The sequence below is a fragment of the Halichoeres trimaculatus genome, unplaced genomic scaffold, assembly GCF_033239565.1.
Source record: "Halichoeres trimaculatus isolate MK-OKI-2021-1 unplaced genomic scaffold, fHalTri1.1 fHalTri1_scaffold_13, whole genome shotgun sequence".
NCBI classification, from domain to species: domain Eukaryota; kingdom Metazoa; phylum Chordata; class Actinopteri; order Labriformes; family Labridae; genus Halichoeres; species Halichoeres trimaculatus.
In genome coordinates this window covers 3,079,009-3,151,097 of record NW_027437191.1, presented here as the reverse complement: position 1 = coordinate 3,151,097, position 72,089 = coordinate 3,079,009, and the positions used below count along the sequence as shown (strand labels likewise).

The following is a 72,089-nucleotide window of genomic DNA, read 5'->3' as shown; positions in this document are numbered from 1 at the left end:
ACCTGGGTTTTAACCCATGCGCTATCACTCTCCTGTTTAGTTTTCTTCTGCTTTGAGTCCTAATCTCATTTGAAATCATGAACTATGAAGATATATATAAAAATGAGAGTATTTCAAGATCACTACGAAAGTTTCCACTAGAAGTTTTAAATAATGAGAGTGATACTAAGACCAAAAAGTTTTTGCTTTACACCATTAAAAGTCCTGGGTAAAGGTTTGATGTCCAGTTGTGAAGATGTGGATTCAATACTACATCCATGTTCTTCTACTAGTCTGTGGAGGCAGCAGGCTCAACCACCATGCCCATTAAACCATCAAAGGACAGGAGACGTTCAAGATTCAAAGGCTTTTACTGTCATTTAGCTGTTTATGTGAGGACATACAGAAAAATTCTTTTGACAATATAAGATGGAAAAAATAAATATGATATATAAATATAAAAATACAGCAGAATACAGAAAATTGTACAATGTACAAATTGCAGGTAGTGTAGTGTCGTGACAGGTTCGATGTACGTGTACAGTAGAGCAAATGATTTCTAAGGTGCAAACAGTTTGAAGATGAAAATAGAAAAATATAGTTAGTATTTTTTGTGCAGAAACAGCTGAGTCCTTGTATGAGGTAGGTTTGTTACAGTCTTGGGGTGGGGGGTGGAGTTCTGCATCCTGACAGTCTGGTGGAAAAAGCTGCTCAACAGTCTGGTGGAAAAAGCTGCTCAACAGTTTGATGGAAAAAGCTGCTCAACAGTTTGATGGAAAAAGCTGCTCAACAGTCTGGTGGAGCGGGCCTGGAGGCTCCGGTGCCTTTTAAGGTTTTAAGTTGAGTTTCGGGGTTTTGAATAGCCCGGTTTCTGTTTTAGCTGCTGGGAGATGATTGTGTAAAATGCTGAACTAAAGTCTAAGCACAGCATTTGCATGTAGGAGTTCTTTGAGTCCAGGGGGGTATTCCACGAAGCTGGCTTAGCTCAAAGCCTGGCTTGTTTTGGTTAGCCTTGCTACCTTTAGTGAGAGTTTGGTTCCAAAAATGAGGCTTAGGGCTAGCGTGGCTTGGTAACCATGGTAAATTAGCCAGCGCGTCAAACCTGGTCCGGGGCAGGCTCATGGTCAGGCTTACCTTAGCTGCGTCTCAGAGAAGGTCCCACAGGCTTCTGAAAGACGCCTTGTGTACTGCATGTGTAAACTGGAACTGTAATGAATGATGTTCTCAACATAAATTGAGACATTTTGGTAACTTTTCTGACACCTGCTTAAAACCCAAAATGTCAGGAGGATTCTGAGGCCCCACTTTCAGCGTCTGTATTCATACTGAAAATCAAGATCAAGGGAGCTTTTGCCCTTCAGCTCCACTGGAGGTTTCCGTCCTCCCTGAGCTCGCCTTAGGACACCTGCGTGATCCTTTGACAGGTGAACCACCCCAGTTATACTAGACTGGAATAACCATACATCAAGACATGCAGATACTAATTATCTGGTTATCGTGCAGGACGCGGGGTCGCAATGATCTTGTTTTACTTTTGGCCTGGGTTGGATCCCACCAGAGGTAACTATCTAATAATAAATGATTTTCTTTCTTCTGTCACCCTCAGAGTACAGTCAACGTATAACTAATACAGGCGTTAGTTGTCTTTTGATATAAAAGGTGACAACAGCCACAATTTACCATATAAATAACTTCCTTTTACTAGTGGTCCATTCTGATCATGATGATAATGTAAGGGTGATTCTAAATGGTGACATAACTTTGTGCCTTCCCCCTTTTTTAAAATATAAGCGCTGTATCACTATCGTCTCTAATAAAAAAATTACATCTCATCTATACATGTTTTTTTCTACTGTTCAGTCAGTGTTTGATGAAACATCACCACATGAAGTATATATACTTTATATACACAAAGTATATAAGCTTTAATTTAATCAAGACCCGTCTCCTCTGGGCCACAGAAGTGTGAGGAGCTTCAGGGTGAGAAGAAAAAAAGGGAAAAAAAGGGCCTTAAACTCAGCAGAAACTCAGTGTTGATTTGACACATAAGCATAGTTTTCTTGAACCAGTAGCATCTCTGGCTTTAATTGCCACTGTGTTACACTCTGGTGTGGACCAGCTCTCTGTGCCGCATGGAGTGGACTGGCTGTTTGTGCTCTATTGTGCAGACCCTGTACCCCGTGATATTTATGTTGTGTTTTATTTTTAATAAACGAAATGAGTTGATGGTCTTTGCTAAGTTGATCAATTTTTAATAACAATGTTATTTGAATTACACAGCCGGTCCATGCAGTGTTGCACAGTCAGCATGTTCCCCTAAAGTAATACTTTAAGGTTCAGCAGAGTCTTATATCCTCTGTGTGCCCTCCTCACTCACGGTTGCAAAACACCATCACAACAGAAAGTATTTATCTGTAAAATAAAGGTATTTTTATGCAGAACTCTTTGCATTGTCACTATATTGAAGGTGTTTGACCGTAATAATGGTACTATTCTCTAAAATTACATATTTATACTGTAAATCTGCAGACATTTATCTTTAGTTTTACGTACAGTTTATTTTTATACATTGAAAAATGTGTTATTGTAGATTGGAAAAATAGTATTTTCACAGGAAATTACTGTAAATTGATTCGACTGTAATTTTACGGTATTTGTCTGAAAACTTTGCTGCCAGTTTTTTTTTTTTTTTTTTTTTTTTTTTTTTTTTTTTTTTACAATTTTTTTCACATCTGTATGATACACACACAAATAAGGGGAAAAAATATTTTAGATGCATAAAAAAAAAACAAATTTGCTTTAAAACAACAAATAGTCGCAGTGGTATATCAGTCTGTCATTTTTAATTGAATAAGTGATCTACTTGTAATTTAAGGCCCAGCCAAATTTAGTTTGGCCCACCCAAACCAGAAATCAGGGCTCTGTCTCTGCACTACAGTACAGTTTTTGACCACAGGTTTTGGACCTACACGGCAGCCAGCCACCAGGAGGAGCAGTTTTTTCAGCACACTGACTTTGAGCTGTTTGAGGTGACCTCCTTTTTTTTTTTTTCAGTTTATGGTTACAAATTTCAGTTCCTATAAAAAACATCCCCCAGAATTAAATAGTTCCTGTGGCTAATTGTTTTTCTGCTTTTAGACGGTGTGGATGAAAACAGGACAATGACGTGTAGAAAAATACAAGTAATCGCAACACACAATCAGTCCAGTAGAGGGCAGTAGAGGGCAGTAGAGGGCAGTAGAGGGCAGTAGAGGGCAGTAGAGGGCAGTACCACAACAAAGACCCTTTGGTGAAAAGGTGTCATACTGACTGATCTCTCATTTTGGGAACACTAAGACAGATAAAAGTTTTGGCATCAGTGTGCAAGCAAGACTGGCATAACCTGGGTTCAGATTTCTTTTTAACTTGCCTTAAAAAATGGACTCAGTGTGCTGAGGCCTTACCTCCAAAGAAACACACACACTGGAAGAGAAATGTGTCCGCCTTTGGGTGACTTTTAAAAAGAAACCAAAACTCTGTGTACTTATCGAGCCTCAGTGTGCATTAGAGGATGATTTTTCATTTGGACAGAAGAAAACATGAAACCAAATAGATTCAGGTTGTTCCAGGGAGAGGATTCGGCCTGAACCAAGCCTTGGTCTGGGTGAGGTTTTCACATGCAAATCACAATGCTGTGGGAAATACAAATGAAATGTAAATCTGTGTGTGTGTGTGTGTGTGTGTGTGTGTGTGTGTGTGTGTGTGTGTGTGTGTGTGTGTGTGTGTGTGTGTGTGTGTGTGTGTGTGTGTGCGTGCATGCGTGTGTGCATGCGTGTGTGTACGTGTGGGTGGGTGTGACAATTCCCAAAAAAAGACAGCTCAATTTGATACTTTGTTTGATGACAGTGAATGAATCCATTTATACCCACAGAGATCACACACATGTGTAATGTATGGCTGCCAACACTGACGTCCTTGTGTTTCCTACAGAGCTACAATGATTGCTAGAGTCTTAATCTTTCTGATCGGAGCTGCGTTTCTCATCAGTCAGGTAAATATTCTTCTTTGTTGACTGTTTTTAGACAGTTTCCTCAAAAAATACAGTATTATGTGTATGAATAATAAATTACATATGATACAAACACAGGCTTATTTTGATATATTTTGCTGATTTGATGTTGCAGGTCCTTGCAGGTGAGCTCCTTGGTGAAATGTCTGAACACCTTTCATGTACTTCTATACTTCTGCACTTGCAAATGTAAGACAACTCTTGCTTATTTTCTGCACACTGCATGAAGCTGCTTTTATAAAGTGAGTTTGGTACTGTTTGACTTTCTAATGGGAATGAACAAACACTGGCTGTGCTGCACTGTTGACCTCTTTTATCCTTAGGACATTTGTCAGGACCCTGGCCCCCTGAGAGATATTGATTCAGTATTCCTGTTCAGTACATAGGCAGATGCAGCTCTTAGTCTATTACCCAACTTTGTCATCAATCAAACAGCTGGAAACCTTCAAAAAGGCTCTAAGAGCCACCTATCTACACAGACTTGACGTTCGGAGACGTTCATATGTGACATTGTTTATTTACAGTTCTACAGTTTCATTTAGCAGGCGCTTTTGTCTTATGCAACATACAACACAAGCAAGGTTTTGGACAGAAGGGAAAACCTAGTTAGTGTGACAAGTGCTACAAGTTATTTGGCTACAGGTTCTGTCATTAAGTGACAGATTTTTTTGTGGATTAATCTAGACAACTAACCTCAGTTAATTGCTGTAACAATATACTTCAACCTTTAACAACATTCAGTAATAAGTGCTGAAAATTCACTAAGAGCTGGGTCTGAGACCTTCTGACTCATTCTGCCCCTGATGACAAAGAAGAGAAGGGTCAGATTAAAGGCCTACGTGTTCCCTGAACAGATCAGTCTTCAGACGTCTCTTAAAGTAATACTCCGGGATGGAACAAGTTGGGTCCTATCACAAGGTTTAGGGCAGAAATGACCCCTACAGCAGTGTTTTTGTGCAGCAGAAGCCCAGGGCGCACGCACCAAACACCCCCCCGCTCATCTGCCGCTTTCCTCTGCACTCAGACGGGGTCATATTTTACTTGACCAAAAACACAAATAAACGGACTCCCACTGAAAAAATCTGATATCGGTCTGCATTCATGCTTTATTTAGAAAATTTTCAGCGTGTTACTTTCACATAAAAACACCGCTAGATAATGCTCTAATTCTCATCGTGTCTCTTTGTCCTGGCAGTTTGTTTATACCTGGCACGTCACACGTGCGGACTGATACACTAAGCGGCGAGCGCCTTGTAGCCAGCTGTGGCTCTGCAGCGGAGGTAGCGCCGTTTTATGACACAATGAGAACTAGAGCCTTATTTAGCGGTGTTTTTGTGTGAGAGTAACGCACTGAAAATTCTCTAAATAAAGCGTGAATGCAGACTGATATCAGATTTTTTCAGTGGGAGTCCGTTTATTTGTGTTTTTGGTCAAGTAAAATATGGCCCCGTCTGAGTGCAGAGGAAACCGTCTGAGGAGCAGGGAGGGGGTGTTTGGTGTGAGCACCCTGGGCTTCTGCTGCACAAAAACACTGCTGTAGGGGTCATTTCTGCCCTAAACCTTGTGATAGGACCCAACTTGTTCCATCCAGGAGTATCACTTTAAAGTAGAAAGGGACTCTCTGGATCGTTAAGTGTTAGGCAATTCATTCCACCATTTGGGAACAACAGAGGAGAAGAGTCTGGCTAGAGATTTAGAGCCACGCTGGGCTGGCAGCACCAGGTGTCTTTCACAAGCAGAGCGTAGTGGGCCAAAAGAAGTGTAGACCTGGATGAGGGATCCCAGGTAGGTAGGAGCCATTCTTGTCAATGTTTAGTAAGCCAGAAGAAGAGCTTCGAATTTGATTGGAGCTACCACTGGAAGCCAGAGAAGAGATTTGGCTGGGGTCATGCACAGCACGTCTGCCCAGAGCTAGCTTTAAGCTAATTTGTTGTAAATTTGTATTTTTCACGATTCTCTTTGTGGTTATTTGGGTGTCACATACAACCTTTCAGGGAAAGCAGTGTTTCCTATTTGATTTCCTGAGGAGTTTTGTCTTCCTGTATATGTCATTAAAGCATGAAAATGTATTATCTTTCATCTGAACTGTTTAGTTAGACACACAGGAATGTCTTTTTGAATCCTAGTCCATTTCTTTTCTGCTGAGTTAATGTTGGACAGCAACGTCACCATTGAGGCAGTGGCGGTGACTGGAGCTCTGAGTCATACACTCGAACTCACAGTGATGCTTGAGAACGGGTCACAGACAGTTCACCTGACAGAGCACAAAGTGATAGCAGGTAATGTGTCAGAAAACTCTCCTTCCTGTGCTCAGTCTAACCCACAAACAGATATTTTAACATTTATTCCTGGTGTACTTGTTCAATCTTTTTCATTTTGTTTCGCAGATATAGTCACAGACGGTCTTAACCTACCTGAGTTCATGTTCTGAGCAGTTTTATTTCCTAAAATAGAAATGAGCAGTAAAGCTGAAATTTGATCAAACTATAAACTGCAAACTGTAATCCACCTGCCTTTAAATCCTGCCATCATTCTGTTACTGTGATCATTTTGGTTCCAATAATCACAAGATAAATTTGTGATTTTGAGACAGCCTTGTTGTTTCTGTACATTTTAAACTCATAGAGCACATTACTTTGGTTTGTTTACTGAGCCTTTTGGGATTTTTTTCAGAGCCTAAGAGACCATTCAGAAACTAAAGAGTGCTGTTTGTTCCCATCATTGTGCTCAAGTACAACAACAAATCATGGAATAATATCAAGCAGAAAACACAATCCCAAGAACGCCCAATAACAAACAAACAAACAAATAAATAAATAAAGAAAGAAACAACAATAAATAAAAAATGAACAACAAAAAAGAACTAAACAACAAAATATAATAAAACAAATCTGAAAACAAAACAAAAAAGAATACACAGCAGAAGAAAAACAAAAAAATCAGAACACATAAAATAGACAGAGAACAAACAGAACATTTGGATTACACATCAAAAGAATAAAAACATCCTAAGGAAAATCAACTACAAAAGCAGAAAACACAAGTGTAAAATGAAGAACAGAAAGTGGCAGCATTTCTATTACACCTAGAATTGCTCAAAACCTCAATATCATTAAAAAAATGGTAATGGAAACACCAACATTTTTTTTTAAAAAAAAAAACCTCTCCAATTTTGATAAACAGTTTTTATGCTCTTATGAGGTGATTTTTCAGAAGTTTTTAATATTGAAGTTCATCAGAAAAGTGCAAAGGAAACACCTTTATTGCAAGAGCATGTCACTTGCCCATAATGGAACCCCAGAAGAGTCGTAATTAAAAAAATAAAAGCAAACTTTGTAAAACAAATAAGATTTTGGTATCTCTTCATATTAAGGTCCTGTAATAAGCATTAATGAGACCTTTTTAAGTATAAGATGCTTATTGACATTATTATTGGTTTATAAAACTATATAACTGCTTGTTATATAGTGTTTAATATGGTCATTGTAAGGGTTAGGCCCCACAGGTTAGGTTTAGGCATGGGGCCCTGAATAGTTAGGTTTAGGGGAAGGGCTGGGGTAGGGCTCATGAGAGACAAAAGCAGAAGACAAAAAGCAAAGAGGGTTAGGGTTAGGTTCCATAAAGCTTATAGATTAAGTTGTCTTGTCGTAACTATAACAATGACCTTATTAAACACTTATTGAGCAGTTATATAGTCTTATAAACAAATATTTATGTTAATAAGAATCTTGTAAGTACTTACAAAGGTCCTATTAATGCTCATTACAGGACCTTAATATAAAGCGTTACCAAGATTTGGATAAAAGGCAGACCAACATATAGTATGGCCATCAAACTTAAAAATAAGGCAATATTATTATGAAATATTTACTATTCTTTAATAATGGATTACTATCAAATATTTCAAAATGGCTATTTTAAAAATGTCATACTATTTCATATCATGACTTTTTATTCATTACTAAGCTTTTTTTTTTTTTTTTTTTAATCGTTTTTTTTACCGCTTTTTTTACCGCTTATCCTGTTCAGCGACGCTGAACAGGATAAGTGGTATAGAAAATGGATGGATGGCTGCAGTAGAGAAATCACTTTCTGAGTTGCTCCTCAAACAGCTGAGAGTGGTGGTCTACAGCTAGATCCCTTTCAAACTAATCAATCTTAAAGGATGAAGCAGAGGTCCCACCCTCTGGCTTTGATTGACAGACCAAGTCATTCTGATGAAAAACAACAAAATGAAATAAAAAGGCCATTGGGGAAAAGAAAATTATGAAATAAAAACTGACTTTGTAAAAAAAAAACTTTTTTGATTTGATTTCATAAAGGCTTGGAAAATAAATAAAAAGTCTTTTAAAAAAATCAGATTTTTTAAAATAATAATTATAAAATATTTGATTATAATAATTCAATATTGAAGAATAATAAAAAAAAATATACAATAATATTGCCCTATTTTACAATTAAATGGCCATATCATCTATTTGTCTGTTATTTATCAAAATGGTATTTATTTCAATTTAAAAAAATATATATTTTATTATGAATCTTTCGGAGTTCCATAGTCCACATCCACACTTCAGATTCTGGCTCTGCTGTTACAATATTAAGTTCTGTGTTCAGTGCAGTTATTGGTGTTTCTGAGAGTCAGTGAAGGCATCAGGAAGGCTGTAAGCAGGTCAGAGAGCAGCAGGTGGGAGGGGCGGAGGTGTGTATGTGAGTGGGAGAGAGTATGCAAGCTGGAGAAGATGATTTTCATTCAGTGTTTTGTTTCTGCCTGTCTTGAGTTGGCATGATCCGACCGACAGTTTGAGCAGTGAATGAAAACACTAATGTTCATGACTCAGCATCATCACCAGCATCAGCGAAGGATGTAACATATTTTTTTTACTCAAGTTGTGCACAATTCTGGAAACACTGGCAAGGCGCAATTGTTCTTTGTGGAAACTTCAAAAATATTAGTTTGATTTAGCTAAAAAGTGTATGGAAGACTGGAAGAGTACACTGCTTGTTTTTTCCTGACACAAAAAGAAATGCTGTGATCCATGTTGAATTGGAAAAATGATTAAAAAGAAAAAAAAAGTAAAGAAGAAAAATGGTCCATAAGTATAAGAGAAATATTTCAGGATATTTCAGGATTTCTGTGGTAAAGATGGAAATTGTTTGGACAGACTAGCCAGCTTTCCAGGCTCACGTACACACCTGTGGCTTTTTGTCATTTTTATTCACTTGGGTGGGCTGAAGCATGTTTTTCACAGCTTTTTAGATTTGTACTTACTTTTGAAGTACAATGTCCCACTCCATAAAAAAAACCTGTCTAACTTTTGCAGAGATTTACACCTGACGTAAATTTGTTTTATTTCAAAACCCTGAGTTATAATCAGCTTCTGTGTTTTTGTCAAAATTTGTGTTGTAAAGACCAAAACCTGCTTTTGTTCTGTAGAGTGCCTACAGTTTGGAAATGACATGTCCTGCAACTGCTCTGATGGGTATATGTGGAGTAATACGGTGTGCTACGATTACACCTGCTGCAGTGACTCCACTTGTACCAAAAATGTGTCCTTTGTGACCCCACTCTGTGTCGCCAAACTCGAAGGTAAACTTTCCCACAGACGGCTTCTTTTGTTGTGTTTGAATTTTTCAGGATTTATTGAATTTTGTATTCCAATTTAAAAGTAGGGTCTGTAGGATTTTTCCAAGGATTCCACTCACTTCCGGGCCTCGAAACATGTGTGTCAGTGTCTGTGTCTGCCTTGACCCCCTCCTCTTCCTGGATCTTGATATTTTGGTTGTTTCGGGATGTTTCTGGGCGGAGAGTAGACGTGGTTACATCAGCCAATCACAGCGCGCAGGTGACTTTGCTTGAAAGCTGGCTAAGCCCGCTCCTCCAAGGCTGAATCAGTCCAGTTTAATTGGATCCAGACACTAGTGATGGGTGTGCCCTTAGCCCTGGGTGTTCTACCTGAAAAGGGAGGAGTGTGGATCACAAAAAAATTAGGATTGTCTGACTGATTTGCGGTAATAAGTCATGGCGATTTATGAGGAAAGAGCAACATTTTCACACCAAGAGAGCAGCAAACAATCCTGGAGGAGTTTGAAAAATTACAGAAACATTATAACTGACATCAAAGAAGAGGAGTCAGGCAGCTCGGCAAGGGATTGATGACAAGTTAAATGCATAAATAAGGGATATGTACAGTTACGCATTGCTGTACAAGGCTATAGTCTAGGCTATTAATTTAAATCTGTATTTGCTGCAACCTCGTAGCCTAATGACCTAGATTAATTACTTATCATGACTAAACTATTCTCCTTAAGTGCAGATTTATTTCAAGAAGCCTGATCTGACCCAGTCAATTTGGGAGCGATAACAATCCGTGTCACATTTTGTAGGTAAAGACTGACCTAAGTTTGCTGAAATCCTTTGATTTCTCATGATTTTTTTCCCTATTGGCATTAACATTTCAGTTACCAAGGCATCATTTATTTGCATCAGCTGATAGGGTCATATATCCCCAACACTGCCCGATGCAGCTGTGCACTTACTGTCAGTAAACGTTTGGGTGTAGGTTTGCAGATTTATGGGAACAACACAATCTTAAATAGTGCTGTGGATGCAGAGGACACGAGCAAATCTGCAGGGCTGATAAATTTGGGAAATTCTGCATTAGAGTATACTGTTTTAAGAAACTATAGGAATGTGTAAGTTTTCTCATTAGTTTGACTCAATTATGGTATTCCATAAAAACCGTCCTCTGAAATGGCCAAGAAATTAAGGAAATTTATAAATGTCTTCAGTGCAAGATACACTTTACGTACTGAATGGCTAACAGCGGCTTTGTTGAGCCTTTCTGCATCCACAACGCTATAAAAATGTGCTGATAGCAAAAAAAAATAAATAAATTTAAAAAAAAACAGAAATCAAAGGATCTTTCCATGCAGCCCCCCTAATGGTCACAGCTCTTTTTTTTCGGGAAGACTTTTGCATTCCCTCACAATAATTTTGCGTTCCCTCGCAATAAACCCTTTTAATGTTTGTTAACACTTAGGACTGCGTGCACATTTTGACTGCAGGAGGACTGCTGAGTACAATGGTTTGTCAAGCGATGGGAGGAAGTGAGCTACCAAAAGACACAATTTTTATCTTAATTCCATTGCTTTGAGGGATGGTTAATGACTTCCAGGTTTGCGAAGAAGCAGTGAGTGGATGGAAGAGATCAGCAAGTGGACAGATATTCTGTGAACAGACAGACGCAGATTAGCTTGTGCTAACATGCCAAGTCAACTGCGCGGCTCTTTAGTCTCTCCCATGTATGCAATACTACAGGTGGTTGCTGGGATAATGAGTGTGTTCACGTAGTCATGGTCGGAGGCAGTTGGTGTGAGCTGCTGCTGGCACTGAGCCAAGGAGGAGGAGCCCAGTTTGAATGTTGTGTTTACTAACAAGTAACAAAAAATCCTGCAGATCCTACCTTTAAGACTGAGAAAGTCATATTTTTTGAATGTTTATATAAGCCATGGTTTAATAAGAACTGAAAATGTTGTTGATTTTGAAATTAAAAAAGTATTAATATTTGTAATTAACATAGTTCGCATCAATGGATCAGTTCAATTAAATGAAGACACCTGGAGCCCCACAAAAACCGGAGAGGTAAGTATTCACCCACAACACCTTTTTGACCATCAGTCTGAGTTTTTAATGATAGATAGATAGATAGATAGATAGATAGATAGATAGATAGATAGATAGATAGATAGATAGATAGATAGATAGATAGATAGATAGATAGATAGATAGATAGATAACAGTTTCCTTTGTTGGTTTGGCTCATTCCTTCAAACAGATATTACTTCCTCAAAATAGCATGAACAAATCTCCAAACCACTCAGCTTATATTTACAACATAACTGATTTTCTCGTTAATTTCATCAAATTGCAAATGTCTCAGTGCATCTGTGCAAATAACCAAGTACAGGAAGCCTACAGTTAGAATAATTTCCAAGTGAATAGTTCTTGTCGATCTAAACAGACTGTTCATTCTCAGTCTAGTGGTCAATCTCTTTAAAACATGTCAGCATCATTTCATTGTATAAGTCATCACATGCACAATAGTCAGTTCAATTGTCAAAATTAGTCACTAACTTAATAACGTACCATAAAAGGAGTTTGGCATAGCTTAGATGACAGGTTCTTTCTTGTGATTGTGAATATATGCTTTTAAGTCATCGAGAATCTGTGGACAGGGAGACAAAAGCGTGTGAATAGTCCAGAAGGGTGAGGATGGAGACCTGTGAAGAAGTTCCATTCCATTCCATTTTCCACCGCTTATCTGGGTCCAGGTCGCGGGGGCAGCAGTGCCATCAGCAAAGACCAAAGGCTCCTGTCCCCAGCCACTTCCACCAGCTCTGAGGGGATAACAAGGTGTTCCCAGGCCAGTTGAGAGATATAATCCCTCCATTGTGTCCTGGGTCTGCCCCAGGGTCTCCTCCCAGTTGGACTGAAACACCCCCTGAGGGAGGTGTCCAAGAGGCATCCAACCAGATGCCCGAACCACCTCATCTGGCTCCTCTCGATGCGGAGAAGCAGCGGCTCTACTCTGAGCCTCTCTGGATGTCCGAGCTCCGAACCCTATCTGTAAGGCTGAGCCCAGACACCCTGTGGAAAAAGCTCATTTCGGCCACTTGTATCCACGATCTTGTTCTTTTGGTCACTACCCACAACTTGTGGCCATTGGTGAGGGTAGGAACATAGACTGACCGGTAAATTGAGAGTCTTGCCTTCTGGCTCAACTCTCTCTTCACCACAACAGACCGATATAGTGTCTGCATCACTGCTGACACCGCACCAATCCCTCTGTTAAACTCTCGCTCCATTTTCCCCTCACTTGTCAACAAGACCCCGAAACACTTGAGGAGGATGGACCCATGTCATCCATTTGGGCTTGGCCTAACCGGGCCCCATGGGTAAAGGCTCAGCCACCAGGGGCTTGCCTGCGGGCCCCAACCCCAGGCCTGGCTCCAGGGTGAGGCACCAGTGACCCTCGGGCCAGGGTGAACTGAATTCTGATAGTACTCATCAGTAGGGGTCTTTGACCGCTCTTTGTGTGGCCCCTCACCTAGGACCAGTTTGCCTTGGGAAAGCCTACCAGGGGCGGTTGCCATCGACAGCATAGCTCCTGGGATCATTGAGGCACTCAAACCCCTCCACCCCGATAGGCTACGTGTTTTTTTATTATTATTATTATTATTTTAATCTTTACGCGTTTACATTTCAGTATATTGGGCTTTACACATTTTGTTTTCACTCTGATGTATGGAAGTTCCTTTATGTGTGTGAATATAATGGTTACAGTTTGCTTGGCAGTTTGAGACCAGAGTGTGATATCAAACCCTGGAGGCTGCTCTTACCCTAAAATCCTTTTTTTTTTTTTTTATTGCGCTAAGACTGAGAGGTGGATATGAGAAATATTTAATGGTTCTCCGTCATAGTAACAAAACACCTAAATATTTTGGCTTGCAGTGCTTACACAAAGCCAAAAAAAAATTAGTTTTGAAGCATGAGTGAACAGTTTTGGGAGAAAATTAAGCTTTTGCAAGTGCACTTTGGTGTTGTGCTACACTGTAAGATTGTTTTGCCAAATGATCTTGGAGTTTTGAGAATGTAATTTCTGTTTCAAGAAACGAGCCAAAGCAATGGAGAAAAACTGTAATACATGGATTTTTGTTTGTTTGTTTTTACGTGGAAGCATTTAGGTCAAAGCTGAATATGTGTTCTTTCTTTTCAAGCTTGAAACAGAGTTTCAAAAACTGAATGGCTTTGACAACCTTAATGTAACGGGTACAAGGTAAGGTATACTGTAAATATTTTACACACCCTGTACGTAGATGTATAATAAATGTAAACTTTGCTAAAGAAAAATGCACAGAGAAAGCTTTGTCCCAGGGGAACTTTTGTAACTTAACTTTTGATGCTAAACTCTGAGGTTGTTTGTTGAACTTTGGCTGCTTTTTCTCTCTCTTTGACTTCTATAGTGTTTCTAGATATTATACAGAATAAAATAAAAAGCCTTTATTTTAACGGCATGATCACTTACAAGACCAATTAAAAAAAAAGTTGGGCCATCATGCCATTATGTGAAATATAAATCTAATGTAAATCTATTGTAAATAGTGATTTGTAAATCTCATGGACTCCTGTTTCATTCACAGTTGAACATAGACAACGTATCAGAGGATTAAAGCTAGGTGTTTTACTTTTTCATGCAAAATATAAGACCATGTAGAATTTGATGGCAGCAGCACCTCAACAAAGTTGGGACAGGGTCACCAGCAGAGTGGAAAATGAGTGAAAAATAAACAACAACAAAAAAAAAACCGGGAGGAGCATTTTGGAACCATTGTTTTTTCAACAGATCAGCAAAATGACTGGGTAGAAAAAGAGCATCTTCACTAGTCTGTGAAAAACTGTGTCAAGCGATCAGAACAATTTCAGAAAAATGTTCCTCAGCTGAAAATAAGGAAGACTTTGAATATCCAGGCATCTACAGTTCATTAAATCATCAAAAGATTCCCACAAACCAGCAAAATATCTGTGTGCAAGGGACAAGAACCAAAGTCTGTATTAGATACTATCATGTTTAGACCCATGACTCTGGAGTGAAGATCACTGCAACTGACTCTTTAAAGTTGTAAATTTTGTACAAAGGTCAGTTTTTATTTCTGAATATGATGTTATAAGGAGAACCAGTGACCCAGTACAAATCAGTATTTGCCATCAACTGGAGTCAAAGAAGTGCTGGTATACATTTTACAAACAAACACTTTAGATTTGAATGAGTTCATTCAAACTCTCTGTAAAGCAGCTGTCATACATTAAGCACCATCTGTTCAGTTTCTGATTTCTTTGTGCATAAACACCAAAACAAATTCTTGCTATCCATCACATGAAACGATTTACCACCAATAATTTATTTGTTTCCCTTCAGGCTGGGTAGCAGAATTGCTGACTTTGAAGTGCTTGTAAGAGTTGGAGTTCTCACCTCTAAACTTCAAGAAATAATGACTACGCTGGAAAACAAATTTAAGGCTGTGCTTTTGGTGGACACTTATGGTCAGTAAAAAGTGGTCATGTTTGTTGTTTTTCAATTGGATCATGTAGTGTGTGAATTCCTACCTTCACCTAGTTTTGCTTTTGGTTTTTACCTGAGAAGAGCTCAGCTTTAGTTTACACCAGAAGCCTCTGTAAGACACTGTTAAACTGAGACATAAAAGAAATAGTAAAACATAAGTATCAAAAAGTCTTGGCTAAAAGTCACTTTGTGCTCATTAGAAAACCCATCATCATTCAGACCTCAATGAGCTGTGAAAAGCAAGAGTCCAGTGGACCTACATCCTGTAACATAAAGATGTTCACGCATTTTGGCAACAAAAACGCTGTTAAGCTCCATTTTTTTCAGACGAGTCATTGTTCTTTGAACTCTGAATTCAAACTGTCATCAGCATAAAAATGTCTGGTTGATCCCCAACTTGTATTGAAACACTCCCTACAAGTAATTGCTGTTGTTTTCTTCAGCTGTGTTTTGTTATTCCATGGTACCTGTGTACAGTACAGTGGTGTACTGCATTCCCCCAAATTAATAATAATGTAAAAATTCTCCTGTTTTTATGAGATAGTATCTTGTAAAAACAGAAAATATTTTTTTTATTTTCCTGTTCTTATGAGAAACTATCTGATGAGATACTTTCTCATAAAAGCAGGAATCTGAAAAGAAAAGGAATCTCTGGAAATCTTTCATCGTCATCTCAATCGGTTGTTTAGGCGTAGAGCCCACTCAGATCAGCTCAACATTGCGTTTTTTTTTTTGTTTTTTTTATTGTGCAATTGGACAATACAGTGACATACCAGGTCTGAAAAACAAAACTTTGTGGTTGTGTGTTAAACATGTGATTGATGATATTTGATATTACAGAGGAAAATGTGATATTAATTGGATGGTAATAAATGTTGTATTGTTACTGTGACATGGAAAATAATAACAATAATTAAAAAAAGAGACAAGAAAAAAAATACAACTGTCCGACAGTCAGACAGAACAACACTAATTATAAGGAGAAAAAAAACATAAATAAATAAATAAACAAATAATAATGATAATAATAATATTAATAATAATAATAATAATAATAATAATAATAATAATAATAATAATAATAATAATAACAACCATGAACAAATACAACTATGATATTTATAAATATTAATCGAGATGACTATCAAAAAATTTCAGGAATCCCATTAAACATCAGATTCCTGTTTGTACAAGATAGTATCTCATAAAAATAGGAAAATCAAAATGAATTATTTTCTGTTTTTATGAGCTACTATCTCATAAAAACAGGAAAATCAAAAAATCAATATTTTCCGTTTTTACAAGACAGTATCTCATAAAAACAGGATATTCAAAAATAAAAATACAAATCCTATTTCTATGAGATACCATCTAAAAAACAAGATTTTTATACCGGGTTGTATCACACATAAGGAGAATCTTCACACATCATCTTCTCTTAAATCTTAAGCACACTCTAACTACAAGATTTGAAGATACTGACCAGCACACACTACAGTATACTATGGGCAGAAGTGGAGCAATAGATGCACATTCTGTTGAAAGACAGTCAGCAGATTGAGCAGCATAAGCACAACACGGCAGTCTGCGGCGATCGTAATCATACTGTTGTCCTGTTGTATGCGCTTGCACAAAGCGGACTGTAACGTCAGCATTTCCACTGAAAATGCTGGGTTACTGTTTACATGGCAACAGTAGCTGCAGCATTTCAGAAAAATTCCACTCTGGAGGCCGTTTTCAAAAGTTAGCATTTTAGGATGGCTGAAAGGCCGTTTCTGTATAAACATGAGGCCAAAACGCAACAAAATTTTGCGTTTCACTCTAAAACCGTTGTTATGTAAGTGGCCCCTTAAACCACTGAGCCACCACTTCAAGCTGTTTGTTGTAAAGTCATTCTGTCCCCTTCATCACATAGGAATGGTCAACATCGAGGCCCCAGCAGACCCGGTGTGCTATCACTCTTCTCCAGAGCTGAAATGCACCCTTGAGGACATGTCAGATAGTTCTGGCTGGAACATGAGCAGGATGCATGCGAGCTTTGAGCTGGCTGAGGGAAGTGTGGTGAAGATCGATAAGCACTGTGCCATGCAGAAACTCCATTCCTGTATCGCTGTTAAACTTGAGAAGGTGACGGGCATGTGGACAGGTGAGTGGAGTCTCATCAGAGGTGTGATTAATCAATGAAATGGTTTGTCTGGACCTACGTACTTCTTCAGGATCAAACATACAACAGTCAACATTTTAATTAGAGAAAACCCTGAAACATCCAATCACATGCATCCACATCTGTGTCAGCCAACTGTATGACAACAAAAAGTGGGCTGACATATGGTCATATGACTTCAGGCTAGTTATTGTCCCATGTTTAAATCTGGGTGAAGTGTGCGTGAAGCAAGTCAAACTCTGTAACCTATGAGAGAAATCTTTTCTGCAGGATTATACGAGTGCGGATTCACCATTGGGTCAGTCAGGCACACAGCCAAAAGTAAACTGCAGGTGGCGCTCCTTCCTGATGAGATCATTCTGGAGAGCAAGCCTCTGGTAGCGGACTGTACCAAAACAAATCAAGCAAAAGTTGACATCACTGCCACCATCTTAAACAGCCCAGAACCCTTTAATGTTACATGCAGCCTACCAGGATGTAAACAACAGAAAAAGTTTGAAGGTGAGTCAAACCCTCTGTTTTAAAGTCCCTCTGAGGAGTTTCTAAGTGATCTTGAAAAAGTCTCCCTTCTAGATATATGTTCTACCGTAAACCGCTAGTAGCGCTACATATAGCTGACTACTGCCGTATGCTCAGAGTTGGGGTCCGTTACTCAAAAATGTAAAGAGTTACCCGTTACTCGTTACTATTGAAAAAAGTAGTGCCTTACACTACTTGATTACTCCATGGAAATAGTAACGAAGTTACACTACTCGTTACACTACTTTATCCCCCTGATACATCTTTCTATGCTTCAAGAGATTCGCGGTTGTGTTCCATGCAGTATTCAGCCTCTTATTTCCTGGGCATAACTTGCATTTTACGGTCACGCTCTTCTCCTTCTGCTCTACCAAATCAAAATAATGTGCATATGAACTGTCATAGTAAAATTGGTTGCCTTATATAAATCTGTGCCCCACTGACAACACTGCACTCTCTCGCACTGTAAATGCCCCTTTTAAAGGATAAGTTCGGTTTATACAGCTTTTACATTGTTTATAGAATGAAGTAGAACAAAATACTCACCCAGAAGGCTTTCCTGATCCAAGCAGTGCTTCGGGAGATATTTAGATCCAAAATCGTGCAGCAGACGTCCGTATAATGGGATCCATCAGGGGCATAGACAGCGCCACTCCTAAAACTGCATTAATCGACCAAAAACTCGTGTTTTTCACCAATATTCCATCATGGTCCGCTCCAAGTTAGTGCTCTGTTGCAGTAGTGTCACTCCAGACAGCGCTGTTTGGCTGTAATGACCTCTGAACTGACTAAGACTTTGTATACGTTTGCTCCTCAAAGAAAGTCAGCTCTCCAGAAAGTACTGCGCATGCGCAGTACTCCTTTCTTTGAGGAGCAAATGTAAACAGTCCTCGTGAGTTCAGAGGTCATTACAGCCAAACAGCACTGTCTGGAGTGACACTAGTGCAACAGAGCACTAACTTGGAGCGGTCCATGATGGAATATTGGTGAAAAACACGAGTTTTTGGTCGATTAATGCAGTTTTCGGAGCGGCGCTGTCTATGCCCCTGATGGATCCCATTATACGGACGTCCGCTGCACGATTTTGGATCTAAATATCTCCTGAAGCACTGCTTGGATCAGGAAAGCCTTCTGGGTGAGTATTTTGTTCTTCTTCGTTCTATAAACAATGTAAAAGCTGTATAAACCAAACTTATCCTTTAAAGGGGCATTTACAGTGGGAGGGAGTGCAGTGTTGTCAGTGGGGCACAGATTTATATGAGGCGACCAATTTTACTGTGACAGTTCCATCAGCCCTGACCCGGAAGAGATAGCGAGTAGTTGCTCATATGGCCACCGTTCAATCTACTGGTGGTAATAAAAAGAACTACGCTTAAATAGTAATATTTTGGTTGCTCTATTTGCAGTCAATGTAAAAGTAACGATCGTGGCGTTTCATTTGTAACTCTAGTTTAACAACTAATCTAGGAGGAGTAGTGCCGTTACACTACTCGTTACTATCAAAAGTAATTTAACTACTTGTCACGTTTGTTACTTGTAGTTATATACCCAACTCTGCGTATGCTACAAACTTACGTTTGCTTGTCGTCGCATCTCAAACTGTAGTGCTACGTAACTGTACTGATAAATACCTGACCTCATCGTGTTGTATCCGACAAAAAGTTGTCCTGAACAAAGAGAGCTTGTTCCAGAACAAACACACGCCTGGTTAAAGGTCACATCTCCATGACGTGTGCGTGAGACTCCGGTTCAGAAGGTTGCGAGGCAGTCCAGTTAAAACAGATCCTCCTCAAAGCATCTTTAACAACTGTACCTGTTCCTTCTTCTCTACAATAACTAGTTAATAATTTTAAAAATCTTAGAAAAGAAACCTTGATGGAAATAAAAAGTCTACAAATTCAGACAATGATTAATTAATTAATAAACCTCAGAAATGTAGTCCTGGGAGACTGACCCCTTAAACAGCCCTCCTTTGGGGGCTGTACTTTGCATACGTCCAAGGACTTTGGGAGGTGGGGCCTGAAAGCCTAATGTTTCTGATTGATGGAGAGGACTCAGTGTTTTTAATCTCCCCTTCCTCCGTCCACAATAAGATGACACCCAGCTGTAATGAACTTGGTTAAGTACGTCCTAAACAATAGTCTTCTTTGAGCCTGATAGTGTGAAACACCACGTTTCACCTCAAAACACAAAAACACGGTGAAAAAAATCTGTATGTTCGTGGAAATGCTGAGGGACTGAAAACGCTGTAAAGAGCATGCCAGGCCTGTAGTTGGCACTATAACTGTCCTGTCCAGAAGCGTCTTTTGATAGATCTCCACTGAAGTAGATCATCTGGTGTATTGGTGAATACTAAGTGAAGCAGTGGAGCAACAGATCAACATTTTGTTGAAAGACAGTCAGCAGATTCAGCAGATTAAGCAGCACAAGCACAGCACAGTAGTCCATGACGAACATAACAATGTGACAATAATACTGTTGGACTGTTGTATGGGTGAAGCAAGTCATGACGTCAGCATTTACACTGAAAACGCCAGCTTACTGTTTACACGGCAACGGTAGCTGTGGCGTTTCAGAAAAAGTCCAGGTGCTTGAGGTCGTTTTCAAAAGTTTGCATTTTAGGCTAAAACACTGTTTCTGTGTAAACAAGAGGCTGAAAAACAACAATACATCTGCGATGCATCCTTAAACCGTTGTTATGTAAAAGGCCCCTGAATGTGTCTCTGTCAGCTCCCAGCGTTCCAGCTTAAAGAGTGACCTGTAAACTGGAGATCTTCAGCTACAGCTGCTGTTCAAACATAGAAGAAGTTCTCGGGAATGCATCCTGGTATAGTTTAATGTACGTATATATTTGTGTCATAATCTCCTCATCAGATCTGTGTGATGATCTAAAGCTGTTTGAAAAGGATGAGTCCTGCTGAAAGTCCTCAATCAACATGCTCAGCTCTTTGGGACTTTAGAAACGGCTTTTACCAGCCTTAGACGGCTCTGTCTCTAGAGTTTGTTTTTTCTACAGAAAAGCTCTGGATACAGAACCATCTAAAGACAGCCAAAGCCCCAAACAGCTTGGTGCTGAGAAACCATAGACTGTATAAAACATGGACGTAGTCTCCCCTACGTTGCCCATCTGTTTCTGAAACGGAAGATGAAGCACATCGGCTATAGTGGCCATATTGGTAGTGGCAAGGGCTTCGCCTACAGCTATAGGGCGTCTGTCTTTCACATATCCCTGAGCTGTGCCTGTGATTGGGCGAGCTTGTGTTCTTAATATCATCTTAACGGCCCAGTTTGAAAAAAATTCACCCCCAGTAACAGTGGGTGCCTTTAATGAAATTAGTGACACAGACAGGAGACGTTTTTTGAACCGGGCTGTAAATAGGTTAATTTCTGCTTTGAAAACGACTTTATTTTTGGCTTGGTGTGTATGTGACTTCCCGTACTCCCGGAGCCAGCCTCAAGCTGACACTCGACGAACAGCAGATTTTAGCACTTCAACACTGTCTCACATTCTCAGACTGGAGGTTGCCGCTTGTGAGAAACAGGACTGCTCCCCGTCTAAAGCATGAAGACAGCAGAGATCAACCCATGTTCTGCTTAATAATGAACCCATTGATGGGGGACTTCAAACAGGACACATCCTTCTCAAACAGCTTTAGATCTTCATTAAATCCTGATCTGATGAGGAGATTTTGACATGTATACATACAAGATCTAGGTCTCTAGTTCTGGAGAAAAGTTCTGTTATTGAAACACAGCTCATGCCTATAGCAGCATGGAGCCTGATGACTGAAGGCTCCACCTCCCAGACTACTTTTAGCAGTGGCGAAGCGTGGCCCCAGCCACTGGGCCTTCAGTAGGACCATGGGACCACACATGGCAATAAACAATAAAACAAAGAAATAAAAACAATAGCCAGAATCATGTGACATGGAAGTTTAGTATATTGATAGTTTTGTGGGATACCAAATTTATCATGTGCCTGAACACTGCAATACCTAACACAACTTCAAACAATTAAAAAATTAAGATATGAAATTGAAAAAAAAAACAAAAACGGAGTTTCAAGTAATCCAGCAACCACACAGTCTTCTCCATTACTTTCCACCATTTCTCTTCACGTTCTGCCAAATAGATCTTCTCTTTTCTCCTCACTCACTCACAGCTACAGTTAGGCACTTATCCATTAAATCGATACTCTGGGATGGAACAAGTTGGGTCCTATCACAAGGTTTAGGGCAGAAATTACCCCTACAGCAGTGTTTTTGTGCAGCAGAAGCCCAGAGCCCTCGCACCAAACACCCCCTCCCTGCTCCTCTGCCAGTTTCCTCTGCACTCAGACGGGGCCCAAGGCAAACCCAGTCAATGGGGCCCTCCATGTCCTTGGAACTCATCGTCCTCAGAGCTAGACTGGCCTTCCCTGGGTCCACTGTCTCTTTCCCAGAATCAAGGCATGAGACAGTGCTAATCTTGTACATGGTAACTTAACGCAACTAAATGCATTTCCTCAAGTTCTGTGCTTTAGTTTGATTTTGAAAAAAGTGAACACATAATTTAGTCCACTTTGTCCTGGATTTGAAATCTTTTATGGTCAATTGACAGCTTATTTGTCCCACATTGGGGAATTTACAGAGTAACAGTAATAAACAAGAAAGTATGAAGTGAAAAACATCACAATAGGTAAATATTGAAAAAAATAATTTAGTAAAGAAAAAATATGTAAATATCAAGCACAACATAAAACTGAAAAAAAAATCTACTGAAAGAGGTGATATTTACAGTTACCATACTTTTTGGTACTATTATTTTAAAGTAGGGCTGGGCAACGATTAAAACTTTTAATCGTAATTAATCGCATGATTTCCCTGATTAATCATAATTAATCGCATTGTGAAAGTGCCATAACATCTGTCATGCAAACACTAATCAGTACTTGTTATACAGTATTAGTTGAATCACATATTTAGTGCAAATCAGATTTACAAAATGTAAATACAAAATTAAAACTTATTGCCACTGTCAGGGCATTAAAGTGATACTCCGTGATGGAACAAGTTGGGTCCTATCACAAGGTTTAGGGCAGAAATGACCCCTACAGCAGTGTTTTTGTGCAGCAGAAGCCCAGGGCGCTCGCACCAAACACCCCCTCCCTGCTCCTCTGCCGGTTTCCTCTGCACTTAGGCGGGACCATATTTTACTTGAGGAAAAAAACCAAAAATTAATGGACTCCCACCGAAAAACTCTGATATCGGTCTGCATTCACGCTTTATTTAGAGAATTTTCAGCGCGTTACTTTCACACAAAAACACCGCTAAATAAGGCTCTAGTTCTCATCGTGTCCGTTGTCCTGGCAGACTACCTGCGTTTGTTTATAGCTGGCACGCTGTGCGCGCGGACTGATAAACTAAGCGGTGAGCGCCTTTAAGTTCCGTGGCGTTGCCCCTCTTCTCCATGCTTGTTTTGGTTACTCATCGTGTTTTTCACTTCCAGTTCCATGTTGCCGTTACTGAAGGCCCTGCCTGCCAGAATGTGTCGCTGATTTACCCAGATACCATCAAAAGGAAAATTGTGATTGGTCCATTTTCCACTTAGTTTTATTAACCCACTTGCCAGGACAAGTTTATAAACATAATATAAAACTCATTGCTATGATTTCATTGAGTAAAATAAATAAATAAAAACAAAATAAAGAAATAAAATAATTATTTAGGAGTACAAAATTCTTTCAATATTTTTTATTAGGCCTTCACTGAATACCTTGAAGGCCCAGAGGGTTCCCCTCTGACTTTGAGAGACCGTAGATACAACAGGCAGGCAGCCTGCTGGGAACTCAGTGATTTCAACAGCTTTTTATGACAGGATGATTCATTTTCATTTCATGTTCCTACCTTGCACTGTTTGCTGATTAAAGTTTCCCCTAAACAACTGATCGATGCTGAAATTTGAGTGAATAGGCCCTCATCAGCTGGGCCTCCGGAGTGCAATAATCTAAACCTAGGAGGATGCAGAGACTAATTCTTCTGGATCATTCTGAGCCATGATGTGTTTGATCCAGTACTATTAACCCTAGGGCTGAACAATTAATTGAATTTAAACCAACTTTGCAATGTAACAGAGTGGGATTTTCAAATTGCAGAGTCTGCAATTTAAAAAAAATAAAATTTAAAAAAGTTTCAAGTACACAAACCTGGAGGCAATATATAGTAACTAATGCTCCTTCTTCCTCAAAACCACGGAAAGTCAAAATGCTGGTTTTTTTTTTTAGCAAAAATATGACCCGTCTACAAGGCTTGAAGTTAGATCAGTCAATCAATATTCTTCTGTGACCGTGATAGTTAAATAAAGATTTATCATTCGTATCAATTTATGCATCAGTCTATTCAATTTCATCATAACATGTAGGCCTGGCCTCCATGCTATAGAATGATATAGAATGATATAGAACAATTTATTAATTGTTTTTAGTAAACAATGCAAAAGATACCCCCCCCAAAAAATAAATAAATAGATAAATAAATAAATAAATAAATAAATAAACAAAATAAATAAAATAAAATAAACATACAAACAAAGAAAAAATTGCATGCTAAATTGCAATCACAATATTGGTCCAAAAAAATCGCAATTAGATTATTTTCCAAAGCCGTTCAGCCTCAATTAACCCTTATAAAAATGTTTCTTTTTTTACAGTTCCCAAGAATGACCAGATCTATACTTCATATACTTTCATGGCTCCTATCAGCTGCAAATCCCAGAAGGAAGGCCACTCTGTGAATATCACTTTTACAAACGCAAGGGGACAGAGCAAGTCTGCAAAAATTACTATCCCAGTGATCTATGGTAACTATTTCTTAAATGAGCTATGAATTCCTTAAAGGGTTTTCAAACGGCCCTAGTCTCTATTTTGTCCACATTTTGATAATTTACCTTTAGTTCATACTTATGACACCATTTTATGTAGTTTTTCTTCTTAAACAAACACCTCTCTTCTTTTAGGCAGTGAAAAAGTTTGCAAAAAGGAGACACTTCATGAAGATACGTGGCCGGATACCCCTGGTGACGACACAGTCATCATCCGAACATGTCCAGAGGGGAGAACTGGCTATAAGTCACGCACTTGTATTGGTTCTACCTGGCAGCCAGTGTTTTATCACTGCGTCAGCCAAGAGTTAAACAACAACCAAATGGCTGCAGATGTGAGTGGGGTATCCTTACAGTAACAAGACTCTCTCCCAACGTGTCGAGAAGTGACCGAAGAAGTGGTCTTTCAACTTGTTACGAGACCCTACAGGCATTAGTGTCAATATCACGCGCCAACAATAATCAATGTTAGTCTATATTTTGATCTGTTGTGTTTCTTTGTTGACGTCTAGAACTTCCTAAAGGGACTTGGAGCAACTGAGGAGGTGGCTTTGAATATATTTGAACGACTGAAGAACAGCTCGATTGCATTTAAGTCTGACTCAAGCAGCAACACAGCCGACATTGACCGCTCCATCAGCATTCTTGATTCGATGGCCAAAGCATCAGAAACCATTGTCTTGCAGGATAGTGTCTTGAAGGTAAGATCCTGTCGGTGATAGAACTTTTAGTTGTATGGGGCTCTTTCACTTTAGCTCATATCTTCATATGAACTTTGTCAGACTGCAGACCACCTTGCTGACACACCTTTGGTGAGGTTTTGGGGTGCAGGGTCATTGTGGTCAGCAAATGAATACACAGAATATAAACAGTCAGATGTTAACTGTGACTACTAAGAATTGATCTGGACTCAGCAGAGAGCAAAGTTTCCTGTTCAGCTGTGTGTTAGGAAGAGCAACTTGTTCAGATGAGTATCCCAGTGATCTATGGTAACTATTTTTTAAATGATCTATGAATCCTTCAAAGGGTTTTCAAACAGCCCTAGTCTCTATTTTGTCCACGTTTAGATAATTTACCTCTAGTTCATACTTATGACACCATTTTATGTAGGTTTTCTTCATAAACATAAAGAATTGATCTGGACTCTGCAGAGAGGAAAGTTTCCTGTTCAGCTGTGAGTTAGGAAGAACAACTTGTTTAGATGATTTGTCCTGATCAGGGTCAGCCCTATCATCAGAGGGCCTGTTAGTCAGAAGGCTTGTTAGGCAAAAATTTGAAGGCCCTTTATTAAGAAGGCCTGTAAGTCAAAAGGCCTGTTAGTGCAAAAAAATTAGAAGGTCCATTAGTCAAAAGGCCTGTCAGTCAAAAATATCACAGGGCCCATTCGTCAAAAAAAAAAAAAAAAGAATTAACTGACTTTCATGCTGTCAGTCATTTTCTGACTAAAGGGACTTCTGTCTACTGCATGACTGAGAAAGAAAGTATGTCATTTTTTTTTCTTTTACTTGTGCTACGATTAATATACAGTAGCTTGGTACGGTATTTAACCGGTAATAAAACTTCAGACCCAAAAGTAGGTGGAGGCAAAGGAAGCAGTTGCAGTAAGTTTTATTTTCCAGGTAAGGTCCTGGGGGTTGGGGGAGGGTAAGACAGGCAAGAGTCCAGGAGGCAGCGTGGGAGAGCGTGGCAGAGTGAGACGCAGAGGCAGGAGGCTCGTGGAGACACTGGAAACAGGGGCGTATTTAGTCATTTGGGGGCCCAAGGCAAACCCAGTCAATGGGGCCCTCCATGTCCTTGGAACTCATCGTCCTCAGAGCTAGACTGGCCTTCCCTGGGTCCACTGTCTCTTTCCCAGAATCAAGGCATGAGACAGTGCTAATCTTGTACATGGTAACTTAACGCAACTAAATGCATTTCCTCAAGTTCTGTGCTTTAGTTTGATTTTGAAAAAAGTGAACACATAATTTAGTCCACTTTGTCCTGGATTTGAAATCTTTTATGGTCAATTGACAGCTTATTTGTCCCACATTGGGGAATTTACAGAGTAACAGTAATAAACAAGAAAGTATGAAGTGAAAAACATCACAATAGGTAAATATTGAAAAAAATAATTTAGTAAAGAAAAAATATGTAAATATCAAGCACAACATAAAACTGAAAAAAAAATCTACTGAAAGAGGTGATATTTACAGTTACCATACTTTTTGGTACTATTATTTTAAAGTAGGGCTGGGCAACGATTAAAACTTTTAATCGTAATTAATCGCATGATTTCCCTGATTAATCATAATTAATCGCATTGTGAAAGTGCCATAACATCTGTCATGCAAACACTAATCAGTACTTGTTATACAGTATTAGTTGAATCACATATTTAGTGCAAATCAGATTTACAAAATGTAAATACAAAATTAAAACTTATTGCCACTGTCAGGGCATTAAAGTGATACTCCGTGATGGAACAAGTTGGGTCCTATCACAAGGTTTAGGGCAGAAATGACCCCTACAGCAGTGTTTTTGTGCAGCAGAAGCCCAGGGCGCTCGCACCAAACACCCCCTCCCTGCTCCTCTGCCGGTTTCCTCTGCACTTAGGCGGGACCATATTTTACTTGAGGAAAAAAACCAAAAATTAATGGACTCCCACCGAAAAACTCTGATATCGGTCTGCATTCACGCTTTATTTAGAGAATTTTCAGCGCGTTACTTTCACACAAAAACACCGCTAAATAAGGCTCTAGTTCTCATCGTGTCCGTTGTCCTGGCAGACTACCTGCGTTTGTTTATAGCTGGCACGCTGTGCGCGCGGACTGATAAACTAAGCGGTGAGCGCCTTTAAGTTCCGTGGCGTTGCCCCTCTTCTCCATGCTTGTTTTGGTTACTCATCGTGTTTTTCACTTCCAGTTCCATCGCGGTCAGCAACAGACATTTACAAAATAAAAGCATGTGAGCAACATGCACTAATGTGCGATAAAATATTCAACAGTGTTAATAGATTGACGGGTTAACGCGAAAATAACGCGTTAACTTGCCCAGCACAATTTTAAAGTTAATGTATTTTTGTTTGACCCCCTGTCCAGTGAGTTATGTATCCAAAAAAGAGATTTTGTACAATAATGTTTATCACCAACTCAAAAAGTTTGATTTTGATTTTATCCTATTTCCTGGGCTACATTAAGTCCTTAAAATCCTAAAAGTCTTATATGTTTATCTCAGATCTCAGAGCAACATTTTTTTTATTTCTGACTTGGTTAAAAATAAAATAAAAAAATTGGGAAAAAAAAGTTTTTTTTTTTACCACTTTCTTCCTGAATCAAATTTTCAGATGTGTTGTAACATGGAATAGCCCATTGAATAAGAAGGGAGGGGGAGTACCCAAAACCACCATTAAAGATGAAGCCTTTTGATGTATTTTGAAGCATGTGAAGTAAGATTTAGAAAAAAGAAATGCCTTCAATTGAAGAGAACTTCATAAATCAGATTTAAAGAGATGCTTTGGGGGCCCCTGGGAATCTTGGGACCCCAGGCAACTGCCTGTGTTCGCCTAATTGTAGCTACGCCCGGAGAACAGCAGTTACAAACAGCAAAGATCACTATACAGATACTTTCAATGTTCAAGATACTCTGAAATGTCAGCCGATGTACCACTGGGTGGGCAGGGAATAAGCTGGCACGAGTCCTCCCTCCACAGAGCTTAAATGCAGCCTCCAGGTGATTGTGATCCAAATGAGGTGTGCAGAAGTGATCAGTGCAGAGTGAGAAGGAGAGAACACAGCCAAGACTGTGCAGGGGAGACCAGGAAAAGTCCCCACAGGCCAACACAGATCACCACATAGCTATCGTTCTAATGTTATGGTATGACTCATTCTTCATGCTAAATATAAAATGACACATTCCTGGTAATTATTAAAGAAATATATGTACCACAAAGGAGTTCCCAGTGGAAGGAACTCTCAACAGTCAGCTCACCTTCTGAACACAAAACTACACTAGAAACTGAGTTCACAAAGTTTGGTTCTTGACACTTTTCAAACTACATATAAATACATCACCCCAATGCTTTGAATGGAAAGTAGTGTTTAAAAAAAGACCTGCTCTCCAAAACAAATATAAGCCATGTTAAAAGTCAAATATCCCAGATGTGTCTCCGGTCTGGCTCCAGAGGTTTCTTAGGACGCGGTCACACTGGCCCTCCAAAACGTGCCGTGCTTGAGCACGATTGCCCCCATGCAGCGCTGCTCCCCAGCTGGAGAGTAGGGCCAGCGGTCACACTACCCCTAGATGAACCAGACTTTAGCAGGTATCAGACACGCGCACAGCCCGCCTACGTCATCGTGAAGCATTTGTTTACATGAAGCGTGATCTCATCAGCGTCAGCACAATGAGACACAGAGAGCACTGCTACAACTTAAGAGACTTTTGGACTTATATTAAGTCGTTTTCGACCGACACAGCCCTCTAACACCCTCGCTTTGTTTAAAATGATTGTCGAGAGATGCACTCGCGGTGATTATACCTAATGGATCACACGTGCTGTCTGCGTGCTTGTGCTCGTGCATGAAGTAAACCGAGCCGAAGCCCACCTCTTCGAAGCGTGCCGAAGCACGGAAGGGAATCGTGCTTGAGCACGGTACAGTTGCGGTCACACTGGCCATTCCAACAAGCTTTACGGCTAAAGTGTGCTTAGGCACGGCACGATTGGCCAGTTGACCGCGTCCTTATAGAGTGAGTATGTTAACTCACACTGGATCTGCTTTGTTGAACCCCCAGCTGTGTCCCTGCTCCAGTTGGTTGCAGCAGATACCCGAGCCTCCTAACTTTGCCAGACACGGGAGCTATGATGTCTCCACTTCCAAAAAAGCAGATCAAGAGGGACAGGAAGTTGTGCACAGATACCTTAAAAAAATGCCCAGTGACTTTAAAATGAAACAAACTGTGTCCAAACCAGATGGTATTTGTTTAGACTTCAACAACAAAATATATAATGAGCGGAGCCAGGCCAGGAGTCAGCAGCTTTGAGGTGTTACAGCCCATGAACCAGGAGAGGACCATCATCGGGGTGTGAATCCAGGAAACTCCTTGGTCTGTGACTCCAGCTGTCTGAAGGTCCTGATTAGTGTTGCTGTAGTCAACGAAAATTATGACTAAATATCAACGTCGTGAGACGGGACGTGAATGGTGGTCATGTGACTAAAACTATAATAATGTAATATTGTTGACGAATAAAAACGGGACTAAATGTGGTTTACAAGATAAAAACTCTGCTAATATACGTCTTCATTTTCGTTAATCAAAACGAGATGGGACGTTATGTCATTGCGTTATTTAGTATCACTTTTATCTTGTATCATTTCCATTTCCTGGGTTGCAGTTCAGCGGCTTCATCAGGTCGTACTGCGCAGGCGACATCACTTCCTCTATCCCCCCACTCGCGTGGCATTATGTGGAAGATGGAGCTAGGAATAGTAAAGTATAACGACAACTTCTTCATTGACTAAAACTAGACTAAAATGTCATCAGTTTTCATTGACTTAAACTATACAAAAATAATCATGGATAATTCTGACTACAACAAGACTAAAATGCTCAGACTTTTAGTCAACTGAAACTTGACTTGACTAAAAGGAGTATAAATGTGACTAAAACTAATAAAAACTAAAGTAATAGTTTGACACAAAGACTAGACTAAAAGTAAAATTAAAACAGGTCACCAAAAACAACGCTTGTCCTGATACATGCTGGACTGAACACACGGTCAGCATTCAGTGGAGTTGAGCCAGTCCAGAGATGGACCCAGTGTGTTCCCAGTGTAAGAGTCTTAACTTTATGATGGTGCTCATGGTAAATAGAGTCTTTACTCTGAAAAAACACTGATTCTTAAAAGTCCTCAAAGCACTGTGAGGATTTTGATGTTGATTGCAGTGACAACTGTGGTCAGATTCGGTGGTGTTTTTCCAAGATTAAGACTGTTTCCCATAAGCCCCTTCACCCACTGTGGTAAAGACTCTGTCTCTGTGCCAGGCATTTTGGAAAGCAGATCTTTTTAACACTGCTTCAACATTTCTTTCATCAATTCACTTCCCACAGATAAACTTGGTCTGCACTGTGTCATCACTTTGGACTTTTCGATCAATGTGATGTAAACAGATTCTCATTATCCTGGGAAATCCCAACTTGACCACAGGTACTGAGAACTAACATTTAGAAATAGCCTTTGTTGATGCACCAGAAACTAGCTGGTGCTCACATGAAACTCTGACATTCAGAGAACTTCGTTGGGCACAGAAAAAAAATTTCCACACAATTTGTTCAAGGACCTGAATCCCGATCCACCTCCTTTAGCTTTGGATGAATAATATTCAGTGTTGTTTCTTTGTATATCACATGATGGTATAACAGCTGTAGGCCAATTTAGGCCAATTCCTTTTCCAGGACTCTCAAGGCAAATTCCTTGAATGAGTTGTGTCACACTAATGAATTGTTTCATTCCTTTGTTTCAGGATTTTGTTGAGTCCGCAAGCAATATGTTGGACAACTCCTGGACTGGGATCAATGAGTCTGTTTCCTACAAGATGTCAGCAAACTATCTGGAATCAGTGGAGAGCCTGGTGAAGAATATTGAAGTCAACCAGAGCAATGGAATAGACAGTCAAAACTTAGAGCTCAATTTCTGCCGTAGCAGTGATTGCATGGTGTCTGTTTTCGACATCAATGTGAGCCTGAACAAGAGCAGTGGGATCTTGAAAACTCTTGGGGTGAAGAACTTGATGGAAAAACTGAAAAACAGCTACGGCGAAACTGAACGCACCAGCCTCTTACTATCAGCCACACTCAGTGGCAACAATGATTCATCAGTGGAGATTCAACTGGACTTTCCTCGAGAAGACAGTAACTACACCAAACCTGTCTGTGTTTTCTGGAACACCACGTTCAACGACTGGTCGGACAAAGGATGCTCTCTGAAAACAAGCTCTGATAATCGATCTGTCTGTGTATGCAATCACCTGACTGCGTTCTCCGTCCTCATGTCAAAGGGGGACGTCTCTGATGAGTTTCTTAGCATCATCACCTACGTGGGCCTGGGCGTGTCCATCTGCTCTCTTCTGATCTTCCTCCTGGTGGAGTCTTTAGTGTGGTCCGCTGTGGTCAAGACTGGCCTTTCACTCTTCCGTCACACAGCCCTGGTGAACATTGCTGTGTTCCTTCTGCTCGGTGACTGCTGCTTTTTGGCCACTACTTCACCAAAGGAAATCAGTGATACCATGTGCCTGGCTTTGACCGTGTGCAAACACCTGTTCTTCTTAGCCATGTTCAGCTGGATGTTGTGCATGAGCGTCATGCTTGTCCACCAGCTCATCTTCGTCTTCAGTCCTCTGAGGAAGAGAGTCTTCATGTTCCTCTCCAGCATTGTCGGCTACGTGTGCCCGGTGCTCATAGTGGGCTCAAGCTACATCTACTGCAAATACACCGAGTCGGATTACGTCGATCGAGATAAATGCTGGCTTAAGTATGAAAGGATCCTGGTGGGCTCCATACATGCTTTCCTCCTCCCAGTGGGAACTGTGATTTTTACAAATCTCTTCTCCATGGTGGTTGTCATCATTACTCTGCTGAAGTCCAATGTCCCTGATGGCAGCAAGGCAGATGAAAAGGAGACGGCCAAAGGCATCATTAAAGTGGTGGTTTTCCTCACGCCTGTCTTTGGGTTGACATGGATTATTGGCTTCGCGATGCTTATATTGGGAGAAAATAGTCCTCTCTTTCAAGTGTTCAACTACAGCTTCACCATCCTCAACTCCTTCCAGGTTCGAATGCAATGCTGTTTTATAAAAACGACACTCGGCATCAATACTCAAGATAAGCAGTTAATAGGGCCACACAGTCACCACTGGTATGAACCACTCAGGTCTCAACCCCATTGGACATCAGAGTGTAGCTGCACTGAATGACACGTTATAAATCTGATGAGAAGAACAAAAAGAAAACATTTGGTTTTTTCCTTTTTCTTTATTAACTGAGACAGAAAATTGGATTGAACTCAAATTTTGTTTTGATTCGACCATTTTTGTTTAACCCAGAGATGCAAATGTTTATAAGTGGGAGATTTCCAGGGAAGACAACAGAGTGAAGTAGTACTCCCACTCCCGATTTGTCCCACAACAGGGAAGATTACAGTATCACAAACAAGTGCACACATTAAAATAAGAATACATCAAATAAGTAATGACATCAACAAACAAAAGTAACTTTTAAAGAAGCAAAGCTTTAAAGGTAGCAACTCTCCAAACCCTTTCTTTTGTATGTTTTTTCAAAACTCTTCAGTACGTACCGTACGTCTGTCATGTGTGTTTACACCGAAGTCACATTTTACTACACAAGATTTGGAATATTGAGTGTGAAGAAGCTGAAGCTCTGCTGAAGAGTCTCTTAGGCTGTATTCAGACCAGAAAAGTCCTTTGGTCCACTTGTTTGGTCCGGAACAAAAGCAGACTTTATTTTTTCGTTTGGTGTGGTTCGTATTCAGATTGTACTTTTTGCAAGTGGACTATATTCTGTAAACACATCCACGTGTGTGACGATCAGTGCTCTCATTGGACAGCAGTGACAAAGGGCGGCACACAGAATACAGACCTGGAAATGGAGGTAAACATGTGTGTTTGTGCTCTTATTAGAGCTGCAAAATCATTTTCAGTTTCAAGAGCAGCTCCTTCAAAGCAGGCTTAACAACACCGTTTACAATTTTGGAACAGTGAAGACGAATGCGCGCAGCAAGGAGATGCTATGCTCTGCGTGTCCTGACCCACAACATGCTAGCAACAGTGGGCTAAACAGAAGACGGAGGATCAGGTATGAACCAAAGACGGTTAGGTTACGGTGGCTTTATAGGCCCAAAAGGCGCATGTATCCTGTAGTTAGTTCGGATGGACCTTTGTTTGTATTCAGAACTGCACCAGAGTTCGATTGGGAGCGGACCAAGACCACCTCAAAAAGTGGGTCTCGGTCCGGTTGTTTGGTCCGCAACAGGGTTCGTTTGTGTCTATTCACACCTGCATGAAAAGTCCGCACCAGCGTGGGAAACGAACCCTGGTCCGTTTAAAGTGGACCAAACAGTCTGGTCTGAACACGCCCTTAGTATGTGGTGTCCTTGGAGAGCACACCACATAAGTGGTGTGGACATCAAGTGTGTGCTCTCTAAATGTGTGAAGTTTTGGAAAATCCTGTAATGTGTACCAGCCTTCAGAGACAGAGAAGTCGTTTTAGTGAATTTTATTGTTGGGCAGTGGAAGAGGTCCAGGGGAGTCAATACGCTGGGGTGAACTGTGTGGCTTGAGGTGAATGCCTGCCGAGAGAGCGTGGCAGAGGGTGGGCAGTTGTAAGGAGGCTCGTGGAGGCACTGAGAAAGAAAAAAACAGAAGAGAATGAGTCTTAGGCAAACAAAAATTAGAAACTTGCAAAATCTCAGAACATCTCTTAGTGAGTGGACCATGTACCATCGCAGGAGCTGGAATAATCTGGCACTGGATCCCTCTCACAGCAGAGCCTGTGCAGCGTGGAGATTGTGGTGATCAGAAACAGGTGTGAGTGCAGAAGAGAGCCAGCAAAGCAGGGAACTGCCCACCACTATGCGAGGGAGACAGAAAACGCCACAAAAACCTCCTCCAGAGGTTAAAACTGGGACCAATAAGAGCAATCACCACACTTCAACAACATTCATTAGGGCTCAGAGTTCACTAAGAGCTGGTCTGAGACCTTCTGACTCATTCTACCCCTGAGGACAAAGAGGAAAGGCTCAGATTGTGGACCTAAGTGTTCCCTGAACAGATGAGTCTTCAGACATCTCTTAAAGTAGAAAGAAACTCTGTGGATTGTTTAGAGTTAGACAATTCATTCCACTATTTGGGAACAACAGAGATGAAGAGTCTGGCTAGAGATTTAGAGCCGCGCTGGGCCGGGAGCACCAGGCGTCTTTCACAAGCCAAGTGTAGTGGGCGAGAAGGAGTGTAGACCTGGATGAGGGACCCCAGATAGGCAGGAGCTCTTCTTGTCAATGTTACGCAAGCCAGAAGAAAAGTTTTGAATTTGATTGGAGCTGCTACTGAAAGCCAGTGAAGAGAGATTAGCAGCTGGGTGACATGTGCTGTTTTAGGCTTGTTTGGCCAGACATGCTGCTGCATTCTGGGTAATCTGCAAAGGTTTAGTTTACTGGTCTGGCCCACTTGAGATCAAGTTAGGCTGTTTGTGGCCCTCAAACTAAAATTAGTTTGACACCTCTGATTTACAACGTGAACTTTCATTGATAGAATAAGATAATCAGACTCTTTTGGGTTTGTCACAGGCATAGGCTTGGTGCGGCTGTGCAGGTTGGGCCTCGCTGGTTATGACTTTGTGGGGGGCGGGTGGCGCTGGCGGCTTCCGAGGTGCAGCTGGGCTCCGGTAGCGGTCTGTTACTCGCTGGGGTCTCGGCATGGCGGGCTCCCTGTGCGGTGCTGACCCGTGTAGGTTGCCGAGGGGCTCTCCTGTTGCTTGGGCAGCGGTCTCCAAGGCCTCTCATGGCCTCGGATTTTCTGGGGGACGGGCCGTGACCTCCATCCCACCGCTACATGCCCACATCTTGCCCCACCTGGCCTGGCTGTGGTTCGTGGCCTCCCCTCTGGGGAGGGGTCTGATCCTGGGGGAACTGGTTCTTGGGTGGCTTGGGGCCTCCGGCCTGCCGCGGGGGGCGTGGAGGTGGCTGGGTGCTGGGGGTGGGGGTGGCTTGGGTCCGGGCGGATGGGTGGTCGGGTAGGGCGGGTGCTATCTGCAGGGGGGCTGCTGCTCTGGGCCCTGGGTGCTGTCTTTGGTATCAGTGGGGAGGCAGGTCTGTGCCCCCTTGAGTCTTGGGGTTGTCCCTTGGCCTGGCAGTTTGGGGACTGTGCGGGGAGGTCCCAGGTGCCCTGGTGGCCAAGGGGGCGCCCGTGGCTGTGTTTTACTTACTTGGATATTCGGTGACCACCTCACACACATGCAGATACTCAAGCTCCAGTCGAGACTAACTAAGAGTTATGATAGATCCCGTCAGAGCATGCTGAGTCGGGTACTATTACACATCTTCTCACATCCTGTGATGCATGCCACTTCTTCTCCTATCCACGTAGGCCCACACTCCCCACACTATCAAGACCCCACATTTCTGGTGTCCCTGGTTTCGTACAACCTTTACTTCCTGTATTGCATTAGCCTTGCACTTGAATTGCTATCTTAAATCAACAATAGTAGACGTTTGTCCTCCCTTCTGTTTGTCTTGTCTCGTCCTGCCTGTCATTATTTCCCCTTCTTTCACACTGTGGTGTGGCACGGCCCTCCCCTTCAGCTCACATCAGGGGTTAAATAAAGTTTAGAAAGATGGAATAGCCTACAGGGAGGGCTGGTGATGGTCACTATAGCAGTTAATCATATTCACATCTCTCTGACTGCTAGAAAAAAAATGCATTGGTCTTTTCAACGCTGTCACATAACACAGTGCTCAGTAGAAAAGATAATGCAGACAAGGGGAAAAAAATAAAATAAAATAAAATAAAATAATTAGACGCTTTGCTGGTACCATGCAGAGTCAACTACAAATCCACGCAACTGAGTGTCAGACTGGTGTGTCACTCTGGATTTTTGAGTATTAAAGTCTTTGCTCCTCATCCTCATCCTTAGCTGTTTTTACCTTGGAACGGGGGTTGCAGCAGTAGCGTTACGTGTTGCCAGGAGCCTTGACAGCTTTGGTGGTCTTGCTCTCCTTGGGTTATTGTTGGGGTTAGAGTTCAAGGGCATTCAGTGGGTGTAAGGATGGGTTGATATCACAACACTTACTCCATCTTCAGGACAGAGAACTGATGGACTTGAAAAAGTCTTTTTTGGCTCAGACCAGTGGGGTGCTGGGTACGAAGTGGGACCAATATCTCTGTCACACACACAGCTGTTCTGATCAGGAGTAGGTGCTGTGTGGACATCAAAAGATTTCACAGGGAGAACAGTAATATTAGACAGACAGAAGCCATGTAACTTTTTAACCCTGATTTTACTTAATGACTTACTTAAATGTCAATAATCAATCAGTGAAATGTTTGCTGCAACAACCAAGTCTTAATTGGTGCTGTGTTCATTCAGATGTGAGAATCACAGAGATGTAAACTGTTCACATCATTAGAAATTTACTGTGTAATGTAACACCATGATCTGTTTTCATTCATTCATTCATTCATTTTCTGAACCACTTATCCTGTTCAGGGTTGTGGGTGGCTGGAGCCTGTCCCAGCAGTCATTGGGCGAAAGGTGGGGTACACCCTGGACTGGTCGCCAGTCAATCACAGTGCTGACACAGAGACAGACAACCATTCACTCGCACACTCACACCTAGGGACAATTTAGAGTGACCAGTTAACCTGGTGAGCATGTTTTTGGACTGTGTGAGGAAGTCGAAGTACCCAGAGAGAACCCACGCATGCATGGGGAGAACATGCAAACTCCACACACAAAGACCCACCTGCAAAGACTTTCTGTGCTGTGAGGCTGCAGTGCTACCTGTTACGCCACTGTGCAGCCCCTCTTTGAAATTATTTTTTTGTTTTATGCTAAGATCCTGTGTTACCAATCCCAAATATTCAACATTTCCTTGCCATCTCCAGTTTCCATGCTTCCAATGAATGACCTGTCAGTGAGGGGCGACAGTGTGTGAAGAAGACTGGGACATGTTTGTTATCATCACTAATTTTTAAATGATAATTATTGCCTTCATCTTTTAACTAAGTTAATAATTCTCTATGAAATCACCCCTGATTTATATTGTAGCTGTAGGATCCAATCAGATCACACAATTTATAGGTTGTTGTCTTCTTTGTTCTCCACTCATAAACATTTGCATCTCTGGGTCAAACAAAAATGGTGGAATCAAAACAAAATTTAACTTCAATCTAATTTTCTTTCTCAGTTAATAAAGAAAAAGGATAATATCAAGTAATTTCTTACACAAACTACAAACAGGTTTGAACATTAGTTTAACTGGTGTCATGCTTCTTCTGCAGGGCTTCTTCCTTCTGCTTACTGGGTGTTTTGCAGAGCCAAAGGTATGTTTGACATGTTTGACATGTTTGGACAGTTATTTTCAAAGCTCTATTTGAGGATGAGTATCAAAAACCAGTTGCTGTTAAGAATCCATAGGAAATGGTTCAATCTATTGAAACAATTAGCCTTTATAATTAACAATTCCCTCATCACTTCTTTAGATTATTCAGTTTGACTGAAGATCTGAACACACAAAGAAATGTGCATTACTCTCTCACACCAGATTCCTAATCAATGCATTCAACATGGTATAAATCTTTTTATATCATTTACCAAAAACAATATATAGAAAAATAAGCACTAGCTTGATGCTAACATGTACGGGAATTGGATTGATATGCTAGCGATTAGCATACACGAGGATATCTTTGGGTAACGCTTTATATTAAGGTCCTGTAATAAGCATTAATAAGACCTTTGTAAGTACTTATAAGATCCTTGTTAACATTATTATTTGTTTATAAGACTATATAACTGCTTAATAGGTGTTTAATAAGGTCATTGTAATAGTTAATACAAGACAACTTAATCTATAAGCTATATGGAACCTAACCCTAACCCTACCCCTCTTTGTTTTTTGTCTTCTGCTTTTGTCTCTCATGAGCCCTACCCCAGCCCTTCCCCTAAACCTAACCATTCGGGGCCCCATGGCTAAATCTAACCAGTGGGGCCTCACGCCTAACCCTTACAATGACCTTATTAAACACTTATTAAGCAGTTATATAGTCTTATAAACAAAAAATAATGTGAATAAGCATCTTATAAGTACTTACAAAGGTCTTATTAATGCTTATTACAGGACCTTAATATAAAGTGATACCAATACTAAAAGGCAAATTTAAAAAAAAAAAAGTTAGGTGCAGGCTCATGGCTGGCTTCATAACCATGGCAAGGTTCCAAACAATTCAGAGCAATGCGATAACCACTTTGACACGCTGGATGGCCAATTTCAGTCAACAACATATAATAAAGAAGTACATCATCCAACATGCAATTTTTACTCATTTTTCTCTATTCACGTCCAGAAATATTCAGATCTAGTGACCAATTTCATATTTATTTAGTTATAAACTGAATTTAATGTTGTTGACACAGAAAACCTGTAAAGCTACTTTTGTGCAGAGAAAACTCACAGGAGGAATTGATTAGGGAATTGTTAAAGAATCGGATCGATAAGCAGGATCAATAAGGTATCAGTTAAATCAGCAGCCATGCCTCGCTCTATCACGGCTTCACTGTGACACAGTTTGATCAGCAGTGGAGCACTTGCTGCGACAGTAATACACTATTAAACAGCCCAGTATGTATCTTCTGTCAGACTGTGACAGTAATCTCTTTCTGTTCATCTGATCAGGTCCGTGATGAACTGTGTCGGCTCCTTAAGGTAAGTTTAGCAGCAGGGTTTTATTTATCGCTGTTTAACTAATTTATTAACATGTAATACAACTCTGTTCTCTTTTTAGATTAAGGGTAAAGGAAGAACTGAAAGCACGAAAAACCTCACATCAACCACCTACACAAAAGACAAATGAAGACTGAGGTCAGTATATTTCAACACAAATCCATCCTTTAGTGTTGAAGTTCCATCAGTGCAGAGACTAACTGACTGACTAATGGGAAACTGGTGTCAAATAATGACTAATTACTAATTACTTAATAACAGCAGGATGCCAGCATTCCACCGGAGCAAAAGTATAACTTTCAAAAAGACATCTAAACTTACAATATGTGAGTTTAAATTTAAGTCGGGGCACCACCCAATTTGGAGAAAACTGAAACTTTAGAAAGATTTACTGTAAGAATTCTGTGATTCAATAATTAAAATAATTACTCCAATCATTAAGTCATTATCAAGTCTTGATATCAAAAGGCCACTACATCAATTGTGAGTTCTTTTGACAGGTGCACAGAGGCCGTTAATGTCAAACACACAAAGACAGAAAGCAATATCTTTATATATGAAAAGTTTATTCACTTACTAAAATAAGAAATATGTGCATGAACAGGTGAAAGATATGAAAGAATAAATGCATAGAGGAATGAAAAGTGATACTGATCGTAATAAACCGGAATAAATGGAATAAAGGACATACTCCACCCACCTAACCTATTAATCTAACCCACCCTGCGTCTCTGGGGCATTGACCACAATATACCAGTAAATGCAAGATTGCCTTACACAAGTCCAGAGGGTTGGTGGCTGCGCCAGAGATGACAGAGTCCCATTGCAGATGTCTGTTGAGGGGTGATGGAGAGCCTGGAGGCCTGCTGCAGGTCAGCTGAGTGTCACCGAGGTCATGTCCAATGAGTTGAGTCTGTAGCGTCAATTCACACAGCGGCAGTGGCGGCTGGAACAGCGGGGATGATGCTGGGTGTCAGGTCGAAACTTAAGCCGAGTTCCAAAATTAAATCACCGCAGGGGAAGCTGTGATCAGCGCTCTTGCCTTGACGTCGGCACAAGGGAATCCCGCAGATCAGCTGTTTGCATCAGGCAGAGACGTAGGCACTGATGGATGACTGGATGCATCTTGAGCTGGTTGTCTGGGGCTTGTGAGGAGTTCGGACCTGAAAGGTGCGGTGCAGGCTGCGAAGACGCGTGCTGAGAGGCCGCAGGTAGACAGGCAGGCTGTTTGTAAAGATATACTTTTTGTAGTGCTGTCAGGCGACAAAAAAAATTAATCTAATTAATTACAGGATTTGTAAGCAATTAATCTAATTAATCACATTTTAATCTCAAATCCGCTTAAGGTCCCAAAATAAAGAATTTGAATTCTAGGACATTAAAAAGCTGTTGTACATGACTAATCGAATAAATGCGCAAAAAAAGAGAAGATTTGTAAATCCATAATTTTTTCTACTGAGAGAGCAGTGTGCTCTTTGGATGAAAGATCAGCATGAAAATGAGGACAAGATGTGAAATGACAGAGACATAGCAAGACCCTGCAAGTCAGAAAAGTTCAGACAGCTCACGCTCCAAATGAGGATGTGTTGCAGTAGTTCAGAGAGAAAGAGCGGCGCCATCATGAGAAAAGATGACGGAGATCTTGGAGAGGATCAAAGGATGGAGCGCCCGAGATGAACGTGATCAAAGAAAGTTTGATATTTCTGATTTTTGATTCAAAAACAGGAAGATAGACATAAAAGAAGAGAGTCCACTCTTTTTCAATAGTTTTGGTGTTTACATGGTCATAGAAAACAATGTTATTTGGGTCTTGAAAGATCATTTAAGATGCTAAGAGCAGCCCCAAGCTGAAACATGACACCAGGAAGATGGAAGGCAAATTTCGAGGAATTCTTTAGATTTAAAAACAGGACAAATATTGATCATTTAGGGCTTGTATAAAGCAGTACAGAGTGTAAAATTATCTGTTTTTTACAGAATTGAGCTATAGCAAAGGGTTGATTTTCTGCAGATTTTCAAAAAGGACGTGTGAAAAAACGAGATGTGGACGGCAGTCTCACAACCCCATGTTGCTGAAGTCACGTGTGATACGTTCAGGGACCGTCATAAATTTGAGAATCTGACAAGAACACCACTGTATTTTTTTTTTTTTACAGCTTTTGAATAGGACAAACAATGCGTTTTTGAACCCTCTAGAGATTCGGGATCCAGATTAATCTGCGTCTCGTTTTTTGTAATTAAAGGTCATCCCCTATTTATGTCTCTGTCCAGTACATGTGAGATCCACTCACAAAGGGCAATCTTAAAAAAATCTCTAAGTGTGGATCTCACTGCCACAGAGGCACATGTTGCTGCTGTAAAAGTAGGCCTCACTTCTGAATCGGCTGCAGGTCTCCTGAAGGGTTTTCCTCCGCCTGCCTCCTCAGGAACCTGGTGTTGGTGGTAGATTGCTCTTTCTTCCTTCCACGTCCAGGTGGTGTAGACATTGCTCATCCATTGTGTTGGTGGATGTTTCCTCTGTATTCCTTTCAGTCTCCATCTGTAGCAGCTCTTCTTCTGTGTACTCCGGTTCATACAGGTATCCTTTTGGTTCCAAAGTGAATGGAACTTCATCGTCGCTGTCATGGTCACTCATTTTGAATTTCCTACACTGCCTCACAATCCTTAGAGTACAAACAAAAAAATTACGATACTTGATCAAACTTACACAAAGCTAAAACCGGCGCTCGAAGCATAGCTTGTTTACATTCCCTACAGCTGAAAGGAGGAGGGGGGACAGAGCGCACTAACGCTGCGCGGAAGGACACATGACCAGTTAGTTAGGTCCAGATAAATGTTTATATTTCCGAAGACTTAATGCACTTAAAAATTACTTGATGTAGCTTACTCTTAAATTGTGGTATTACTTTTTGATTTCCTCTCCCTGTTAGCGCCTATTTCCTCGTCACCAGCAATTACAGTTTGTGTCTTACTGAGGGAGAGGAGACAACTTTCTACTGTATCTAATGTCCTTAGTGGTCACATAGCGCTCATATAACCCCACTTGAAAAAACTGAACTATCCCTTTAAGAGCACTGTCTGTGCCAAGTGTGGTTAACTTCTCCTTGATTTTCCATCATTTGCAACCTCCAGAAAATGTTCAGCGCATGCCTCAGCGTAGTGTCGCTCCTCGGTTTTACACACAGTTAGCGCAAATGACTGCAGAGTCCATTCTTTATCAATACAATGTGCTGTGACCCCCAGGTAGTTATCATTGTTCACAGAAGTTCAGTGGTCACCTGTGAGTGCGATGCCCGCTGCTTCCTCAAGCCTGTTCCTCCGTCGAGCTCTCTAATCCTCATACCGTGTGTGTATTCTTGTCATGATGGTTCCTCTCGAGGGTGGATTATAAGACACTTCTCCTGATGCCTCTCAAATCACCTCTCTCAGTCCCTCGTCTTCCACTATGTTAATTGGGCGGCAGTTTTTCACTATTCACATAACCAGGGAGTTCGTCACCTTCTCACTTACAACTTTAGTTATCCGCCCATGAGCACCACACTCCAGCAGTCTAGACTGGCGAGGCCCCGTGGAACTTCAGCAGGGTGTTTTGCTCAGAGATGATAAGCCAATGATGTACTACCTCTGTGGTATTTAATTCGCCTTTGCAGAGTGCACAAATCACCTTAGATTTTTCCAACGTACCATCAGGCAACTTTTCAAAGTGAAACTTTCCACCTAAAACTCCCTCTTTGTCTATCTTGCGCAAAACAGGTAGCTAGCTTTGTGTAGTTTGGCTGCACTGCACACTTCATCAGAGGTACAGGTCAGTCGTGACAGGAAGTAACAAAACTGCTTAACTGCGTTATTTTTTAACACCTTATATATTTTAAATTTATCTCTAAAGTTAAAGCATTAATTTTTACAGAAGTAAAAGTAAAAAAACAATGTGAAAAAACTGTGTAGCTGGAGTGTGGCAATATGAAATGAACAATAAAAGCTCTTGGCCAATAGTCCAGCCCTCTGACTCCTCCTGCTGGACGTCCAACAGACTGACCGAGCATTTGAGCACACTGCTTGGGCCACCGCAGTGCTTGACTCCTCCTGCTGGACAGGCTCCGTAGTGCTGTCTGTCAAAGTCGTAGTACAGGATTAAAGTCAAAGTATGAATTTAAAGTGGTACTTCGAGTTTAAAGTGGTACTTTGAGTTGAAAGTGGTACTTTAAGTTTAAAAAAAAAAGTTGAAAGAACCAAAACACAAAGACAACAGCAAAAAAAGACAAAAGTGTTTCTTAAAAAAACATTGAAGGAGGAAAAGAAAAAGTGGAAGGAAATAAAGACAAAATAAAAATAAAAAAATATATAAAAATTAAAATAAAAAATGAATTGAGGAGAAAAAAACAAAGTGTTAGTATATAAAAAAAACAGAGTTGTAAGAGAAAAAATACAGTGTTAGGGGAAAAAACCAAAGTGGTAGGACAAAAAACAAAGTGAAAAAAAAACAAACAAACAACATACACACGTCCCCTGGGGGCTCTGTAGTTTTAAGACTGCTACAGTCATTAACAATGTAATTTGTGCTGAAGTTTGAGAGAACACCTGCAAATTATAGTTCTGTTGTTTTGTTTGGATGGTTGTGGGTTGTGCAGTGGCACAGTGGTTAGCGTTGCTGACTCACAGCAGGATGATCACCTGCAGTGTTGGGAATAACTGTGCTAAAACTAAACTAACAGCGTTAGCAACGCCGTAACTTTTGCTTCTAACTGGTAATTTGATTAATTACTATTTGGGACGTTACAAAGCCATTACCAACGGTGAAATGTGGTGCGTTACTTTGCAACCGACCTGACTCACTCAGCCAGGCACAAGAGAGGAGCTGCAGATAAAATGTGGGGAAAAGTGGCAGACATACAAGTAATGGTGAGAACAATCATGTTGACACATCTCTAACAAAGAGCTGATGCTAAAGGAAACTTTTCAGCAACAAATATCACACAGCTACCTGTGTGTCTGTGTAACCTGCAGTGAGGGAGGATCTCCTGCAGCACCTTTGGGTCAAACCAACTCCAGGGAGAGGGGTGGATGCCTTTTAAGGTTTGAATGTAAGGCACAAGTAGCCGACTTGTTTTGACTTGAAAAAAATATTAAAGATGACAGGACCAGATTTAAAAATAAGGGGTTCATCTGGAGAAATTACAAGTCAGGAGTGGAGCCAGGCACAGGGTTAAAAAGTGGGAGATTCCCTCCTAAATCGGGAGAGTTGGCAGGTCTATCTGATCTGGATCACTCAGCCAGACACAGGACAGGAGCTGCAGATTTAATCTGAGTAACTCTTGTTGTGATGGCATTTTGTATCTGTGAATGAGAAGGAAACACAGTGAACAGTGGATGTTGAGCACAGACACATATAATTATGTGTTCTCAAAACAACTTAAGTTATCTTTTACTTAAAACACTAGGTTAGAACAACAAATATGCAAAATTGCTTTTTACAGTGTAGAACAGTCTGAAACCTGCAGCACTTTGAGGAATAAGGCTTGGAGACTGAAATCCTCAGTGAAGCATTTTTGATATCAGAGCAGTCAGTTATATGACGGACAGGAACAACAGCATCCAGAACACGGAAAGGATCTGTGAAGTCACACCCTCAATCAAACACGGACACAAACATGTTGGTTATATGTGAGTTTGTGAAACCAAATCCTGGACTGTCAGTAATATGAGTGTGTGTTTATTCCAGACAGGAAGACTGAAAGAACAACTCCACTTCTTGTTTTTCCTTCTGCTGTGACGGATCAGCTGTGTGGAGGATTACAGCAGTCTGATGGTCGTCTCTGGAGCACTTGTTTATTCATCACAAGTTTAGTTTCTGTAAATGTCAGTTTGGTTGTTGTAGACGAGTTGAATTAATCTTTTTTTTTCTTCTGTTAATGTCTGTCAGTACATTTTCTATTTCTGTTGCTGTATAGCACTGAAATAAACTGCTCAGTGGTTAGTTGTCAGGTTGAAATTTCTGTCTCCAATGACCGAAATGATGTTTTTGGAATCAGTTTGCTTTATCTTTGAGGTGAAGTGACAGACACCGTAGTTTAACTTTGTGTGACTATTCATCTGTATGACTTATAGACATGTTTAGAGGATCATATGTAATGCAATAAATAAGAGGATAATGACTTACTCTGTGTTTGACTCTGTATGACTAAGAAGCATCCGTCACACCTGTGCATAAAATATGACAGACCAGCACACAGAGTGCTGAGTTTGAGACCTGAGTCATAGTAAAGGACCTATAAAACTATGTCCACACTGAGACCTGCTCCAAATCTATCAAAATATTAATGATTTAGTATATTGGGATTTTTAATTGTTATAGTTAATAGTTTGATGACGTACCACAGTTTGACGGTGAGCATGAAATCTGTTCCTGTTATTTGTCATTTAGTCTTCTTCTGATTACTTACTCAGCATATAGACCAATCTACTGATTGTAAACAGGCCTTGGCGTACAGCTTTGCTACAGAAGTGCTAATGGGTAGGATGGTTTATAAAGCAGGGCCACTAAGTTCACCCAGATGAGTTTGTAGGATGAAGACAGAGATTTGTAAAACTATACATTTTTGGAAACCTTATAGTGTAACAAATCAAAAAAACAATGTTGCCATTTCTTCCGAGGTTGTTATAGCAGCCATCTTGGAGCTTTAAAAATGGCTTCTTTCAAAAATGAGTTTCTCTATATCTTATCTCCTAGATGACCTAAATTCATGATTTCAATGGTTGAATCTAAATTTTTGGGGGCAAGGAATCCAATGGAGCTGACTACACTGTAAATAAGACATGTATGGATGGGTATTTTGCATTTTAATCATGTCTTAAAGTGTTTTAGATGATAAAATAGCTGGCTGTTTTGATTGAAACATGCCTGGCTTTTTTTTCTTGCATTTTGTAGAATGGTCCCCCCAATAAAATAAAAAGGTCCCTATAGAGGCGTATATTTTCAGCTCACTCGATATGATACCTTCAAAAACTGTGAGCACAAATAATCTGATGCATGTACTAACAGTTTTGACACTTAAATTGATGTAAAGGAAAGAGAATAAAGGTGTGGTAGTGTGATAGAAAAAATGTGATTCTCTATTTAAACTTCACAGCTTATGATAAATACAGAATACAACATTAATTTAGACACCAATAACAAGAGCACCAATCACAAAAAATCAACAAGAAATGGCCAATCAACACGAGGCTGTTATATCAGTACTTTGCTTCCCATAATCACAACACCCCACAGTGTTGCATAGAGTTGGCATAATGAAAAAATCAGGTCATCATGACAAATACCTTATATCCTAATTGAATTTTGATTTACCGTAGCTCAACTCTTATGTTACCCTAATTCAAGATTCCACTGGCTTCAACATTTTTGGCTGTGAAAAAGACAAATGGTGCCAATACATCTCGGATGAAACCAGGTATGTTGCTTTATCAGTGTAATGTTGATGCTGGGCCTTAAATGGCATGGCCAAGGTAACTCTAATTAGCAATTACATTGAGTCAACTGCAAGGTTTGATGAGAAGAGCTCTAAACTTTTCTGTTATGTTAAACAAGTTTGTTAGATATTGTTGGACATGCTTGTTATATTGTAGATAATTGAATGTTCAATGTACACAGAATATTGTATATGTTGTATTTGGGGAGGGGAGCCTATGTGCTTTTAGTTTATCACATACTGTCCTACATTTGTCCATATTTTGTCATAGTGTCTGATGATCTTACATGATGGTATGCAATGATAAGAGCACCCCCCTTTAAGTTTTTGATTAAAGCTATGGTCTACGATCTGAAACCCAGTGTGGCTGATGAGACACATTTGAAAAATGCAGCCTCACTCACCCCTCCCCTCTGTGTTCCAAGATCCCGCCCCCAGCTCGTATGGCCCTTCTTCCCCTCCTAACAACACGCCCCCTCCGAAAGAGCAAGAAGCTGGCAGAAAGTGTAACAAACAAGACAGTCATCCTCCTTGTAACACACAGTGGTAGCTTTTTCAATTGGACCGGCGCGATCAAATCCATGAATTAGCCGGTGAAGCAGGTCTGGCGTTGCCACTGCCAGCTGATCAGAGCAGAGCCGACTGTGGGCGAGGCTTTACCTTTCTTGGCGTGTCTTCACCAGCTCAGTATACAATGCTAAAGATGTGTGGCTAACTTATGCTAAAATCTATTGACAGAGCCGACCCGTTCTGACCAGTAGCATTCAGTCATTAGCCAGTATAAGCACAGACTAACCAGAGTTATTCAGCTGACATCTCCCACTGTGGTAAACAAAGTCATTACCTGTTCAACAGAAACTCAGCTGTCTCTGCGTCAGTCTTCAGTCCCAAATCCCTCTGCAGCTTTTTCCACTGGTCGTACATTTCTCCAATATTCAGTCTCTGCTGGCACTTGTATTGCTCATAATTCTTCCTTGCTTCAGCCTTTTCCTTGAAACTTTTTGTCTTCTTCCCTTCCCTGTGGAGGGTAACAGTATCAGCTTCCTGGTTTCGGTCTTCTCTGGCTCCATGACGCTTTGGTAGCTGAGCAGCTAGCTGACGTGAGAGAGGTAGTGGGGAAGGACGAGGTGAGACCATGGGATTGACGGTGCAAAGCGAGGGAGACAGTCTTTGGTCTTTATATTGTGTAGATTAGACCATAGGACCATTACAGCCCTATAAACTGTATTATCAACATTTAAAAAGCTTCCAAATCGTACACCAGAGCTTTAAGGGACCCTCAAAGTTGATGATTGGGCAGGTTGTCTTTTGTAAGATGTGATAAAGAGTGTTAGTGAAATATTACATTGTTTGGACGACATACATATCCAAATGACCATAAAAATACACAACCTTACATGCCTCGGTTAGAAGGAAGGTCAACCCCATTGGATTCCTTGCCCCCCAAAATGTAGATTTAACCACTGAAACCATGAATTTAGGTCATTTAGGAGACAAGATATGGAGAAAATTGTTTTTGAAAGAGGCCATAGTTAAAGATCCAAATGGCTGCCATAACGATCTCAGAAAAAAATGGCAACATTGGTTTTCTGATTTGTTCCGTTATGAGGTTTCCAAAAATGTATAGTTTTACAAATCAATCAATCAATCAATCAATCAATCTTTATTTATATAGTGCCAAATCATAACAAATGTTATTTCAAGACACTTTACAAAAACATTTACAGGTCTAGACCCGTAAATGTTAATAAAATTTTATCAGCAGAAACCCAACATCAAGACAAGATAAGGAGTCTTATCTTATCTTAATCCACCATGAGTACAGGACTTTGCAGCATTTAGCAAGTTACAATGGCAAGGAAAAACTTCCCTTTAACGGGCAGAAACCTCGGACAGAACCAGACTCATGTTAGACAGACATCTGTCTCGACTGTGTTGGGGTTAGAGAGAGACAGAGAGAGAATGGGGGGGGTGGGGGGGGGGTGTAGGGATACACACAGACACACACAGACACACACACAGACACACACACACAGACACACACACACAGACACACACACACACACACACACACACACACACAGAAAGGGATAGAGAGAGAAACAGACGCAGTCCGAAGGGGGGGGGGGTGTAGGGATACACACAGACACACACAGACACACACACACACACACACACAGACACACACACACACACACACACACACACACACACACACACACACACACACACACACACACAGAAAGGGGGGGGGGTGTAGGGATACACACAGACACACACAGACACACACACAGACACACACACACAGACACACACACAGACACACACACACACACACACACACACACACAGAAAGGGATAGAGAGAGAAACAGACGCAGTCCGAAGGGGGGGGGGGGGGGGTGTAGGGATACACACAGACACACACAGACACACACACACACACACACACAGACACACACACACACACACACACACACACACACACACACACACACACACACACACACACACACAGAAAGGGATAGAGAGAGAAACAGACGCAGTCCGAAGTTTGGCACTGTGGCGACAGTTAAGGTGAAACCAGCAGGCCATTCCCGGCAACAATCCAAAGCCGTAGCAGCTGGTGTCGGACAGGAGCACAGCAGCAGGCCGTCTACTTCACCTATCCCCAGGAACCTACAAGACAAACTCAGATCCTCCCAGAGAGGTGTATGATCAGTAACTATAACAGGACATTAAGACTAGAAGTTAGACTGACAGAAAAAGAGGGAAACAGGAGCCCTGTGTGTCAGTTTTACCCCGACAGTCTAAACCTATAGCAGCATGACTAAGAGCTGGTTCAGATCTGATCCAGCTCTAACTGTAAGCTTTATCAAAAAGGAAAGTTTCAAGTCTACTCTTAAAGGTTGAGACCGTGTCTGCTCCCCGGACCTCAACCGGTAAGTTATTCCAAAGAAGAGGAGCCTGATAACTAAAGGCTCGACCTCCCATACTACTTTTAGAGACCCTAGGTACAACGAGCAGACCTGCATGTTGAGAACGCAAAGACCTAGACGGATTATACGGAACGATTAAGTCTTTAAGATACGATGGACCGATGCCATTAAGCGCTTTGTAAGTCAAAAGAAGAATTTTAAACTCTATCCTAGATTTTATAGGTAACCAGTGTAGAGACGCTAACACTGGAGAGATGTGCTCTCTCCTCCCAGTCCAAGTCAGTACCCGAGCTGCAGCATTCTGAACCAGCTGAAGAGTCCTAATAGACTTATTAGGACAGCCGGATGAAAGAGAGTTACAGTAGTCCAGCCTAGAAGAAACAAAAGCATGGACTGGTTTCTCACCATCGCTCTGAGACAAGATGTGTCTAATTCTCTTGATATTGCGAAGATGAAAAAATGCCGTCCTTGAGACCTGTTGGATGTGAGAGTTAAAGGACAGGTCCTGATCCAAAAGAACTCCCAGGTTCCTGACAGTGGTGCTGGAAGCCAAGCTGATGTCGTCAGAGGCAGCGATGTTGTTCAAGAAAGCTTCTCTGAGATGTTTAGGTCCAAGAACAATGACTTCAGTCTTCTCTGAGTTCAGCAGTAAGAAATCTCTATCCCCATCCTACATATTGACCTAAGCAACCTATCTCTGATGTTTCTTGGTTTATCTGAAAGCAGATCAGACAGCAGCAGACTGTGCTCTGACTGTCTCATTGAAACACATGGGAGTGCGCAGATGAGCGCGGATAAGATGGAGTGAATCGTCAGCGATCTGTTACTTATATATAAAAACAGCTCAGGAACATGTCTGTATAAACCTTCACTGTGAGTTATTTGTCTAACTTTTATATTGAGATGTTTACATTTAAAATCAAAATATCAAACAAACAATTTTGAGACAATCTTTGATTGTTTTTCGTTTTTCCATTTTTAAAACCAGGACAGAAAAACATGGTTTTTCTGTTTCTCTGTTTCTCTGTTATTCCATTATTCAGTTTTGGTTTTAAAGCAGAAAAACAAAAAAACAAAGTCAGTTCTTTCGTTTTTTGGATTTTGTTTTGAAACAGAATAACAAAAGAATGAACCATACACGAAATCTTCCTGTCTGTGGCGTAAAATCCTTAAAAGGGCACCCACGTGGGGGTGTGTTTCTGTTTGGTGTTGACCAATCAAATGAGGGCAGGGCTGGCCCCTTGATTCCCCCCCCCCCCCCCCCAAACTGTCAAAAGTCTGTGACTGGAGCGAGCAGAGTGCAAAGAGGGAGAGAGGGAGAGCTCTGGAACTTCCCACCGGGCGCAAAGCAACTCCTTGTGCGCGTGCTGTAGAGTTTAATATACCTATAACTATGCATTTTTTTTAGCTCTTGCTGTGTATTTTTACTCGCTCGCATCTCCCTGTATGCTCTCGGTTATTGAATTTGTGCGGGCGAGGAATAAAAAAGTGGGTCCAGTTTACTCGTGCAGTACGAGATAATTTGCTCGTATGTGTGTTTTATCACTCGCTCGACATATGACACAAATATGACATCATATTTTTTCTCAAAATAACCTGGATTGATCAGCATAACACCATGGATAACCTGCGAAAAGCTCATATCTCTCCCAAATCAGTTCAGTTATGTGTCAACACCAAATTTCTGTCTCAACTGGCCAGTGCCTCCAAAATGCATTGTCCCTTTGGCTTTTTGTGAGCACTGCAAGTCAAAATGTTTAGATGTTCAGTCACCATGGCAGAAGACCATTAAAATATTCCTCATGTCCACCTCTCAGTCTTAGCCTAGTCCCTCACTGACAATGGTTACTGTACTCGTTTTTTGTCTAGTTGGAGTTTCACAACCAGCACTTCTTCGCTGGTTGCTGTCCTCACTCTCCCTCTCCTGACCAATCATACACTACCATCTGTCTGTCCTCAGATTCTTATTCACATCACAGCATATTTTCACAATCATGAACAGAACCTGTCATCTGGACTTCTGAGATGTGTGAAACTCCTCCTTCGAGTCCACTAATTATCCCCAGAGGGTGTCATATCACAATCCAACACTGTACTTCCAATAACAAAAAAATGATAACTGAATACATAAAGGATTTGGGTGAAATTAATATACAGTAGAACAAAATATATACTATAAGAAACAAAAATCACTCCAGTGAATTTCTTATACCTGCACTACCTGCAACAGAACTTTGTTTTATTTTTATTTATTTTTTTACTTTATTTCATTCTGTCAAAAATAAGACATTCATTATAAAAAAAATCATACATATGAATGAGAAAGGCCAGAAAAGAAGAAAGGTTCTTATTATGATCACCCCATCTCTCATGAAAAATTGCATAGAAATCACATAGTACAAAATTTTATTATTTCCAAAAAACAAAGTGCACCCTTTATACATATCCCCATACTTTCTTAGCGTACTAGTTTTGATCATCTTTTTAAAGATATACATAGATTTTGCATCTTTGGTGTCTTTTTCCCTTTTACTGTGACATAACGTTCATTCAACTTTGTTCCGAATCTTGTTTTTTTCAATATTTCAAATCCCTTTAAATTATAACAGCTTTATCTTTTTACAAAACACTTCTGGATGTTGATTGATAACAGTTTCTTATGTGCTTTGTACATGACTGACTTTAAAGATGGAGAAGATGACTTCAATTTTAGATGTCCTGCCTGTTTTTTATTGAAGATTTTTGTCGAATGCAAACAAAAGCAGCACAGCACGAGGAGTGTGTAAAGGAACCATCCAGGAAAGAGGATGGAGACCAGAATGTTCCCTGAAAAGTAAGTGAGATGCTACAGTTTTGATGACTTCAGTGATCCCCTCAGGAACTGCTCCTGCTCCTCTTACAGTATCATTTCCTCTCCTGCAGCAGGCTGAGAACACCTGTACCTCATCATAGTTACAGTAATCATCATTTTATGTTAGGGTTAACTCAACAAAAGTAAATATGACTGTGTTTATTTACATCTGAAGCAGATATTCCCCACCAAGGTTTTCCCATAGCTTCTATCAGCCATTCACCCTGCTGCTGCTGCTGCTGCTGCTGCTGCTGCTGCTGCTGCTGCTGTCTGAAGACTGTAGACTGGGTTTTACACAGGGGTTTTTATTGAAGGTAAAATGTGAAGCTTCATTAACATTACAGCACATTTTATGGACACAGTATATTTAGGGTCCTCGGCCTAAGCCAGGTCACCTTCTAGCAGAGCTAGAAACAGAGCTAGAAGCAGATTTTTTGTATTTTTTTATTTTAAGGTTTCACTGCAACACTTATCCTCCCATCATTCAAACAAAAAAAAAAGCCAAACAGACATGCTGCTCAAACAACCATGGCAGAAAACATGTGCTGAATTAAAAAACAGTAAATAAAAAAGCTTTGCATTTACTTTATTTTTAATTGTGATATGTTTGCCAACTTTGTCAAAGTACCATCTTGTTTTAATCTCCGCAGATCATCCTTCTGGTGCCAACTGCACTTGGCCCATCTAAACATTAAAGATAAAAATGTGACTTATTCCACATGACTTTTTATTGGGTTAAAATTTTTACCTTTTATAACCAAAGATAAATGAATGTCTTACCTCTAACCTCCAGTTGAGCATGAATAATGGCTTTAGTCTTTTGGTTGAATGGGGACTTCTGTTTTGATCAGTGATGTTATGTCTGCAGGAGAAAACATGTTTATAGGCAAATTTTTAGAGGACATCACTGAGCTCTGTTTTTTTAAATGAACTGGACCTGTCTGTATATAAAGTGAAGCAGATAACTGAAAAAAATGTTCGATGATGCAAGCATGAAATTTGGCACAAATACTCTCCAAGTAGGGTCCACTGCCGTGGCAGAGTTACTGATTTGAGGGATGATTAATTATATATATATATATATACAGATATATATATATAGATATAGATATCTCAAAGCCTCATAAAAGAATCGTAAATACTTTTTTTTTTTCCTCAGACCCTTCACTCCTCACCCAGGTCCTGCCCAGGCATCGCCATGCATCGTTCTATTCAGCTCTGTCTCAAATAGATGACTAGATCTCTGAGTTCACAGCCGATGAATCATGTTCTCACACTATGTGACCCAATGCTCTGATGGAGCTTCACTGCTCACACTACACGTCCATATACCACACTTTGGACTCTGTATCCTTCTTCTTCTATGGTGTTTGGGAGCTGGACTTGTATCCGGAACTTCAACGTTAAAAAAAGGTAGGAGAAGAAGAAAAGGAACCAGGAAGTGGGACATGCACACCGAAAATGCTCAACAAAAACAAACATGCTGCCTTGGCAATTTGTGCCATTCTGAGTTGACACACAATGACAACCTAAAAAAATGAGACATGTATAGGCAAGGGTTCGCTGGGCAGACGCTGGCAATAGGATCTCTCAATTCTTCAGTGAGAACAGGACCAACTGCTCCCAACTTTAGATGTCACTTCAGAGATTGCGCATGCTCTGTGCGAGAAGCTGAGGTAAGTCAGCTTGTGGCGTTGCTTCTACTGTGTGATACCTTCACAAGGAGTGACCAGGATTTCAAACATGTTTGATTTTCTTGCAATCAGCGGATTTGTGATCGGGAGCACATTGTGAGTTGTTCTCTCCTTGTCATCCCACGTATACTACACGAAGCACGACACACGGTTCAGCTGAAATTTGGCCCAATCCAAAAAATAAGCCACACAAGTGGCAAATCAGCTTAAATGAACCAACAATCGCACAGTGTATGCCCAGCTTAACCCTTCATTCACTCTCAACAATCCTTTACTTGGAGCAAAAACTGCGCACATACCGTCAAAGTCAACCATGATGATCAGGTCGTCGTTCTTGAGGTAATCCCTCCGCTTGAGGTCAAAGTGCTTGACAAAGTTTCTCCAGCCCAATGATCCACCCCTGTAGCACGCACAGGAGGGATCGTAAGTCCCCACCTTGGAGGGATTGTCCCAGATCAGCTTCCCATCTGATGCTGGAGAAGACAGAGAGAGGGGGAGGGGAAAAAAACAACGTGAGGGGGAGCTCAGTTTGATGTGACTTCATGCTCCTGTATGAGCTCAAATATTGTAAGCAGAAACGTCGGTATCTGGTTTAGACACATTCTAATGAGAAAGGAACAAGACAAGGTCTGGCTTCTAATGCAGGTGGAAACACATGGACTGAACAAAGAGAGCTTTAAAGGGATATTTCAGTATTACAGAGGTCAGCGTTGTTATGCCGCGGCCACACCAAACGCGAACACGCGAATTTACTCGCACGAATGGCCTGTCACGCGCCGCGTGAACACCCGAGTCTCGCCGCTGGACTTTTTTGACAAGCTGAGGCGCGAACACGCGAATGCGCGGTACTGCGGATGCGGAGTAGAGAGCTCGTTCATTTAAAGACCGAAAGTCCAAAAGAGCAGCTGAAAAACAATGAGCTGTGGTTTCCAAAGCATGACAGGAGAGTGTGAGAAAGCTTTGGAGATCACAATCAAGGCCTGCAGCCTCTCCCTGGTAATCCACCAGCCCTGCTTGGCTGTTCCCTACGATCTCATCCCCGATCCCCCGAACCTCCGACCCATGTTCCTGGAGGTATCCCAGGGGATAATGAAGGGGTGGAGGAAAGAGAGGAGCACAGAGAACTTCCATCTTTTCCCTCGCTCTGCCCCTGCCCCGCTCCTCCCTCCTCTCCATCAGGCTCAAAACTCCGCTGAGGAAAACACAGTCGGACTCAGTGATAGCCCGTGCAGGCAGGTCCAGCTGGGAACGAATGTTTTCAGAACTTACCTTCAAAACCTGTCTCCTCAGAGACTTTCAACCAAGCCTGCGCCTGTTTTTCTGGTCTCTGTAGAGTACACACGTCGTATCGTATAACTCTGGATGATGACACACCACACAGATTGTTTTCTCCTCCATCTTCCGGCGGAGTTAGAGCCGGAGCAGGCGGCAGTTGCCCCCCAACGTCAAATGACGTCGTGGGGAATATTTTGAACTCGAGCGAATTCGCGTCTACCGCCCAAACGCGTGAACCCTCCAAACGCGCCGCGCCAAATGTGCGAATCGCGCCGCCCGTTGCAAATCGGCAGCTAAACGCGTCTTTGCATTGACTTTGTATGTAATCGAGCCGCAAATTCGCGTTTGGTGTGGCCGCACCATTATAGTGACGTACCAGCCCTAAGCTCAGATAAAACAGTAATGAAACATAGACACTGACTGTTTTCCAAACCGCCTACTACATACTACATGTGTAGGTAGTACGTAGTAGGCACTACGTACTACCTACTGCTTTTGCATGTAGTATGTAGTATGACTCTTCTGTTGGGTCTGTTTTGCAGTATACTACTCTGGTTTCCAGTCTCGGAAGGCGAACCTACAGATGATGTTGGGTTTTTGTTTGCCTTTAATTTAAATATACAAAACAAGCTATGGGCAGATCTCGGCATTTAGTTGTTTTGTTAATCATATCATAGCAGATTCATCATTCTTGATTTCTATTCTTACACCTAAAGTTATATTGATGACTGAAAGTAAATCTGGATTTTTATTTTTACAGGTGATGAAAAAAACACTTCTATATGATCCACTTATGGTTAAAAGGGTAATTAGTGTTTTATTTGGGCTTTTGTAGAAGTACACACCTCTTTTACAACTAGACTTGACAAGATTCACTGGTGTTTCTTTCTAATCACTTCACTTCTATCTCACAGACCTTATAACTCATTCCACTCCACTAGATGGTGGTTATTCACCAAAACCTGCCAACTGCATTGACAAACAGTGTCAGCGCCGTGCATTGTGGGAAACAGTATGCCAGGTAGACTGGCGTGTTGCATACTGAGAAATTTTCCTGGATCAGAAGGACATGCAGGGATTTTTGGCTGACAAGTACGAACTAAATTTCAGCAAGAATAGTAGGCACTGCTACACTAAAAAAAGAAAACAGTTGGACCAACTTAAATTAATGCTTCAATTGGTCACACCTAAATAAATTAAGTTATTTGAAATGAAGATAATAAGTTCAATCAACACAATTTATTAAGAAAAATTAACTTAAATATTTGATTGTTCTATAATCAACATTTTGCATCAGTCCAACTTAAGGTTTTCAGTTGTTTCAACTCAATAATTTGCAGAACCTCAAAGTAAAACCTGACGAGGCGTTTTTAGACTTTATTGCGCTGTAAAAATGTGACAAGTTGAGTTTTCTTAAAAGAATCTAGGAAAACAATTGCACTAAAAAGCTTAGCAACTATAACTAATAGTCTTGAGTTTATTTTATGTCTATATGTAAAGTTTACTTTACAGCCTATTGTATTGACTTATTTTAACCATGAGTGAGGAGGGAATGCAGTGGATATTAAACCCCGGTGTACATTCAGATGTTAACCTGCCAAGGGCACAGGCTTTCTTTGTTCCACATGCATGGACCTGCTGTCTGTGCCCTGTGGCATGGCCTGTGTACCTTTAAGTGTGTTTAATGTTTTATATGTTAATAAATGAGATGTGCTGATGGGCCAAAACTATGGTTAGCAATGACAAACTGGGTATTGTCTTCAGTTAAATTACTATTATTGAGAGAGTATTTTAATTGGGGCCCTCACTGCCAGGGAGCACAGGCAGCCAGGACAAGCAGCCTATGCCGTGGAGCACAGCCAGGACAAGCAGCCTATGCCGTGGAGCGCACCCAGGCAGTCAATGCCATGGGGCACAGCCAAGCAGCCTATGCCGTGGTGTACAGTCAGGCAGCCAACCAGCAGGGTGGACCACAGACAGCCAGCTGGTCCATGCCATGGAGCACAGACACACTGGCCCTGTGTGGTAGCTTCATTTGCAGCAGGGTCTCATATCCACAGTGTCCCCTCCTCTCCCACGGTTTTTCCTTTTGGGTTTTGCAGATTATTAAGTTGAACAACTTAAAACTTTAAGTTGGATGGATGCAAAATGTTGATTTGAGAAGAATTAAAATATTTAGTTTATTTGACATATTAAGTTGTGTTGATAAAACTTGTTAATTTCATTCCAAAGAACCTAATTTATTTAGGTGTAACCAATTGAAGCAATTCATCTAAATTGGTCCAACTACTTCCTTTTTTAGTTGTAGCAACGCAGAATTTTAAGTTGATATGATCCACAAAAATACATTGGTAACCTGAACTTAAAAATATTGAGTTGGATTGATTAAAAAAATTACATCACTTCAACTGATTGCAGATTCTCTTTTTACAGTGTAGGCAGTTTGGAAAACAGTCACTTACTTGTCCTCATATCAGTTGTAAGACTGCGAGCGGTCGACATCCTCTGAAGAGCATCTGGGTTCTGGTCCATTACCACCAAAGTTGCCTGCCTGTTCACTGCTGGCCACTGCATCACACCGTCGTTTTCCCCACTGGCCAGGTGGAAGTACAGCCCCACATAGTTCCCTGTGTAATCAGTGTAACTGGACCAAGGGATGACCTGTACGCCATAACCGTAACCTTCAGGGCTGAAGAAACGGGGGCTGTTGATAACCGTCGTGCTGTCAGATGTCTCTAAGATCTTGGAGAAATTCTGGATCCTCCACACGTTGTTAGGGCAACGGGTTTCAGTGAAGCTGACGTCATCGATGTAGATGCCACCATCTGATCCAGAGGGATCACCGCGTGCGGCCTGAAAGGCGTATCGGAACTTGACCCCCACTTCCATTTGAACGTGGCCTATCTTCCATGAGTGGTCGTCATCAGCTGGGTACATGTGAAGGGAGGAGACGACAAATCTCAGTTCATTCATCTGTACCACACACAGTATTACACCACCTGTCATAAAACCAAGAAAACCCCCAGCATCATGCAAGGCTTTCATCTGAACTCTTTCTCAGCGAGTTCCTCCTTTTGAATGGGAGTGAGGAGTTTCAAAGTGAATTCATGTTTTTATTCCCAAAATTTTAGCCGCCACCTAAATCCTCTGAGAAGTCAAATGAATCATAAATAACAAACAACCATTAAAACACATTTTTGTTCAGGAATGAAATTACTTTGGGAATCAAAAGTTGTAAGATTATACATGCTGAAAGTATGGCTGAGGCAGGTCTCCTACCCCTCAGATAAGGTCACAGGTAAGTGACGCATGATGCCGTGATGTTGATTTTGTGAGACGGCAGATGCAGTCTAGGCACGCACAAAACATTAATTCATAACTTTAGACATTCGCCAATCCAAACTTAATCTGTCGAAAAGTAGTTAATATCTCAACAGGGACATTCTGGAGAAGAATGAGGAGGACCTGGCCGGCTTAACCCTTAGGTAGTTACATTTACCCTTTCAAATTTGCAGTGCAGGCTCAGGCTGCCAGACATAGAGTCATTATAATAGCACCGTGTATTCCTCACCCTCTTTGGCCCTTTTGGATTATTGTGGCGTCTTGCAGTCCTGCCAGTGTGGTGCAACGAAGACGATGGACCGTTCATCGTCTGGTGTAAGTAAAAGTTGGAGTTTTTGATTTTAGTTTAGATGCTTATCTTTGTGGGGAAAAGGGAAAGATAACATTGCCTTTCTCCACAAAATAATCCAAAAAAGCCAAAGAGGGTGTCGAATTGGATTTACAAATCAGTTTACACGTTTTTGGATAAGTGCACACATTTGTGGGTTTGTGCACACATTTGTAGATATTTTACAGATTTGTGGAATATTTTACAGATTTGTGGATGCATTTACACACACACACACACACACACACACACACACACACACACACACACACACACACACACACACACACACACACACACACACACACACAAATAATTTTGCTACTGTAATGGCTCCATGAGGTCTCCCTTGAAAAAGAGGCTTTTAATCTCAATGGAACCACCTCTGTGAAATACAGCTGATGTATGTACATAATGCCACTTTCTTTATTGTTGCAGGTTTAAACTGAAATTTATTAAAGGCTGATGATGACTGAGTAAAATTCAGGTAAATGCTGTGACATGTTTATCCATTGAAAAATAAATACCGTAAAAGGTTTGTATTTTCTTCATCCCACGGACTGTGCCTGTGCCATCGTCTGTTCGGACCCACACCACCAGCCTGTCCTTGGAGCTTCCAGTCATCTTGTAGAAGAACTGTAGACACTGAATCTTTCTTTTAGGGTACAGGGTCCTGGATTCCAGCAGGGCAGACTCCTGAGGCTCCCCTGTATTAGTGCTGAAGTGCATGTAGTACCCCGCATCTGGAAGGTGAGACAAAACGAGACTGGCGCTCACACCGGGTGATGAGTTCTTTGATCATTTCTGTCATTTCAACAGAGAGGATAGTCAGCTGGTACCTCTGCAGTTTCCCAGCAGCGTGTGGTCCTCTGAGTCCACCGTGCTCTTAGAATGGACCCAATCAGCATCATCAGAGGAGCTCTGGATCATACCACAGATGCTGGGGAACTCAAAGGAGCACTGGTCCAGCATGGTGAGAGGACCAGCTGGAGAGAAGTCAAATTCAAGAATTTGAGACTTTTCTTACCACAATGATTTTTCAAAAAATCCCTACATTGTTAATTTTTTAGTAACTTCTGTGATGTATACATACAACAGTTGTACATGCGGTTGAGCCTGAGGATGTCTGCTTTACTGAAGTCCAGGTACTGGCCAATGATGTTGTAGAACTCAGGGATTTTGGTGGTCACCGTGGGGATGGACTCATTCTTATTGAAGGAGAAGGGCCTGTAATGCATGAGGGACTCGTAGTCGTAGGCTGTATTTTGATCTGTGATGAAGTCATCCTCGTATTTGTTGAAGTTGTGTTCATATCCTGTAGGAAATATCAGGTTTAGTTTGGTCTGATTTACAAAATGCTGCACAATAAGAGAAAGAAAAAACAAGAGTCATCACAACCAATTTCAAAGGAACATTACAAACATTTTACTGAATTATTGTCATGACAAATGTTGGTGTTAAGGTGCATAGAGAACTGAAGAGAGACCTGGGGTCACCTGGTCCAGCCAGATGTCCACGTAGTCATCCCTGTCTGATCGAGACTGTTCGTGGTAAAACCCTAAAGCATGGAGTAGTTCATGTTCAATCACTGCCTTGTGGTCACAGCCTGGCCCCAAAGATAGGATCTGACCATTTTGCTGGTCACCAACGCTGGAGAAACACCTACGAGAGTGAAATCAGACTCATGGTGAATTCTGAAACGTCTGAAACTGAAAGAAAAGTTTCATATGAGGAGTTATTACGACAGATTTACAAGAACTGAAAGACTCAAAACAAAAAAGCCAGACTGTCCTCAACCTTACACTCAAAAAAGGAACATTGGTGTTTGTTCAATCAGCATAAATAAAACATGTAGCTTCTACTAGATTATTTCATGTTCAGTGGTTAAACATGATTAAATCATGTTGTTTCAGCATGATGTGCAAAATTGTTAAAACAACAAGATCACTTTATGTTAACTCAACCTAATTGGTTTAGGTAGGAATCCCATCTGCAACACCCCTCTAGAGCAGGAGGTGGCAGTAATGTGCAATAGGCCCTATTTATCAGAGAGCAGAGCCAGATGATAACCTGTTCTGTAAAAAAGTCTGTCAATCAGTTGAAGTGATGTAATTTTTTTATCAATCCAACTCAATATTTAAGTTAAAGTTTCCAATGTGTTTTTGTGGATCATATCAACTTGAAATTCTGTGTTGCTACAACTAATAAAAAGAAGTAGTTGTACCAATTTAAATTATTTAACATGGATTTAGTTGTGATCTCTTAGAAAATTTGAGTAAAATCTACTATGTGTATTTAAGTTACAACAACAAATGTTATTAATTTGAAATAACTTAAAGATAACATGTACATTAAGATTAAATAAATTATCTAGATCTAGACAAGCTGGCTGGTGACATATTCAAAAAGCAATTAAGGTAATTGCAACACTGCCATACCAGTAGAGGGCAGTAAGACAACAGTGACAGCCCTTCAGCAAAAGTGGCGCCATAGAAGAAGACAGACCTACGTTGGTGAGTGGTCCGTCTTGCTGCACTTGGATTTGCTGACATTTGAAAGGAGACTGGCTCTAGAGACGAAGCCGTTTCTTAAAGCCCAGAAAAACAGCTTCTGCTGGTGAAACACCAGACTCTACATTCTAAAGCAGTGTTACCCAACCCTGGTCCTGGAGGACCCCTGCCCAGCATGTTTCAGATGTTACCCCACTCCAGTTCACCTGATTCAAATGAATGGCTCGTTATCAGGCTCAAGCAGAGCTTGATGACGAGCTGATTACGGGTAAACTTTAAACTGGGAGCTGACATTTCGTTTCATCTGAAAACGCTAACATGCAGTGAAGGTGCAGTGAAAAAAATCTGCGTTTACACAAAAACACAGAGGGCCTGAAAACGCTGTAGTAAGCATGCCAGGCCTATAGTGAGCGCTATAACTGTCTTGTCCAGAAGCCACTTTTGGGAGATCTCCACCGAAGTAGAGTTGGGCTGATCATCTGGTGTATTGGGGAATACTAAGCTGAAAAGTGGAGCAACAGATGCACATTTTGTTGAAACACACTCAGCAGATTGAGCAGCACGAGCACAACACAGTAGTTTGCGACGATCGTAACAATGGTACTGTTGCATGCGCTTGGGCGAAATCAGAGTGTGATGTCAGCGTTTCCACTGAAAACACCAGTTTACTGTTTACTCAGCAACGGTGTCAGCAGCATTTCAGAAAAATCTCACTCTGGAGGTCGTTTTCAAAAGTTTGCATTTTAGGTCAGCTGAAACGCTGTTTCCATATAAACGCGAGGCTGAAACGCAACAAAACTTTTGCTTTACACCCGAAAACCGTTGTTGTGTAAACGGCCTCAGAGTCTAGTTCTAATTGTGGAACAGCTCAATGATTTCACAGCTGGTCACTGGAGCAAAACTGATGAGTGTAAAACCAGATGCAGAATAACATATGACCAATTCAAGTATAGTGCAATCAGATGTGTCTCAAATTGATCCCAGTAGATATTAATGTTGAAATGCTTACTCACCATTTCATTATGTTGGGATGCTGAGTCAGCATATATTTCAACATTTTGTTCTTCTACTTCATTCTTAAACTTCTTCTTATTATTATTATTTTTTCTTTCACTTCCTCTTACCTCTTACCCACTTTTTCTTCACCTCTTTGCTTCTTTCAACAATTTATTTTGCCATTTCTTTGTCTGCTTTGTTTCACTATTTTAACAATTTTATTTCTCGATTTCAGCTTTGGGTTAGGGTTCGGGTTAGATTTAGCATTTCAATGCATTTCCTGCAAGGAAATGCAACTTCTCTAGTTTATTCATATATATTTCCTTTTTATGTGGCCAGTATGATCAGCTCCAGCTTGGGATCCCTTGGTACAGTGGTGCATCATATCCACAGTTAAGGACTAGTTTCCCAGTCTTACCCTCCTCTCTTCTCAAACTTGATGTAAGTCTTCTCTCCCTCATAAGGCTTGAAATCAACACAAGACTTGAGCCTGTACATCTCAAACGCCTGGTGGACACATCCTTTGGCATTAAGGTCTGAGGAAAGAAAAATGTGCTGTTTGTGACAGAGTCAGGAGAGCTTCACATGATGCTGAACAATCATCTGAGCGGTAAATGTGAACTGAGTATTAATGAAACTCACCTAAATCATCCCCCAATATATATGGGATAGGAAACTTCCACCTGTAAGCTGTGTCAATCAGCGCATTCCTCTCTTCCTGTAACAGCAGGGGGTTAAAAAAAAACATGTTTGTAGTTAGTTATTCAAAAACCCAAGTCCAACATGTGTTTCCTGAGCATGAACAGGTTTCTATGGATAAAAGATAGAAATAAAAACTTACCGGAATCAAAATATCTCCTTCAAACAGGTTGGTATCTGAGCCTGCATCACCGGTACATGTTAAACAACATTCACAGTAAAACATTAAAAACATCTTTTAACACTGAAAACAACACAGCTGGCATTTTAACATTTAATCAATGTTGAGTCAATATCAGGTACTAACGTTGATTGACTGTGGGATTTTGTTTTGCTTGTTCATTTAAATGTCATAGTCTCAAAGTTGAATCAATGTAGTTTTTGTTTAGATTTTGCAAATTCTACAAATGTTGAGATTCACCAGTAATCTGTAAATGTATAGATTAAAAATAATGTCTACAGCTAATTTACACATGGTTAAACCACCTCAGAGGCAGCTAGGAAGAATTTGTCAAAGTAAGACAGGAACAAGTTCATAACCGCATTCTTTGTTAAAAGAAGAAATGAATGAGGTCTTTCAGTCTGGGTTCAGAGCCCACCACAGCACTGAGACTGCGCTGTTGAAAGTAACCAACGATCTACTTTTGGCTTCGGACAGTGGTCTTCTTTCTGTGTTTGTCTTGCTTGATCTTAGTGCCGCTTTCGACACTATTGATCGTCACATTCTTCTGCGGAGATTAGAGAGTCTTCTTGGTATCTCAGGAACCGCTTTAGCCTGGCTTTGATTGTATCTTTCAGATCGACACCAGTTTGTTCATGTGAACGTCTCTTCTTCACACACCAGGGTGCTATATGGAGTTCCTCAAGGTTCAGTGCTCGGACCGATTCTTTTCATCTTGTATATGCTTCCTCTCCTATATTGAGGAAACACTCCATAAACTTTCACTGCTATGCAGATGACACTCAGCTTTACTTGTCAATGAAGCCTGAAGAAACCAACCGCTTATCTTAACTTGAAGCATGCCTCAAAGACGTAAGATCCTGGATGAGCAGAAACTTCTTACTGCTGAACTCAGAGAAGACTGAGGTCATTGTTCTTGGACCTGAACATCTCAGAGAAGCTTTCTTGAACAACACCGCCGCCTTGGACGCCATTGCATTTTAAGTCAATGGTTTTAGCAGTTTTTTTTTTTTTTTTTTTTGCTGTTTTTCTAACTTTAATTAACTCTAACTAAATTTCAGACAAAATTAAAGGACACCAACAAATGTTACCTGGACACTGGTTCAGTGGCATTTCCTTATTTCTCTAGAGTTACTGGTGGAGGAACAATGTATACCAACTTACTGTCCATCTGTCAGTGTAATGATGTTAATATTTTACACTGTGGGAGTTGACTAGGTGACACTATCATAGTGTTAAACTCTATACACTTTGAAAAGTGCTAATTCAACACTTTTTCAGAGGTTCCCACATAAACACAGGAGCAGTGTTAAATTTAACTCTCAGGGAGTTAAATTATGCCATTTCAAATTTGCAGTGAAACGTGAGTGAGGAGGGAACAGCGTTTGTAGACTACCTTGTGTTTCAGAAGTATTCAGAAGAAGGGGTCTGTCCCTGAACATTTCTTGTGGGAGTTGTTGAAGAGAAAAAATAACTGTTCTCAGTATCACTTCAGTCTGGTTTAGGGTGATTATCATCGGTGTACCAATGGAAGAACAATGGACTTAGTGTCTTTCTGTTTTTGTCTGTAAAAATAACCTTTCTAGTCAGTTGTACTTACTAAGTGTGTTTATTTGTCTCTAGACTTGTCTGACACGATGAAACATGCAGTGTTGCCAACTCCTCAGCATCAGAAGTAGCTATAGGCCAGCCCAAAAGTAGCTACAAGCCGCCAGATCAGCATAAACACTAACATACATGCTAGTATAACCGCTCGGTACACTAAAAATCCTCATTTTCAACGACTCCAAATATGGTCAAGTGAATTTCATTCCATGAGAATGAGACATTCTTTCTTTTCTTTGATGAAGAAATACTGTAAATGATGTAGCAAGTTAGCTCTCCACCGCTACCTGTACTCATCCTCCAGCTGTCGTCTGCCTCTGCACGTTCATGTGGTTCAGGGGGCGTGGTTTTGGAGGAAGCCTGGAGGGAGGGGGTGGGGTTGCTTCGGTTGTATCGTTTAAAAAAACACTCAAGTGCTGCGGCTTTCTCAATCTGACCTACCCTACCTTTGACACTTTTTCCCATATAAACACCAGAGTGTTAAATTTAACTCCAAGGGATTTTGCAGTGTGTGTGTGTGTGAGAGAGAGAGTTAGAGTGAGTGTGACTGAGTGTGTGTATATTGGGACCTTATCAAACTAATCAAAATAAATCTTGAAGTAAAAACCTCTAAAACTTATCAAACTAAAGCCCTTGTAACAAAGTCCAAACACTGGGTTGGGTGAGGCCTGTGTGTGTGTAGGAGGCACACTAGCTTACACAAGAGCCCAAATTACAATGTGATGTATAGTGTTATAGAGTAACAAGAGGTGTCTGAAAAGTCACATAAGATGGTAAGTTAGCAGCACTGTCCTTGCCCAAAGGGCAAGTTTTTCAATATTGAATCTACAGTTGCTAACAACATTTTTTTGTTGTTGTTCCAACGTCGGTTCAAAGTTTTTTCCTAAACTGACATTATTTTACACCATTTAAATGTTTAATGTCGGTCAAATGCTAACTGGGAACATGCTACAACCTGTTCTCTGAAACGTTTCCATCATATTTCACATTTCACAAGAAGGTACTAGTGAATCAGAAAGACCCGACTCAAGACTCACCCAGGTTTAGGATGGGGTTTTCATCCTCTCCATTCTCAAACACCTCTGGAACACAAACACACACTCACATTATTAACATCATCATCATCATCTTTTAACGGTGAAAGCTGCTCTTTCTTTACCGTTAATGGTGTACGTACCATGAACCCTGGGGGTCAGGGGTATCTGGATAAAACAAAGCAGAATGAGTCTCTACGCTCTGAACGATGGTGTCTCACAGTGCTGGATTATTAACACATGAATTATTACTCACAGTGTATGACGAGGCTAAAGCCAGCAGTCCAAAAAACAGCAGGACCCTCTCCATTATCAGACCGTCACTTAGTGCTGCTGCTTGGCTGATGTGACCAGATATGAACCTTCAGCTGTGGATGAGTGTTTATGATGGTAACATGTCAGAGACTTTGCCCTGATAGTGTTAATTATTGTCCCAACACTGTGAAAAACAGCAGATGCAGAGTGTTTTTCACAGTGCTTCCTTTGCTCTTATCACATTTATGCACTGATGGTAGAGGCTGTTATCAAACACACCTGTCAGTATCCACCAAGCTCAGTTTGGAAATCATATGATTAGATAATGGAAGCCAGCAGACAGGTGGTTGTGCTTATAAAGTTTCACTGGATGATTTATGTAACCTGTGTTTTGTTTGTATTTGTGTTGGTGCAGAAAGGTGAGGTCACTTTTATGAGCCTTGTGTTTCCTTGATCCCTACTGACACACCCTTCTTATCAGGGCCCCAGCCTGCTGACATGAGCTGGCGAGGACCCTATTGTAACCCAAGGCAAATTGGCCAAACCTTGAAAAAATGCCTGGGGCTGACCTGCCCCAAAAGTGTCAAATCATGACTCAGGACAAAAACCTAAATTGCCATTACCATGCATTCCCGTGTCACAAGCTCTTCTTGTAACCCTTGTGTTTATTTTCATCCCGTCCCTCTTTAGGGCCAAACCCAGACAACATGTATGGAGTAGTGAGAGTGCCAAATTACAAAAATAAATCTATAAAAAATAAATAAATAAATGAATAAATTATATAAGAATCTATAAAAGAATAAATGAATAAATTATATAAGAATCTATGAAATATTAAATAAAAATATATAAGAATCTATGAAAGAATAAATAAAAAAATGAATTAATAAATAAACTATATAAGAATCCACAAAAGAAAAGGCTTATAAAAAACAGAAATATAAAGAAAATAAAAAAAATATAGAAAAGTGCTTAATAAATAGATAAATAAATAAATAAATAAATAAATAAATAAATAAATAAATGATTAAAGAAAGAAAGAAAGAAAGAAAGAAAGAAAGAAAGAAAGAAAGAAAGAAAGAAGCTATATATATATATATACACACATATATATATTCAGCAGGCACAAGCACCGCATAATTACAAATACTTCTCTTACAAAAACTGTATCTTAAACTTTATGTTATCACCATCCAGTGGCACCCAAATCAAACATATATCAATGTGATTATGAAATTTCAAATTTCTTTCAAAATTAATAAAAATGTTTTAACATTAACAGTTTTGGTGTGTTTGTGTAAAAGTTTTTAATTAATTTACCAATGGATTTAATCAAATATATATGAAAGCTAAGGAAAATTGTGTAAAACACCATAAAGAAAAAAGTCTCATAAAATCAAAGCTGCAGGTGTTGGAAAAAAAGAAGCCTCATTTACAGGAGATGTTTTTCCTCACGTCACTTTTCTATTGTTCCTTATCTAGATGTCTGTCACTTCCCCACTATACTTGTTTTAATCACAGGCCAAACTTTGATGAAAATAACTTTCTCTCTTATAAAAAACACCCCCCCCCCTGAAATCTTTACAGCTCCCTTTTTGTTGTCATCCTTTCTCAACAGTTGTTTTTGCACCTTAGTGCATGAAGGACTCTACCAATGGAGAGAACTCTAAAAACCTGACTCCTTAAACCACCTCTGCAAGGGAAGACTAAACTGCCTTACAAATGAAGACATTAATATCTATGTTTTTCAGCCATTCAAATTTATTTGGATGTTTTATATACTTTTCACAAACTTTCAATGACACATACTTAATACCACGAAGAGAACCTGCTCCATCTGAACAGCCCAACTGTGGGCTGCTGTGTGAAGCTCCTTAAGTCGGCTAAAGGGAAAATCCAACACCACATTCAGAGCAGCTGAGTTGTGTCCTCTGTCAGTAAACAATCATGTGTTGTCAGTAAGGCTGGGACATTAATGTGTTAATTAGGATTAATGATTTAAACAAATAAAAGGTTAACAATTGTACACATTTTAGTTCAGTTTATAATTTTACTTCAGACAACACAGAACATTTGTCAGTGCACAAGGTGTTAGTGTAATATTTACAACATTGCACAATGTGACACCTCCTAATGTGGAAAGCACCCAAGTAACACCAGACTGTCAACAAACAATTTGGATTGGATGGAATTTCTCAGCCTGGTGGATGGAAAAAGTAACTTGAAAAACTCATAGAAGCATGTTTAAGAGCAGTTTGAGTATTCATTAATACTTGCATGATAAGATCAATAATTATCTGTTTCTCTTCTCTACTTCCACTCCTCGCTGTGAGTGTTGCAGTGAGAGTGATCCACAAGAGCACCATTTGGTTTTATTATACAGCAGCTGAACAAAATACTGGAGCTTCAGCTTTGCAGAAAACAAATAAGGGAATCTGGAAACACCTCAAGAAGAGAAGAGGGAGAAGGATAATCCCCAAACTACAACCAGACCCCTGGCAGAGTCCTTTCAGCATGACCAACAGTATCCAGTGAGCTGATTTATAGAGGTGAAAGTAGGTAAAGCAGTCTTCAGCTTTAGTTAATGTTATTTGTCAAAGTATAATAATTGATCCTCATATTTGCAACTTAAAATGCAGATTTCTCTCCTGGTATTGCTGATGCGGGCTTTAAAATGTGGGATAGTAAAGGGATTTTTACCATGGGGCATTTATATGAAAAGAAAATACTTCTCTCATTTAACCATTTATGTAAGAAATACAACATACCCCGAACAGAATTTTTCAGGGATCTTCAGATACAGAGCTTTTTAAACAGCAGGAAAGATGGAGGTATCGCTCATCAATCTTCTGCACTAGAGAAATTAGTCTGGGTTGGAAGGAAGAAGGGTATACTCGGGCTTGGGTACAAAGCCCTTTCTAACTATGAAAAAGGAAAACCAGCATTTATGGCCAGTAATTGGAATGGGGACCTGAACATGGACATTGATGATGCTACTTGGTAAGAGATAAGGAAGTTAGCAACTATATTTCAGTCTGCAACAGGTTAAAAGAAAATAAATTCAGGTTACTACACGGCCTACAGCTAACCCCCCAACTTAGACATAGAATGGATCCCAACAAATCTGAGCTGTGGATGAAGTGTAATGTTGAGGTTGGTACCTATATTCATTGTGTTTGGACCTGTATTTATATAGATGATTACTGGAAAAATATAGTAGATAGACTACACCTAATTCTTAACATTAAATTGCCTGCTTTTATTTCTTATTTTACTATTTATTTTATCTGGAAAGCACTTTGGTCACTTTAAGTTTTGGAAAGTGCTCTATAAATAAATTTTGATTGATTGATTGATTGATTGATTGATTGATTGATTGATTGATTGAATAAGGATCCTCTGGCCTTACTGTTTGGGTTGCCAGATGAACAACTCAAAAGTACACATTCCAAAAGACTTCTATGTATCCTCACCTTTTGTGCGAGGAAAAATATATGACTTACATGGATAGATTCTAAACCTCCAACAGTAGCAGGATGGCACAAAGTTATCTTTGATATCTTACCCATGGAATATCTGACTTACAGATCTAAGTGTATGATAAATGTTTTCAATGACATCTGGTCCCCATTTCTAAAATGTATTGGTTTTAGACTTACAAGTATTGTAATGACAGGTCTGATAGACCATAGGAGTTCGTGACTAACTCTTTATGAAGTTTAACACATTGGGCTCTAATTTCGTGGCGCAGCGCAGGGGGCGCAAGCCTGGCGCAGCCTGCGCAGTGCTAATTTCGTGTGACGCGCCGCCGTGCACTGCCAATTTGACAATTTGGTAGACCGTCTGCGCAGAGATGGGTGTGACGGCGCACCAGGGGGAGTTGACGGCGCGCCAGGGGGAGGTGTCAGCAGATTCATGTTGGCGCAGTGACAATTTCGTGCCAAAAAAGTGCGCTGAAAGCTCGCCAGCTCCAACCTGGTCTATCCTCGGCGCAAGGCGGAGCGCACCCCACGCAGCTGTAATTTGGTGACAGGCGCACATGTGTGCACATGTCATCAAAGCCTCAGAGGCAGGTTTCCAGAGTGTAAGGCACATTTTAATGCAATAAACAATCACAGCAATCACTATTTAATGTAACCGTCTGAACCAGCATATACATTTGTATCTATATTAACTGTCCCGTCACATCTGATGTCAGATTAAAGCCGTTTGTCATAATGGAAAGTTAACCTGACGGCAGCTGGAAGTTTGATGCACATCTTACAATTAAACAATAAACAGCCTTAACATCTGATACTGAGTATATATCTGGTTCTCTCATTTCATTTAATTCAAAGAAAAGAGGGCGAGAAAAGAGGCAGAAAAAAGAGACAAAATAAATGTTTGTCACTCAGGATTTACCCATGATTTCCCATATTTCTCTGTTTTAGTCTTTATTTTTAAGGTGATCTAAAAAGATGGAGAACATTATTGTAAGGAGGATGAGGTGGAGACACTGGGAGAGTATACAGTATATCACCAAAGGTTCTGCTATTTGGAGATGACAAACCAGGAGTGCAGGTGGATCAAAAGTATTCTGAATGGATAAGCCAGCTGTGTAACTGCCTCTTAATTTTTTACTCTGAATAAAGACAAAGGAACAGATTAAATCTGTCCCGGGAGCTGGCCCACACGGTGACGTGCGTCGTGTCCTCCGATGCGCCCCACTGTCCATCGACCTGCTGCAGGCACAGCGGATCTGACCGTCTCCGCTACCAGCACTCTCTCCGCGGTGCTGTAGATCAGTCAGACCAATCAGACGCTGCGCCTCGGCTGCAGGGCATTTAAAGGCGAGGAGAGGCGCTCATTTGATTGGTGAAAACAGCGCTCGGCTGTGTTAAACCCACTCACGGCTTTTCTCCTCCCTCTCTGCCATTTGCGCGGAGGGAGGCGTGGACGCGCAGCTCTGCGCTCAAATGCGCCTGTACTGCGCCTCTCTTGGCACTGCAGGAAACTTGCAAAGTGCGCCGGTCACGCCCTGTGCGCACGGCGAAGGCCGGCGCAGGGCAGGTGCGCCTGCGCCTGGTCTACAAAATTAGAGCCTATTATGATACTAGTGGGTGTGATACAAGGCTACCACATGCAGGGTGGTGAAGCTTGGATGCTGTCTCTGACTATGTTGTATTGTGGTTGTGTAATTAATTGTGTGTAGTTTTCCATTTTTGAAGTATAACATGGCCCCCCTGTTTTGTTTTGTTTTTTGCTTTTTTTTTTGTTTGTTTTGCGTTATATCTGTATATATGTCCATAGGTATGCATATATATGTGGATATATATGTGTGTCAATATACACCTGTTATATACCATATAAAAAAAATCAATAAGTATTAGGGCTGTGACTTTAACGCGTTAATTAGATTAATTAATTACACCGAATATTAACGCGTTATAAAAATCAACGCAAGATTAACTCATGGGCTGCCAGCCCTTTTCAGAGCATCTAGAATGATCTTTTAAGACCCAAATAATAATGTTTTCTGTGACCATGTAAACACCAAAGTTACTTAAGAAGAGTGGACTCTCTTCTTTTATGTCTCTCTTCCTGTTTTTGGTCCAAAAAATAGAAATATCAAACTTTTTTGATCGTGTTCATCTCGGGTGCTCCATCCTTCGATTCTCTCCATGATCTCCGTCGTCTTTTCTCACGATGGCGCAGCTCTTCTCTCTGAACTACCGTGACACATCTTCGTGTCAGCGT

At 40.7% G+C, this 72,089-nt stretch overlaps 2 protein-coding genes across 2 annotated transcripts; one reads left to right on the top strand and one right to left on the bottom strand.

The window, feature by feature from the left end:
- The first annotated feature begins 13,821 nt into the window (after window positions 1-13,821).
- adgrf3b (adhesion G protein-coupled receptor F3b) lies at window positions 13,822-45,015 on the top strand. Its single transcript, XM_074685342.1, has 12 exons — window positions 13,822-13,866; window positions 15,007-15,131; window positions 17,066-17,296; window positions 17,585-17,815; window positions 24,521-24,670; window positions 24,827-25,026; window positions 25,204-25,392; window positions 31,189-32,493; window positions 37,738-37,779; window positions 39,132-39,161; window positions 39,241-39,317; window positions 44,899-45,015. The coding sequence occupies exons 2-11, from the start codon at window positions 15,080-15,082 to the stop codon at window positions 39,307-39,309; spliced, it is 2,499 nt and encodes an 832-aa protein (XP_074541443.1). The 5' UTR covers window positions 13,822-13,866; window positions 15,007-15,079; the 3' UTR covers window positions 39,310-39,317; window positions 44,899-45,015.
- An 8,231-nt stretch (window positions 45,016-53,246) lies between these two features.
- LOC141802258 (meprin A subunit alpha-like) lies at window positions 53,247-66,408 on the bottom strand. Its single transcript, XM_074685786.1, has 13 exons — window positions 66,355-66,408; window positions 66,242-66,266; window positions 66,102-66,146; window positions 63,421-63,461; window positions 63,222-63,297; window positions 62,998-63,115; window positions 60,560-60,735; window positions 60,167-60,388; window positions 59,913-60,059; window positions 59,601-59,816; window positions 57,866-58,330; window positions 54,428-54,601; window positions 53,247-53,296 (listed from the first exon to the last, which is right to left on the bottom strand). Exons 1-13 carry the CDS (start codon window positions 66,406-66,408, stop codon window positions 53,247-53,249), a joined length of 1,809 nt encoding a protein of 602 aa, XP_074541887.1.
- Window positions 66,409-72,089: the final 5,681 nt, after the last annotated feature.

Coding starts and splice junctions, on each gene's coding strand:
- adgrf3b (XM_074685342.1), top strand. CDS start 15,080: ATGACTACGCTGGAAAACAAATTTAAGGCTGTGCTTTTGGTGGACACT. Junction 17,297..17,584: donor GGTGACGGGCATGTGGACAG/GTGAGTGGAGTC, acceptor TCTTTTCTGCAG/GATTATACGAGTGCGGATTC. Junction 17,816..24,520: donor ACAACAGAAAAAGTTTGAAG/GTGAGTCAAACC, acceptor CTTTTTTTACAG/TTCCCAAGAATGACCAGATC.
- LOC141802258 (XM_074685786.1), bottom strand. CDS start 66,408: ATGGAGAGGGTCCTGCTGTTTTTTGGACTGCTGGCTTTAGCCTCGTCA. Junction 63,298..63,420: donor AAGGAGATATTTTGATTCCG/GTAAGTTTTTAT, acceptor CTGCTGTTACAG/GAAGAGAGGAATGCGCTGAT. Junction 60,389..60,559: donor GCTGGACCAGGTGACCCCAG/GTCTCTCTTCAG, acceptor TATTTCCTACAG/GATATGAACACAACTTCAAC.